The sequence below is a fragment of the Microchirus variegatus genome, assembly GCF_963457635.1.
Source record: "Microchirus variegatus genome assembly, chromosome: 23".
Classification (NCBI taxonomy): Eukaryota; Metazoa; Chordata; class Actinopteri; order Pleuronectiformes; family Soleidae; genus Microchirus; species Microchirus variegatus.
In genome coordinates, this window is record NC_139824.1 from 12,206,269 (window position 1) to 12,277,368 (window position 71,100).

At 40.9% G+C, this 71,100-nt stretch overlaps 6 protein-coding genes across 6 annotated transcripts; 3 read left to right on the forward strand and 3 right to left on the reverse strand.

Moving 5' to 3' along the window:
* Positions 1-5,200: 5,200 nt before the first annotated feature.
* On the reverse strand, positions 5,201-17,769 carry uso1 (USO1 vesicle transport factor). The gene is made up of 27 exons (XM_083909272.1): positions 17,614-17,769; positions 16,413-16,499; positions 15,791-15,855; positions 15,588-15,664; positions 15,333-15,344; positions 15,058-15,111; positions 14,262-14,362; positions 14,071-14,173; positions 13,915-13,970; positions 13,665-13,785; positions 13,380-13,558; positions 13,152-13,292; positions 12,974-13,062; positions 12,293-12,447; positions 11,406-11,611; positions 11,265-11,285; positions 9,581-9,691; positions 9,289-9,407; positions 8,290-8,471; positions 8,081-8,202; positions 7,838-7,976; positions 7,216-7,382; positions 6,927-6,992; positions 6,734-6,832; positions 6,537-6,641; positions 6,187-6,402; positions 5,201-6,075 (listed from the first exon to the last, which is right to left on the reverse strand). Exons 1-27 carry the CDS (start codon positions 17,677-17,679, stop codon positions 6,004-6,006), a joined length of 2,931 nt encoding a protein of 976 aa, XP_083765398.1. The 5' UTR covers positions 17,680-17,769; the 3' UTR covers positions 5,201-6,003.
* Positions 17,770-18,869: 1,100 nt separating this feature from the next.
* On the reverse strand, positions 18,870-27,407 carry g3bp2a (G3BP stress granule assembly factor 2a). Its single transcript, XM_083909267.1, has 13 exons — positions 27,271-27,407; positions 25,502-25,620; positions 25,337-25,418; positions 24,999-25,172; positions 24,633-24,723; positions 24,418-24,523; positions 24,109-24,289; positions 23,407-23,508; positions 23,114-23,216; positions 22,948-23,007; positions 22,716-22,847; positions 22,500-22,618; positions 18,870-22,089 (listed from the first exon to the last, which is right to left on the reverse strand). The coding sequence occupies exons 2-13, from the start codon at positions 25,594-25,596 to the stop codon at positions 21,808-21,810; spliced, it is 1,527 nt and encodes a 508-aa protein (XP_083765393.1). The 5' UTR covers positions 25,597-25,620; positions 27,271-27,407; the 3' UTR covers positions 18,870-21,807.
* A 3,097-nt stretch (positions 27,408-30,504) lies between these two features.
* Positions 30,505-38,666, forward strand: LOC310943746 (WD40 repeat-containing protein SMU1-like; the record flags this gene model as incomplete). The annotated part of the gene is made up of 12 exons (XM_083909382.1): positions 30,505-30,566; positions 31,831-32,041; positions 32,129-32,281; positions 32,385-32,501; positions 33,540-33,665; positions 34,108-34,227; positions 34,325-34,441; positions 35,264-35,391; positions 36,820-36,946; positions 37,028-37,189; positions 38,315-38,467; positions 38,568-38,666. Exons 1-12 carry the CDS (start codon positions 30,541-30,543, stop codon positions 38,664-38,666), a joined length of 1,539 nt encoding a protein of 512 aa, XP_083765508.1. The 5' UTR covers positions 30,505-30,540.
* A 2,552-nt stretch (positions 38,667-41,218) lies between these two features.
* dnaja1 (DnaJ heat shock protein family (Hsp40) member A1) lies at positions 41,219-45,216 on the reverse strand. The gene is made up of 9 exons (XM_083909269.1): positions 45,109-45,216; positions 44,066-44,217; positions 43,696-43,888; positions 43,497-43,601; positions 43,151-43,378; positions 42,939-43,053; positions 42,586-42,701; positions 42,268-42,368; positions 41,219-42,101 (listed from the first exon to the last, which is right to left on the reverse strand). The coding sequence occupies exons 2-9, from the start codon at positions 44,195-44,197 to the stop codon at positions 41,868-41,870; spliced, it is 1,224 nt and encodes a 407-aa protein (XP_083765395.1). The 5' UTR covers positions 44,198-44,217; positions 45,109-45,216; the 3' UTR covers positions 41,219-41,867.
* Positions 45,217-45,502: 286 nt separating this feature from the next.
* On the forward strand, positions 45,503-47,466 carry aptx (aprataxin; the record flags this gene model as incomplete). Its single annotated transcript, XM_083909270.1, has 7 exons — positions 45,503-45,681; positions 46,017-46,063; positions 46,231-46,515; positions 46,597-46,656; positions 46,789-47,015; positions 47,118-47,221; positions 47,312-47,466. The coding sequence occupies exons 1-7, from the start codon at positions 45,552-45,554 to the stop codon at positions 47,464-47,466; spliced, it is 1,008 nt and encodes a 335-aa protein (XP_083765396.1). The 5' UTR covers positions 45,503-45,551.
* A 10,726-nt stretch (positions 47,467-58,192) lies between these two features.
* Positions 58,193-63,155, forward strand: LOC310943747 (uncharacterized protein; the record flags this gene model as incomplete). The annotated part of the gene is made up of 8 exons (XM_083909383.1): positions 58,193-58,264; positions 58,353-59,306; positions 59,427-59,535; positions 61,116-61,358; positions 61,445-61,581; positions 61,689-61,837; positions 62,313-62,461; positions 63,127-63,155. The coding sequence occupies 8 exons, from the start codon at positions 58,193-58,195 to the stop codon at positions 63,153-63,155; spliced, it is 1,842 nt and encodes a 613-aa protein (XP_083765509.1).
* Between the last annotated feature and the right edge of the window lie 7,945 nt (positions 63,156-71,100).

The following is a 71,100-nucleotide window of genomic DNA, read 5'->3' on the forward strand; positions in this document are numbered from 1 at the left end:
TTTGACAAAAACTACAAGGGTGGGCTGTAATCCGTCACATACAATCGTCATTTTGAAGCAACCTTTCAACCCCAAGATAAGGAATCTACGTCTAAAAAATGATTTACAGTTGACATTCTTTCAAACCTTTCACTGGTTTCTTCACCTCGGTGCGTATTAACGCACGTAGCGATCAAAAGAAGGAGAAACAAAAATGCCGTGAACCCGACACATTCTGCAGATAAGCTCAGTACAGTGAGGCGATGTCTTCGAATATTTTGTTTGGTCTTACCAACAGTCTCAAGGCCCCCCCCCCCCATCACCACCCCCGCAATAAATAATAATCTCACCTCAAGGTCCACGAGAGTAACTTCACTAAATACACTTCAATATTCTATGATTTAAGATCATGTGATATGACGTGAAGATCGTTTCCTTCATCGTCCAAAGTCCTGTCTTGCCTTAGTTTCATTATTCCTGCTGTCTTTTATTTGATGAGACGCCACACAGGGCCGTTCAAAGTCCAATAAATAAACAGCGACTAGATTAGATACCAGAACATCAACTCAAGACACATTACAACGTCATTCTCTATGCGTTTTTTCCCTGCGTGGAAAAATATCTCAGGAAAATAAAAACAATAAAAACTCTGTGCTTCTTCTTCTTCTTCTTGGTAGCAAAGTGTGCAGAGGTCACAGGTCGCACAGAGCGGTAGAATCTCAGGCATGTGTTAACAGTCGGTGCGATAACGCGCCAGAGATACACGGCCCGACGTGAAAGTTAGTGCACGGCAGCGAGAACAGATTCTTTACAAAACTCATCAAGACTCATCCGTGACAGACTTCCTGTGTCGTATCCCTCCTGTACTCTTGGTTTCCTGCCGATGAAGAGCTCTACCAACTTCCAAACGCTTTAGTCTAGATAGGTGAACCCAGAGGTGGAAAGTAACTAAATACATTTACTGAATACATTGTAACTAAGTACAATAGTATTATACTTAGTTACTTTATAAATCCTAGCCGTTACTAAAATTCAGCACAATGAAGACCTACAGGGGGAAAATATACACCAGACAAAGTAACCAAGTAACTGTTACTTAAAGTACATTTCAAATGAACTACTTTTTACTTCTACTTGAGTACATTTTCAGATGACTACTTTTACTTCTACTTGAATAATATTTCATCAAAGTTTTGGTACTTTTACTTGAGTACAATATTTTAGTACTTTTTCCACCTCTGGACCATGTACCTAATAAACTGGCACCTAAGTATACACTGCCAGGGGGTCTTTAAAGGACGTCAGATTCATCTAGACAAATTAGGTTGATATATAGTGTTTTTATATGTTTTTACTTATATTTCAAAAACAGTATATTATTTTATTTAAAGGTGCCATATGTAAGTATGTCAAATTAAAAAATATAGAGGTCTTTTAGGTTTCGTTTTCTGACGTAACTGGCAACCCGTGGTTGCTCGGCAGCTGAGACTCTACTGACTGCAACGATCGGTAGACGGCGGTAGGTGGCGCCACATGCCAAAACATGATTTCGAAACATAAACATGATTTGCAGTCTGCAAAATATTTTTTTTTAATGCAAATATTTTGTCTGTACTGTTGTTGTTGGTGAGTTCAGTTTGTTATATGAACATTATTCCTGAGTCTCTATGACGTATTAGGAGGATTTTTATGGCCAGTTGCTTTAGATTTATTACATAATGCACCTTTAAGCAAACTATCTTTTTGTCAAATAAAAGAATGTATTTATGAACTGTACTGAAACATGGAGAACTTCTGCACTGGTATATACTGAGTATAATTAGTCACCGTCACCTAGGTTTTTGCATTTTACTTACTTTCCTCTGAAGTTATGCACATTAAGATGTTTTTAAACACAAAAAACTGATCAGTAGATTAGTCCACATGTGTTTTCTACAAAGTTCAAACTAAAATAATCTGTACTCTTTTGATTCTCCTTGTCCTAATCACTTTAAAGCCCGAACAACAACGGAATAAACAACATTATCTGCTTGTGTCCACTTTCTTCTGAAGTTACACACACAAACAAACAGGTTATTTAGATGCAAAATGTATATCTTGAGCAGCTGTGTGCATAATGACATGCAGGATCACCTGCTGCAAAAGTTTGGACATAATCTGTGATGGATTTGTGGCATGAAATCACAAACACACACACAGAGGGATAAGAGACCTGCAGCAGCAGGAGGAGGAAGAGGAGGAGGAGGAGGAAGAGGATGACAGAGCTGCAGCTAACACAACCTGAATGTAACTCTACTATTCCCGGGACAAGGTGCCACTTCCATGGAGCTGGAGGAAGAAGAGGAGGTGGAGGAGGCTGCCAGAAAGTGAGCAGCAGGAGTTGAGTGAGCTCACCTTTGAGACGGTCATATGGCGCGGAAGGCGTCGGCAGGTGGTGGTGATGGTTTCCACCGGAGAGGAGGACACAGTAGCGGCGGCGGCAGCAGCAGCAGTGGCCCCGGAGGAGGAGGAGGAGGAAGAGGAGGAAGAAGACTTGACTTGACAGGGACGAGTTGTTGTTGTTGTGGTGGTGGTGGTTGTTTATAAAGTCATGACGCTCGCGCCGCTGACCTTGAGAGGACAACAAAAAAGTAAACAAACGCGGGGAGAAGCTCGGCGACGAAGGACAGTCATCCCTCCCTGAGCGCCGAGCAGGAGGAAGGGATGAGAGAGCACAGGATGCGTCGAGGGAGGGAGGGAGGGAGGGAGGGAGGGGCGTGGCAACCAGGTTGGTTTCAAGCTAGCAGAGTCAAACTCGCGGCCCGCGGGCTACATGCGGTTCACCCAGTCTGTGTCCTGTAATGAAAACAAGCTGTAAGTAAAACATTTAAAAAATATATATAATAATAATAATAATGATATATTTAAATATAAATTCAACATTTAAAAATATATAAGCTTTAATTTATTTTTCAATTAATTAATTAAAACAATTAAAGCTTTATATTGATATACATTGATATGTATTATTAAATGTTAGTATTATTATTATTATTATTATTAGTATTATTAATAATAATAATACTAATAATAATAATAATATTCATATTTAAAAATGTATTATTTTTACAGGGGCCTCAAGGTCAAAATGACCTGGGGGCCACTTCTAGACTGGTCAAGAGGGGTGGAAATTAACTGAAAAATTATATCTTCATAATCCATCATAATGTTGCGAATACAAATATTTATGATTATATTGCTATATATGTATATGTATATGTATATGTATATGTATAATTCACACAACTCAAAATATTGTTGATGCAAAATGAATCCGTAAATAACAAAAACAGACGGAATTAAAACATTGAATCCACGTAACATGTAGACAATTGTAATCAAAGCTGATTTATAAGACTTATTTTACAATACAAAAAAGGAGCAAAAATAAAAAAAAAAAAGTCAAAGAAAAAGAAAAACGTCCATAAAAAGAGTTAGGAATAGATATAAGCTTTTACTTAATCCTGCTCCTTCTCCATTATTTAATAACTAATAATTAATTATGTGAAGTCGGGGTTGAGAATCGTCAGAGACACCACGATACAATACTATCACGATATTGCAAAATAGAATGTAAATAGAATATTTGCAAAATCATATTTTGTGCTATGCTCACGCAACAGCTCCAGTGAGAGTGAGCATTTGGCACCATCTAGTGGACTGAAACGTCAATTGATTTGTTTTAATGATAATCCACAAAAAGTAAAAAATATATATGTAAAATAGAAAAATCTAATGTCATGTAAATTATTTTGAAGCCTATACTATGTATAGTAAATATGTAATTATTTATTTTATATCATAGGAGCTATAAATAAAGTATAGTAGTATTTATACTTATTTCTTATATACTGTATGGTGTGAGATAAGAGTTTGTTTGAGTGCTTGTTGTCCTCATTTCTTCTAATCATGACGGTTAAAGGTAGAAGGTTAAGTTGCAGCGAACACTTTGTCCTGGATTCCACGCACTGACACAACTGACATTTTAGTTCCTAGGTGTCTTTAAAACAATAACAAACCAAACTTCCATAACTTTAGTTGAGAGTTTGTTGCCCCCTGGTGTTAAAACTCAGCCATTACATGAAGATCCATGACAGAGATGACAGATTTCTGGATGTCAGTAGCAAAAAAAAACATGTTTTTCTACAGCTTTATGTAGAATTGAGCATCTTTATGTTGCACATTAATGAATAAATCCCACATCTGATTAAGTACAATCACCCCTTTGAAGAATAAAGGTGCGATCAACTGGTATTTTCAGTAAAGGTCATGTATGAACATTGTAAGCTGGGAAGGGCTTCATGCAAATATGGCACACATGTTTTTTTTTTTTTTATTGTTGACACAGTTTCCATCCCATTTTAGGGAGTAGTTCACCTAAAACCAAAGTGAGCGCTGTGTCATCCTCGTTGCCCAGAGGCTCAGAATGGTTGAATAATTGAACTGCTCAGACAAGTCGTCTAGTGTCACAATTCTCCCCGAGATGGAAAAAACAAAAATTTTATAGAGTTCAGCAGCCACTTCTTTTTTTATTTACTCCAGGGTGTTTACCATAGACTGCAAATTGAATGTTTTATTTTGTTATTTCCCCTCCTTTCATTTCATTTTATTTATTACCATGTCGTGTTTTTATTTAGCTTTTTTTATTCCATGGGTTTGTTTGATCTTCTGGACCGATGTAATTCTAAAAGTCCAGCACATAAAATGTAATGCTTCCATTGAATTACCCCCTTTTTTTTCCTTTTTCTTTGTGTTAAAAATAGCATTTTCTATTTTTAATGATTTATAACCATCTAGTGTGTGAATCAATTGCTCCATGTTGTGCATGCTTTTGTTTTTGTGAATAACTGTACGAGGTGATCCTGCAAAAATCCAGGTATATTAATGATTTAATGCAATCTCCACAAATCAAAAGTCAACTTAGTGTTTTCTAGTCTTCAGTCATACATTTAAGAGTCCAAAAAAATCAACACAAAGTTCAGCATTCATACAATAAACTAAAATGGATGCATTTTAGATCAGCATTTCTAGAAGCCCCTTCTAGAAGAGTGTACTGATTTGACAGCTGTGAGCTGAAATATTCAATAAATCGAGCCAAATATTAAGACGTAAATAATCCAAAAAGACAAGCTGTGGATTTAGTAAAATTTAATTTATCTACAATTACTTCTCCATACAGGCAAACAAGACCGTTAGATTCTTTATTTATTTCCATGTGGCTCATAAATTGATAAGTTACACAGTATCATACAGAAGAAGCTGAAACGCCAGTACTGGACAAAAAAAAAAGTTGCAAAAATATCTTCTTCTTTTTTTTTTTTTTTTTTCTGTCAGTGTTTTTGCAGCATATCGCAGAGCGGTTTACGTCGCGTCGTCAAAAGTGAAACGACTCCCGAGCGGAAACCGACGCTGGCGTGAAGGCAGATGATGAAGTCGAGGTACAGCACAGTGACATGTTGCAGCCGATTCTGATGCAGTGAATGTTTGGTGAGAGCGGGGGCAGAGGGGAGGGGAAGGGGGAGCTCGCCAGCATTTTTACGATAAATTGAGAAGAATGTCCAATCTGTTCTTTGTTGCATCTCTTGCTACATTTTTAATCCTCCTCCTCCTCCCCCGAAACCTCCAGAAAACGCTTGTGCACTAAACTGTTTGTTTTTAACTTGTGTGAACACAAACTATGTGAAAAATATGTTACAATACAACACGTGATTGGTAAAATCCATCGTGATCTGAGATGAATGATGCACTGATGTATTCAATTCCTTACCCTGTCACTGAAAACTAGAACCTTACGTTGAACAGAAAACGTCCAAACATGGATGTGAGGTGAAGAGAAATGAAGATAGCATGGCAGCTGGGAGGAGAAACTCCTTCAATATATTAGTCCTATTCTCAAGTTTCTCACGTGCTTCTGTAAAGTCTTTTCTTGCCTGCTGGCAGACATATATCCATCTCTTCTCTTTTTCTTCTCTCAGTGTTTACCCTTTAGTCATCGTCCTCGTCCTCATCGTCGTCGTCCGTTTGGTCCCTGGTGTCAAGGTCGTCTTCATCTTCCACCTGTAAGCAAAGAGTCACGGTCTAACTAAAGCAAACACACCACAAAACATGGCTCAATAGCTTTAGAGCAAACCATAACAAGCTGAAGATTATTAAATTTTTTTGGTCTACCGCTTCTCCCAGGTCTTTGAGTTTCTTCTTCAGGCTGTGGATCTTCTGGTCCTGGTCTGCCAGCAGCATCAGCAGGTCGTCCTGCTCCTTCTTGGACTCTTGAACCTCCGTCTGTAGCTTGGACTTCTCCGTCTGCAGGATGGCCACCGTGCTGGTGGCCGAAGCCAACTGCTGCTCGAGGTCGGCCCGGGTCTTCGCCGAGCTCTTTGTCTCCTCCTGAACCGACAAAGAGGAAGAAAGAGTGCAGAGCATGAAGACATGGGAGCTAATAAACTGATTTTTCTCTCCGGTTTGACTGTCCAAAGAAAAAGAAAGGACCATCTGACTGATTTTTTTTTCACTATTCCCACCTTGAGTCTTTCTGTTTCGGCGGTCTGTGCGGCGAGTCTGCTCTCCAGTTCTGCCAACTTAGCTGTGTCTAATGAGCCGTCACTGCTGGGGACCTTGTCTGAGGACTGTAAGAAAAGAAAAGAATGTTCATTACATTAGTTATCTGCTAAGAACATCACAGTATTTTTGGAACATGCTGCACGATTTGCGTATTTACTGCAGCTTCAGCTTTTCTGACGAGTTCCTGCTTTTCCGTCTTGAGCTGGTCGATTTCTGCCGACTGAGACTGAAACTGACTCCTCAAAGACTCCAGCTCCTTTAGAGGAAAATGAAGATACATAATACATTATCTAACAAAATCGAAACATGCTTTAAGCTGTTTAACAAAATCCACTAATGATAAATCCCACCTTGAGTAGTTCTGTGTTTTCTGATCCTCCTGCTGAACCCTCCACTGGCTGCGTTGCCTCCAACCTCTGCAGATAACACAGTGCAGACACATGGTGAGATCATATTATTTGGAATAGTTGTTTGCTTCACAGCAGCAGCTACTACTCCAGTTATGTAACATTTATGTGGCGTGCGTGGCTGTGATCACAAAAAAGACAAAACAAACATCCAGTTGTGTAATGATGTCAAACACAGAAGTCCATTTGTCAATCAGTGATTCTCTAGTGGACACAGATTCTTTTCACCAACCAGAGAGTCAATGAGTGCATCTTTGTCCTTGAGTAGCGTCTGAAGGAGTGCGTGTTGTTTGCGGAGCTCCTCCACCTCCTCTTTGAGCTGCGTCAGCTCCTCTGTCTGCAGCCCGTTCACGTGAGCGCCGTCTCCCTGGCTGCAAGGCTGGCTCTGGTTCTCCTTACCTGTTAAGTTGTAACCAGATACACACACACAGAGTTATCTCGATGACATGATTTCCTGGTTGGAACTTCAATACTACAGTACTACAAATTTCTCTTGGAGAACTAAAACCGTCGTTATATAACCTGATCTGATCGGGCCTGTGATTGCTTCATGTGCTTGTTTGTGAAACTGAAATCTAGGGATGTCGCAGCTTATCACCTGTTGCCACACGTCTGGTGATGAAGCAGTAAAACGTTACAACATAAACTGGGATAAGATCCAGAAATATAATAAAAATAAAAAAACAATAAAAAAACAGGGCCCGCCTTCTGTTTGCCGACTACAGAAGCACAAGGACTATGAACACGGCGATGCCTGTTTAATTAATTACCCTGCTCCATGCTCCACATAAAGATTCTTCTTCAATTCCTATTCCTTCTACAGAACACAGCAACCGGCTGTAAGTGGAACGCACCTAGTTTTAGCTTGAGGATGTTGTACTGGTCTTTGTGCTGCTGAATCTGGGACAGCTGCTGCGTGACCGTCGCCTGCATCTGCTCGTTCTGGGACGACATGGACGCCACCTGCTCTTTGAGCTCCTGGATCTGAGTATCCTGACGACCACAGAGTTAAAAGAAAACATTAAAAGTCAACATTACCTCACATCAAATATTAAAAAATAAACCACATGTATAATTGAAAGAAGAGTCATTTTTACCTGTTCTCTGATCAGCTCTTTGTACTGAGTAACAATGTTGTCATGCTGCTCTAACGTCTTCTTCACCTCCTCCTCCTTTTTCTCCTCCTCATTGGATTTGTGAACTGCTTTGGTGATTACACCTGTAATGGAGTGGAGAGGGAACATCCGTCTTTATAAACTGAAAGTATCATCACCTGAGGACACAAAAATAAAGTCTCCGGACTGACCTTCCAGTTCTTTGACCAGCCTGGTGAACTCATGATCAAACAGCATCTGCTCCGGAGACGGGAAGACAGGCTGGGGCTTCTGGGCGGCCCGCGAGTACAGCTCGTGTTTAGTGATGAAGCCCAGTTTCTCCACAAAGTTTTCCTTTCCGATGCGCTTCTCGATCAGCTGCTTTAGCTTCTCTCTGCAAAGGAAACACGGGGAAGTGTTAACCACGACACAGTTGTTGACTTACACAACCGCTGGAAAGCTTGGGGTCACTTAGAAATGTCCTTATTTTTGAAGGAAAAGCATTTTTTTCGGAATTAATATAACATTAAGTGAATCAGAAATACACTCTATACATTGTTAATGTGGTAAACGACTATATTCTAGCTGCAAACGTCTGGTTTTTAATGCAATATGTACATAGGTGTATAGAGGCCCATTTCCACTGTTCTAATGGTACATTGCGTTTGCTAATCGCAAAGCAAAGGGCAAAATTATTATTTTGAATAAAAATCATTATTTCTAATGTCTTGACTGTATTTTCTATTCATTTTGCAACTCTTTTGATGAATAAAAGTGTGACTTTTAAAGGAAAATGGAAAAAATTGTATAGGTGACACCAAACTTTTGAAAGGTAGTGTTCATGTTATTGCTCAAACCTGTGTTTGTCCTATTATGTCCTGTTTTATGAGTTTAAGTCACTGACAGCATGCTGATATATAGGACCAGATCCAAATACCCATGATAACAGAATTTGACAGACAAAGCTGGTGGTGCCCTGAGGCGTAATCTGAAAGAAACCTGATTTATCAAATGTAAAGATAGAAAAGTAACTGCTTTTTCAGGTAAGGCCATTGATTGATGACATTTTTGCAGGAGAAACCTGATTATTTTTCCTCAAATGTGGTTCATGCAAGTGAGAAAGACAAGAAAATATTACAGTGAGTCATTTTTTTTCCCCATGCAGAACAATGGACCATTTGTTTGACTCGCACACACATTATCGCACTTACTTGGTGTAGTTCTCCAGCGAGTTGTCATTGTAATAGATGCAGATGCCAAGAAGCAGCGCACACAAGCCCTGCACCAGCCTTTCATCTTCTCCGAGGTTCTCGGAGATCTGAGCCGTTAGCTACAGGAACGTGAAGTCAAGGATTCGTTCAACATCAACTTCGACTTCAGGCTTTCCCCTGGAGCTGGAATATACTGCAGAGTTAAACTATGACTAGACTCAGACAGTTGGTATAATAATAATAATAATAATAAAACAGTGACTGACTGCACGTCACCCTGCCTCAAGGATACAAAAGGAACATTTTCCTGATTGTGTAGAAAGTGCGTGACAGCGATGGGACAGTTGCTGATCCACGTACACAGGAGCATGAGGAGGCCCACCCTCGTCTGTACTTTACTGCCCTGCAGAGCACCACACAAACACAGCACATGTGAATACGTGAATTTGAAAACAACACAGAAATTAACTGACACATGGAGAACAAATGTGTGATGTAAAGTAGCGCTGAAGATATAAAATGTTTCAAACAGTGATTTCAATTTGAAAATGGTTTATGTTCAGCCCTCAGTTTTTACAAATGGATGTGGGTTAGGGTAAACATGTGAAACAAGTGGGGGGAAAAAGCTGATAAAATACAACAAAAAGAGCCATATTATGAGTTAGTTTTAAAAGAACCATTTTGCTGAGGAATATTAAAAAGGTTTCCCCATCCACACTTAAAAGAAGAATACGGACATAACATGAATCACTTCACATTAACCACTCACATCAAATTAATAGTTAATTAAGTCTTCAAGGACAAAAAAAACTGGGACATAATATTTGGAATTAATACAAGCAGTATATTCAAACAGAATTAGTTTAGAGCATGCAGTCCTGTGATATAAAATATATTAGATTCAAAACAATCATTCTAAAATTGCTGATTAAAATAGTACTGTGTATTTATCAGCACATGCAAAGCAAAAGCTACCAAATGACCTTTTAACAATGAAAAAGGAGCAGCAATAATAAAAAATAATAAAAAATAATATAAATAATAAATAAATGGTGCATTTCCATGAAACAGCGTTGGGAAACATGTATGAGGTTTGTGATCTACTACAAACCTCAGGCTTGATTCTCTATTTACAATTGCACATATTTACAGGAAACTTGTGCCAGGTTTAAAAAAAAAAATAAACAAATTTCAAAAACAGCAGAAAAGGACTGGATGATTTTAATGCAGTTGAAATCTAAATTCTTTATAAATGTGTACAGTCAACACAGCGCAGAGATGAGTTAAATCTGTACACACGAATAAGCCGATGCATCAAAACCCGATGCACAACATGCTTTAAGCAGCACAAATCTCTCATCTGTGGTGAAATAAGGTAGAGAACCGTGTAAACATGGGAGATCTGAGCAAAGGCAGTACGGCTAAAAACTGCAGCGGCATTCCATCCTGCAAGGACTTATGAAATCACCTTTTCGTGTTTTGTCTCCAAATATGACGTAATGCAAAAATGAAGGGATAAAAACAAAAGAAGATGATCATAAGGATTAATAGGACAATCACATCTCCCTCCTATGTGTGGAAACTACAAAGCCACCATTAGAGTGGGTTTGAAGAGAAAGAAAGTCCCCGTCATTCATTTTGCATATTTCCATGTCGCGCATTCAACACAGAACGCCAACAGCTTGCCTGTGGTTGTTGAGTTACTCCCCACAAAGTATGCAAACACCTATGGGTTCAAACGGATGCATCACACTGCATAGTAATTATTGGCACCCTTATGAGGAAGAACTGGGTCATAGCCAAAGGGTTAGGAACAAAGAAGGGGGTAGTAAAGAGTTAAGGGGAAGAGAGATATCCCAACACGTGGGTCACTGAGACCCCTACTACAGATGCCAAGCCAAAAATAACCCGGACATGTGCCTCCCAAACACTCAAAACACACGTATATGAACGCAGTGCACACACGCTTTACTCACCCGCCGGGCGATCTTATCTCCCTGCAAAACCACAATAATGTGACACCGTTCTATTCACTGTTTTTACACAACTTATGCAACCCAAATACAATGAGCCTAACAGCATCCCAGCAGTATATATGTTTTTTTTAAAAGTCCTACCTGGGAAAGGATGTTGGTGCACTGCTGCAGCAAAGACACCGGGGGTTTGCCCAGGCTGGTGGCGAGCTGAACCCTCAGCAGCTGCTCCTTCTGGGTAAGATTGTCCTGCAGGGCGTGAGCCAAGGCCACGGCGGCACACCAGTTTGACAGCGAGTCTGCGGAGAACAGGCCTCCACAAAGCAGCTGGCCCGCTGAGATAGAGTTGGCTGTGAAAACAGGGAATGAGTCGGTAAATAACTGAGCATACATAAAGCTGAAGATGCTCACAATATTATTACTGTAAATATAGATTAAGGATATGTATGCATGTATACAAGTAATTCATTATTGTGGGTAAATGTTTTGATATGAACACAAATGGTTGAAGGGCCACACAGTGACTTTTACCACCTCATTCTTCTTCTTCAAGGCTAACTGCTAGACAGTGGTTTTTAGCATGTAGCATTGCCAGCAAAAATTTGCCATTTATCATTACGGAGAATTGCAGTGTGATTATTGTTCCATGTTGTGTGGATTAACCTAGGAGGACGCATCTTTACCTCCAGGTAACGTCTGAAAGTGTGCGTCCGGACATAATCCAGCGCCTCGATAAGACACACTGATAAGAGCAGAAGAATCTCTCTCTCGCTCTATCTATCCAAGTGAAGATAAGGCACCTACTTTATCTCAGTTGGTCAATCTCCATAAAGTAATTTAATTATTTGACTATTTTTGCAGATACCAATGAGCAACTGTGACCTTTGCTCTTCAATGACAGTGTCTAATATATGTTAGAGTTGAGAGGAGGAGGCTACAAAAATGATTTGCCATGATTGATACTGTTGACGTATAAATTCTCAAAAGAAACAAGAGCATTATGGGGAAAAAAAACACACAGTGTAACATACCATCGATGGTAGAAGGCAGCAGCGTTGCCACGATTTCCCCCTGGCCTTTCTGGTTTTTGGAGAGAAAACACTGGAAACAGTAGAGGACCGCGCAGCGAAGTACGAACGGCTGTCTCTCGTTCACCATGGACATGAGGAGGACCACGATCGCTGGTCTATGAAGAGGTGAGGAGCAGGGATGAGACAGAATGTTGGGTCATTAATTAGATTGACTCTCAGATGGATATGGAAGATTTAAAGGTCCCATATTATACCCTAAGTTTAACAAGTAAAACAAAACTTAAGGGACAGGGAATGACATCGGCCACAGAGGCTACTGGCATCAGTTAGCATTTGGAAAAGTGATCATTTGCAGGCTCTAGCAGGCACATTGCCGTCATATATAACATGTATCCACTGGACAGATAAATCCTCTGAGGCTGGAAGTTTGTGTAGAACTCTGTGCTGCACTGTGGAGCCAAGAATAGAACTTTTTGCGGACTTCCGGTTTTTGGATGCCGTTTGGTTTGTGATCTACTACAAACCTCCTGAGGAGGACCACAAAAACATGAGCGAGTCATCTTTTTTCACACTTTGCCGACTGGTAGGGCCTCCAGAGTCCCAAATATAAGGATTTAAATGATTAAAAAGTTTTGCATAATATGGGACCTTTAAAATGTTAGTTCACTAGTTGTGTCTAACCTTGGTGGGTTTGAAGGAGCGTTGACAGAAGCGAAGTAGTCCTGGTTGACCTGTGAGCCCCTGATAACCTCTGATACAGTGTTGATAGTCTGAAAGAAAGAGTTGAAATCACAAGCTTGAGCACTGTTTTTTTTATGGACTGTAAAAGTGTTCAGGTTTTTTTTTTAAAGAGGATTACCTCAGTGAGGATGTCAGCAGGCACTCCAGTGGCCATGAGGATGGTACACAACTGCTGCAGGAGGCCACACTGAAACATTGACTTCTGACAACTCGACGTAGCTCCAGGAGAGTTCACTGGAGACACCATAACTCGCACCAGCTGGGATTACAAAGAGATTATCGATCGGTGAAATTGAAGTTTAAAGGTTTGAAAGAAAACCGTTGCGGCGTTTGCGCTCTGCTGTACCTGAAGCATGAGGTGGAGGTTGGTGACCTTTTGTGCAGACCAGCCAGAGTTATCATCACCCACCTCAAACCAAGGTTTCATTCTCTGGATATAGGAGCCCTCCTTAAAGAAATTTTGGTTGGAGCTGTTGTTCTTTAGCAGGTTAAGCAGCAGCAGCAAACAGTCTTCCACCACAATACCTGCACACAGGGAGGAGGATGATCAGGTCAAGATGATACTCAACAAAGTTATCTTATTTTATTCTTAGCAATTCTCCACTGGAGGTTTATCTACATTGATTTTTACCTCCATCACTGCTGCCCTCTTCTGTTATGATATCAAGAAGACGCTCAAATGCATTCTCAAACGCCACGATTTTCTGAATGGCAGCATTGCCTTTGGTCAGTTGCTGAAGCAACAGCAGTCCCTGATGGAAAGAAGAAAACAGGCCGTCATGCATCCCCCTGTGCTTTAGGTTTATATTTAACTGACGTAGCAGTGTTCAACACTAAGATTTCAGCATTCATATGTGGCTTAGTACAGAAGAAGTACTCACATCATTGCGAATTACTTCTCTGGAGTCAGCCAACAAGTCCATCAATCTGGAAACACCTGTGAAAATCAAATGTGGATTTAAAAACTGAAGCTACAGTGACGAAATAGAATCACCCACACAAACAAGCCTGGTCTGATATACAGAGGATAAACTCACCCATAGGGCTGACCAGGATGATGCCTTGGACTTGGACACCCTGGTTCTTCAGGAGAGCAGTCAGCAGCTTCACTCCGGGCCAACGGACATGAAAGTCAAACTCCTGGAATTACACATAAACAGCACATGAATGCATTCAGAAACGAGACTTTTCAGTCAAATATATTAGTGCAGAGGTAAGATTTCCGTACCTCCAACACAGTGAGGAGAAGGGTCACGTGTTCAGAGTCCTCGATGAACGTCTCTGTAAACTGGGCGCCCAAATCATCTGCCTGCTTCTGGATGTTCTCATCTGTGAAGGAAGATTTTAAATCTGATATCAGTCCACAACTGGAAGACTCCTCCTCTCTAATGAAGAAACCAGATGGTTTTGTTCGTAGCAATCAGCCCGAGTTAGTTTCTCTGCCGTTTAATAATGAAGCAACAAAAACGCTCAGGGTGACACTTGTGAACACGTCTTCTGGAGGAACACGGTTAATTTAAATTATAGGATTTCTGGGACAAAAATGAGCATTCTAAAAACATTTAGTATAGTTCTGAAGGACGTATTTTCTCAACCACCTCTGGTGTTGCCAAACTATGCAGATAGGTCAATTATTATAGGACTATGCTTCAAAAATTAATAAATAAATGCATCTGCAAAGCCTCATTCTGACAGGATTTGTTTGTATTCCATCGATACTCAATTGTATTACTGACCAGATACATTTGATGCAGTCAGAGGAACAAAATAATTGGATATGGACAGAAAACAAGTCACCCAGAAAAACTCAATAGCGTAAGTCTTTCATCACACAGTGCAATGAAAAAGTATTAAGATGTGAGGAAAACTCTCTTATGTCAATAACATAAGAGAAAGTTAGAGCGTGTGATAGTATTAATGAAGCATTCTTGTTACCACCCAAACTTCTTTCCAGTCACTTCACCAGTGCCACCTAAATTTAGTGAAGTTAGTTGAGTACAAATATCACTACACATTGTACTGACCAGGCACGGACACATTCTTATGCTTCCCTGATAGAGGGAGAGGGGTTACTGCATCTGTGAGAGCAGCGGGGGGAAGAGGAGGTTTTAAAACGGCCAGATTCTCACGAAGACAATTATATAAAATAGTCGACATGAATCCGGACACTGCACAAGGTCAAAAAAAACGACAAATGTGCAGCTTTTCCACATCCCCACCCAAGAAGAACTAGGATTTGTGAGTGCTGTTTTGCTGCTTTGTTAGAAAGGTGGCATCATGCACAGTCAATGAGTTTTACCTTCTGATTCATCTGTATGGTTAAAACATGGAAGAGAAAAGAGAGATGAGATTCTTAACATGAAACGCTCATCATCATCGGTGCACAGACGAGGGGAAATGCAAATTGTCAAATCTAGTGGAACTAATTATACACATGCAAACAGAACAATGGCTCAGTCGGTGAACACTAATCATAATGAACACAGAGATCATCATTAAATGACCACCAATTGAAGGTGAATTTCGTGATTTCTAATAATTGCGGCGGCTTTACCTTGCTCCTCTTCTTCGTCGTTGCAGATGATGTTGTAAAGTGTGTCCAAAGCATAGCCCAGGATTTCAGAGTCTGACCTGTTCAATTTGCAAAGAGAATCACCGTCAAACTAAATATTTCAACCACATATTATAAAGTTACTCCATAACAATAGGTACACAGAAACAACAAACCACACACAGCACAAATGTATATCAGCATACCTGTCAGTTTGCAGTATGTCAATCAAGTGATCCATTGCCTGTGTTCCAACTTCCATGCGATATTTCTAGATAAAAAAATAAATAAAACAACAATACATTAAATGAAATACAGAGCAATAATTCTGACCAGAGTTGACACCTGCTTGTAAATGTGCAACCCCTGATCCATGCCTGATAAATTCATTAATCATGGTTGCTGAGGCAGACAGTGACCAAATGTGTCTGTACATAAATGACAGCGGGACAGAGCAGGATACATTGTCAGGTCTACATTTATATTGCATTAAAAAAGGTCAACAAATAGTTAATCTCTACTGCTGCCTTGTTGACAACTGTGTCAAATACAAAAGTGCCAGAAGCATCATTGACATTGACACAAATCTCGACCAATAAAACTCCTCATATCCTTATTAAGCTGAGCTAGCAGTGTATTATGTCAACCTTAAAAAATGTTATTTACTACTACTTCCTATAGAGAGAGGTGTTTTTTGTTGTCATACACTATACAGACAATTTTGCCAATCGCTAAATAATTCAGCAGGATTATAAAAAATGCGCTGGTATAGCTATTAAACTGGCAACGGAGTGTGTTTCTGCTGCACCTGCTTTCTTTCACATTTACCTTAGAGAGCGACTTCAGCGCCCGAACAGCATCTCGTCGGTCTTCTAGTAGTGTCGAGGAGGCCACCCTGTCACACAGCTTCTGGATCTATCAATGGAAGCAGTCGTTACTTGTAATGTAATATGAATTAATGCATATTAAATTAAAGTGACTAAAACTAAAAACATAAAATCATTAGTTGCAGCTTTGCAGTGTACAGCATAACCAAATGGAGACATGTTGTATTTATTACTTCCTTTACAGGGTGAATGCAATTATTAGAGAAGAGGATGAGAGCTAAACCAAAAGCCCATGTAGAAACATCCTCTCATTCCCTGCGTGCATAAATGTTCACACAGCTCACGATCACATTCAGAAATAGACTTGGAATTTCTCGACTCCACAACACAGCAGCACCCACAAATCACGATTCCCAATCCCTGTATAGTCATTTTGTACATATTGCTTTCAATATGGCACACTGTATACAACAGTGCATATTGTATGTTTTTAATCTTATTCATCTAATGTTTCCATTTTGATTGTATTATTATCTTCATTTTTATTCTGTCCTTTATAATATTCCATGCCTTTTTAGGTTATATTGTGCATATAGTGATTCTAAATGTGTTAAGGGTGTCTTGTTTATCTTTGCTTGTATTGTTTGTTTAGCACTTAGGTCAACAGAAGTTGCTTTTTAATGAACTGTAGAAATACAACTGAAATAAACTTAAATGCTCTCATTTGTGCTGCTTTGCCAAAATGAATTGGTCTGGTTAAGAAACATCTCGTCTCATCACATCTTGTTTGATTGATATTCTCCTCTATTATTGATGTAATCGTATTTGGATTCTTTGCTAATCAAGATAAATACTGAGTGGGTGCCTAGCAGCTGATAATACTGCAAGACGTCACATTTCCATTCATAAAGATACACGTAGTGAAGCAGGGAAAGTCGTTGACAGATAAAATGACAAAAATGACAGGTCGGCTACATTAGCTAATTAGCCTTTTCGACTAGCTTGCTATTGTAACGTTTCCTCATTACAACAAAGCCCGGTGTTTGAAATAAACACTCTATCTATTCTGAAAGCGAAAGAAACAACATTCTGAACAAAAAACACACTTTTACAAATATTAGCGAGCCTCTGTTTGTTAAATACACTGCGGTGAAAGGGAAGCTAGCCGCAGCTAACCGAAGCTAGCCGGGCTGGTCTCCTACCGTCTCCGCTCCAGACGGCTGCGGCCCGGGTACCTGCCCGCCTATCACTCCTCTGATGAAGTTCATCCTCTTTGCTGCTGAAGTCAAAGCGTCCCAGACTCCCTAGTCCGCGGCCCGTATGACAAATATGGGGGGAAGGGGGGGAAATGAGGGCGATTATATACAGTGATGATTTTTTAAAAACACTGTGTGTACTAACTGACTGACTGACTGGCTGGCTGGCCGAGCCCGGAACACGACTGCGACTGCACTGCGCCTGCGCGATAACGTGGCGCTACGTGGCTGATCAGCAGTCAGTTTAGCGAAGGTGTCATTTAAAGGTACAGTGTGTAGAATTGAGCAATGATATTATTATTATCATTATTATTCATTACATTTCTAGACATGTTTCAGCATAAGCCCAATTTATACTCTTATACATTTTATATCCGTTTTACGTCTGTCTGTCCCAAACTTTAAATACAATAAATATTTCCTCTAGAGGGCAGTGCCGAGTACCAAGTTGCAGGCATCAACAAACATAGCGATCATTAAAGAGGATATTTTGTTGTGTTCGATCCAAGGTACACTGAAACGCAGATTCCCTGGCAAGTTTTACACTTGTTTCACTGCAACTATAGGTTGCTTCTTCATCCTTTTCCTGACTGATTGCAGCATCGACTCTATACTGCCCCCCACAATTTCCAGTGGTATTGCCCTCACCATATCCTTCCAAGTGTATTGGACAACCTATGTAGCCTTCAGTTAGCATCAAAACTTAAAAGATGTTTGTCCATTGTGGGCTACTGTACTGTAAAAATGTCTTATTTTGCCAAAGGTAAACAATTTCAGCACTTACATACTGGACCTTTAAAGGGAAAGTAAAGTACTTACAAATGACGCAATTATTTATTTTGTCAAGGACGGAAATGCATGTATTAAAGTCAGAAACAGTATTATGAGGTATTTCTGAAGCCATTCAATGGCTGAATTTATTTGATTTAATGAAATATGTTAATTAATCGATTTTACAGCTGCATTTGACAATTCCCGGATCGATTACTATGAGCTGGACAAATTGAGATTCGAGATTGTAAAGGAATTGCTATTTAGACTGCATGACAACTCAATGGGTAAAATATTGTGTCTTATGCACAAGGGGGAGTATAATTTTCTCAGTTACCTGTTGTGGAAAACGTCTCAACGTGCAAACACTTATATGGAGGATCTCTTATGGAGTCACCTGTAAACAGGACAAACTTATTAGTGGTGCTGATATCAGTAGTTTATTGTATGTTAAGTCCAACACATTCAAAAATGGAAAGGAAAAAAGAAAAAAAAAATCAAAAGATTCTCAACCTGCAACAGTTTTGTAATAGCAACAACAGTAAACACAATAAACTGAAGATGGCAGCCAACTGTTTACCACATCCGCTAAAGCCAAGAAGGTTCTACTTCAATTGAACAAAAAAAAAAAGAAGGAAGAAAGAAAAAGGAAAAGGGGGTGGAATGATTCACATTGAGGATCCACTCTACTACATTTTCAACCACAGGAAAGTAAATGCACAGCCTTGTTTTACTCATCCTTCTACTTTGGGGGATCCATTTATGTTTAGAAAAAGAAAAAAAAAAAACTTCAAAACAGAACTGTTTAACAGCAAATGCAATGTTTTAACTTAATTTTTTTTTAAACCACCACTACAATGTAAAAGCACAAGATTGGTCTGAAAGCATGATGGCTCTTCTTCACTCTTCACTGACCGTTGTTGTAGAAAGTGCCTGTATTCACCGATTACATGACAAAACATTTGGAGTAGCGGCACCAGTGAAAAATTGTGTCAAAACATTCAACAAAAGGGGCTGTAGTTCATCGAATTATGTGTCAAAGGGTGATGACAAAAGTATCTCAAAAATATTTAATCCCACCTGACAAGGGCGAGCAGTCAAAAACTGCATCATAATTCACGTCCCAACTGTGAGAGAGCAAACATTTCACACTGAATCTTGTTTTTTAACTGCCAGAGGAGAAATTTGGAGAGGCTTGCGTTCAAAGTGAGATTGTCCCAGAAAATGTTGAAAATAGTGCAATACCACCAGACAAGGAAGACCTCATTAGTATTTGTCCAAAAAAAATGCTACATACATTTTCACTTCCATTTCAGTGCAAGATAATGACAACACAAATTAAAAAAAGATAACACCTCACGTCATGTTTTCCTCTCCAGCTAAGATGCCTTCCCTCCTGACAGAGTGGCAAAAAACAAAAACAATCCCAAGGACAAGGAGGAATCGACTGGTAAGGCAATGAGATTAGATTTGCCTTGAAGTAAAAAAAAAAATAAAAAAATAAGCACAATGAACAATCAGCATATGAAAACACAAATGCATTAATGGCTAGAAAAGTGACCATAATTACGTGCTTGTTTGTAGGCCAGAGCTGCCGCCAGCCCGTCCCGCACAGATTATTACAAAATAGTTGCCGAGTAAAGAACAGTCCGCTGACTTTGCGAGTTAAAGAATCAACCCAAGTGCTGCCGTGTGAGGCAGGAACTACGGTCAAGCTGACGGTGTGGATCAACAGTGTCAGAATCCCATTGAGACAATAAATACAAACCTTAGTTCACTGGGATCGTGTCTGTGTGAAGCTATGACTTGTTAAACCAAGGACCAAGCATTTCACTGTCGCCATCCATTTTAATGTACCTTTTTTTTTGGTTGGGGGTTGCACCTCTTAACCATTTAACGTCAAACTGAAGCTGAGGCACCTATTGTCGCTTAAAAACCCGGAACAGACAATTAAAAAAAAGACAAATGTATAAAACACACAGCAGATCATCTTAGGTAGTAAAACAGTATGGAAAATGAAATTTGCACCTGGAAAAAAATAATATTGTGAATACTGCAGTTTTTTGTTTTTTTTTTAACCTGCTCCCAGTCGACAATAGTTCAAAATGAGCAGCTCCATATCTTAGGAGGCAGCGAGTCCCAAACCGTTTTTTACTTTAGTAAGACTGGAAGGGTGAAATAGAAGGCACCATCATGCTTTTATCAAGTTGAAGAAGAAAAAAAAAATATACACACACATATATATATATATACACACACAAAACCAAACATACAGTAAACTATGATCTTCGCTGCACATTTATTCTTGTTGTCTGCACTTAAGACAGGAAGGGAGGCAAGAGGGAGGGGGGGAAAAAAAGGTGCATCCATCCCAGTTCTGCGATCTAACTGGCAGGGGAAAAACATGAAGAAAAATAAACTTGGAATCCAAAAGGGGGGAGGGAAAAAAAAGCGAGCTCTCCATCATCACCACTCTTTTATTGTTCGACTTTGAGTTTTATCCTTTGGCCCCCAAATCTCTTGGTGAAAGTCCAGGATTTGCACTTATTAAATTTGATTTATTAACAAGAAAAATATAACGCAGATTTTTGCTTGTCATGTTGTCCATCCAGCAGTAATTGAAGTGTAGTTTTGGGTCAAAAGTGTGAAAAGTACATTGGTCACAGCACACGGGCTGTGAGCGAGGCCTGCCCCAGTAAGTCGTATCGCTACGAGACAAAAGAGGTCTCTCCAGCTGCGCTCCGAGCGTGGGTGTCAATGCAACATGACAAAAAGTACCTATTAGTGCATATTGATGAGTGCATTATGCAATTTCGAAGCAGTGGTCTCTCAAAAGGAAAAAGTAAAAGGCAGGCCTTTTCCCCTGGGACTGCATAAATTTTGCATCTCACTCTTTTCCAACAGTAATGGGCAGAAAACTACCATATAAAATGTGCAATAGAGGGATTTCGTGAAGCAGCGCCCCAGTTAAGTCAAGGCATATAATCTCTTTTCCAAATGATGGGCTGTATTATCGTAGTTTAAAGTCTCATCAGTCCCTCTTAATATGGCAAATTACTCCTGGTCGGTTTGCCTTTTTTCACGAATTTACAAATTAAAGTTTGTGAATTCTTGAGCTACCTGAAAAGTACGCTCAACTCACAAATAACAAGGAAAATTTGCCGTTTGCGTATTTTGTTTCGTCTATTTCACAAACAAATGGTTGACAGGCTGTGTCACATTCCAAAGCAAAGAGGGAACAAAAAATGAAAAAAAATATAAACAAAAAAAACAAAAATATATGTTTATACATGGAGATTTCTTTTCGTTAACGAGATCGGTCGAGCGTGAAGAACTCTAGTTCTTCCACACTGAAAGGTGGTGCTCTCTTCAGCGGCGTTGGGTTGTGAAGCGACCCTCTCCCTGCCCACCAGAAACTCTTCCAGAGCCCATTCCAGGTTTAGGCGCCATGCCGCCTCGGGGTGGGGGTCCCCTCCCATCGCGCTCACGCATCATTCCACTTCCTACGATGTTTCGTGGACCTCCGGGGCCCCGGTCGTTGCGCCTCATGTCCCGGCGGTCATCTCCTCCTCCACGAGTCTCTCGTTCACGCACCGCCCTCGTCTTCTTCTCCTCCACATTCAGGCGCACTTCTCCTCGGAACATGATGGGCTGCAGGGGAGAAAAGCAAGGTCACTACGGGGGTAAGGAGACGATGATTTACTTTTGAAATTCACCACCCATATCATTCAATGGTGCACGGGTTTGTTCATGTACCCAGGACTCTGAACCAGACTGTGGTCAGAGACACAACAGCCCCATATGAAAATAATTTCAATATTGGGGAAATCACGAGAGGCAGGATCATCTGGGTAAATAATTTGTCATTTGATTTTGTTGAAAGGAAGAAAACATGTCTGTAAAGACAATAGCTTTTGTTATTTTAAGTCTATAAAGGGCTAATAACAACAAAGCAGAGAAGTACAGTGCAGTGTGCAATTAACTACAATTTAAAATGAGTCACCAAAACCACCACCAAATGAATGAAAGTGGGTAATGAAATCAATACGTGCCCCTTCTACCTTGGCCCCCAGAATTCTTTGCACAGGATCAGAGTCGTCAAAGACCACAAATCCAAAGTTCGGAAGCTTTCCACCAACACCCTTAGTGTTGATCCGCAGCTCCACCACATTCCCATATGCTGCAACAAGAGAACAAGATATTGTGTAAACAAAACAGTCAAGCCAGCTTTGGATGTTGTTTTATTAGAAGATATGCGAAGTGTGTTATGAACTTACTCATGAAAAACTCTTTGAGCTCACTCTCATCAATATCGTGTGGGAGGTTGCCGACAAAAAGCTGGTGGCTGTCTGGGTACCGGACAATCCGCCTGCCGTCCATGTCACCAGATTCTGCATCTCCTCTGCCACCTGCAAGAAGGAAGTAAAAAGAGAAATCAGATTAGCTAACGTACATTAATTAAAAACAACTGCAAAATGATTCTGATGCAACTTTAACAGATACATTTACCTTTGTTAACAAAACTCAAGTGAGGTTTCCCCGGTTGGGACTCTGAAGATGTAACACCATCTAATAGAGATGTGATGATAGTAAGAATTAACCAAAATAAAACCACTACAGAAATAATTTAAAAAAGAAAAGGAAGAAACATTTGTGGAAAATGGGGCATCATTACCAGGTCGTGGCCCCCGCGGAGTAAAGGCTGGTCTGTCTCGTGTGCGCTGGTCTCTAGGCCGAAGGGGTGCGGTCTGTGTCTCCATCTTCGCGTCAACTCTGGGCTGTATTGCAGAAGGTTACACATTCCAAATAAATAAATAAATAAATAAATGAAGGAGTGTGCACTGAACGGTCCCCCTAATGAGTTTTATACGGTACAGGGGGATTTGGGGGAAATCAGAGAGGCAGCCTATTTTCCCTAAAGTCCCTCCCCTTTTCGCTATTCTCGCTTAACGTTTCCTTGTTTGTTACCTGTGAGCTTGACACTTTAACAACATGGGGTGGGATTCCAGATGAGGTGACTGTGCCGGCGGGAGGCAGGTTTTTACTGGTCACCAAGGCCCAGGAGAAAGTCTGTGAGGGATGCAATAATGCATCATTAAGACGGTAATGGCATCCAGATGACTATGGCTATTCTACAGCAATAAATGGGTGTTGTATTAGTCAGGGCAATAGGGTCAGCGCATAAGATAATACAAATAAAAAAAGACAGCCAACTAAGCAAACAAAAACTAATGACAGAAAAAGATAAATCATCAATTAAAATATTTTAGTACAGCTAGGTATTACAGAACATAAACCAAGGGTAAGTTGAGGTACAAATCACAGTTCATTCATAGTTTCACGTGACATCACACTCCTTTGGGAATACTACCTGGAGGGCAAAACATGGCTTCCTCATTCAGCCATCACAGTGAAATTACATCAGCAGTCGTGTGGGTTTTTTTTAATCAAAATGGTGGACAGCTGTGTGCTTTGACAGGATTCCATCATCACCTTGATGTTTTTATTCACACCTGTTTTTATGCAGCAGTTGGGTGATTTAAATGCTCACTATTTGAAAGGGATGGGTTAATAAGCACGGACTCCAGTTTAGTGTTTCCAATAGTTTTTTTTTGCCTTCCAGTCCCAGCAGAATTGACATGTTTGAAAACAATGGAACTTTAGTCTGACCTTGGGAGGCTCCTGGGTGTTCGGTGGGGATTCCACAGGAACTGGTGAAGGTGCTTTCTCCTCCATCTCTTCCAGAACCTTCTCATCTACTTCAGGCTTTATCTCTTCTAATTTGGGCTCAGGTTCAGGCTCGGGCTCTGGTTCTGGTGCTGGTTCTTCCATGGGCTCCTCTACTCCATTGCTGCAAAGGACAAATCAACATGTTAACCCTTTCAAAGATGTATTAAACAAAAAAGGGCAAAAATCATCATACTAGATGTGTTAAACATACACTCTGTATAATAGGGTTATGATTAATTTTCCACATACGTAACAGGGTGTGGTTCGTAATAGGTGGTGCTGCCGGGGCTTTCCTGAAGTGGCTCAGGGGAAGGCTGCCTCTCTTCAGGTTCCTCTTCAACTTCCTCCTCTGATTCTGACATTGACAAAGCAAATACACCAACTCACTTTACCAGATAGAAATATGAAATTAAAACCCACATACAAAAGCCCTGGTCTATATTTGGTATTTGTCCACATCATACCTTCATCAAGCTCAGCTTCAGAATCTCCAAAAACCTCATCCTCGTAACGAAAGATGTCGTTGTGGACATAGAACTTGTTCGCCACGGATCCCTATGGAACAAATCGAACATGCAGATAGAGCATTAAGGGACCTTTTTTATAATAATTTAATCAGTATCCACGAACATAATTAACAACTGATTTATTAAACATTGGCATATGCATATTGCATAAATTGTATTACGGTAGCGAGTGCAATTTCATTACAGCAACACCAATTGTTATTTCTCACTGACCGCAACACTTAGCCAGTCTCACATAATTATTTGTTCATGTACATAACTCCACCGCAATGCTCATTCATGGCATAATACAGAAGTACTCACCTCTGGTGCAAGCACAAACGTTTGCATAAACTTTCTCATTGGTTGACCATTGTTGGACAGTTCTCCAAGGACTTGAACCACCACGCCATCACTCAGTGTCGCGTGGGCATCAACATGCCTGATTTTTGTGTGGCATTCACTGAACTGCAGGGACATAACCTTCTTGTGGATCTCCTATGAGAGTAGAGGCAGGGGGACAAAAATCAAACAAAAAAGATGAGAATATACCCTTTGTAAATACTCAATTTAGCTGCGTTCAGTTTTACACAGATGATATTTTACCAGCAACTTCACACATTGTATTTTTTTTAAATGGGAAAGTGGCCAAGAGCTCATACCGCTTGCCCATACACCGCTTCTGCCAGCTTTCCGTTCGGGTCAAGTCCTCCATGAACATAGGAAGAGTTCCTCCCATAAAACCTAAAGGAAAAACAATATGGCAGTTACGCTACTACCAACATCATAGGTTTTAGAGTCTAGGAACATCAAACTTTAGCCCTTACCTGTGAAGGAAATCTGGTGCCTTGTTTAAGAGCGTGTAATACTGCCTCACAAACTCCCGCCCGACAAGCAGGGGACTTGGCTTCTCCATCACCATTTCTTTGGTAAACAATATTAAGTGCTGAAAAAGAAGAGAGCCATGATTTGGTCGTGATGCCGCCAGTGAGAGACAACACATCAGTCGATGCACGTTTCTAAAAAAAAGTGTTACAAAAGCTGTAGAATAAATTTGATTTACGCTGTTGGTTGTGCTACTGGTAAACTGAATTTCCATGCAAGACTTTTGCAATATTAAAAAAAAAAATCAAAAATCTTCAGTCCAGTTCAGCAACACACAGTAATATTAGCAGCCTCAAAACAATCAATTATATACTATAAATAACACATATTAACAGTGTTGAACCTGAAAAAAAAAAACTTATAGTAGCTAGTCACTGAGCTTATTGAAAGGCTGTTAAAGTTACATTTACATCTCAAGGTACCTGAAGAACAAGAGACAAAGGCTAAAAACATAAAGCTTGAAGACCGTCTGATGTTTACAACTCTGAGCTCACATACATTTGCAATGACTGGTTTAATTAATACTGACGTGTCACCGAGTATTAAAGTCCAAAAAGAGAGCGTTTCACTTTCTTTGTCTCACTGGGCCCATGGATTAGCTGACCCTCATCAGTCCCACAGCAGACGCGAGACAGCTGACTGTTTAGCTCGCTGGCTGTTTAGCTCGCTGGCTAACACACTAGCTAACATTTGTCCAACTGCGCCATCATGAGAAACCAATGAGACAAAGGGGGGAACCCGGTTGTAAACGAAACGAGAAGCGAAACATGCCGAAAGTAATGCACAACAGAAAGCGAACTATGCTAGAGACAAAACGGTACATGTGAAACTATACACCCCATAGATGTGATAAACACACCAGAGCACTGCTTTGTAAACAAGAGGCCTACTTAGCCGGGCCTTAAGTGTCGTTCCTAACATTTGTCGCATTTCATTTGTCGTCATAACATAACACACTCGTTGTGGGAATCGTGATCTACGTTTCAAAAACGTTATACGCCGAAATGTTCACGCAAATCAACTTTGTCCGAAGTGTAAAGTGAGCTGAAGGGACATGAATGCCTTTTCGCTCACCGCTAAAGTTAGCCCGGTAGCTGCAGCTAACTTGTGGCGTCGTCGTTATTCCTCCAGCCGGTGGTCAGATTGAGAGTGAATAGAAACTCAATGGTGCTGTCGGCGCGCACATGCAATTGACGCCTGCCAATGAAGTTATTTTACTTGAAGACAAACAATTTGCACAAAGATAAGCTAAGAAAAACACGAACGGCAAACCCAGTGATGGCAAATGTAGCGTTTATGTGTTTGGTAAACGGATTGGCATAGTACAAACGTCGCGTTTGAAATCGCATTGAATAGTAACTGCACATAAAACCACAACGTTCAGTACGATTTTACTATTAAAAAAAATCAAAGCACCCACAATTTACAGTTCCTGTTGTGCAATTATCAGCAGGGCAAGCTCAACGCTGAGCTACCTGCAGCAAAACAAAGGAAGGCAGATTTGACACATAACGTCGATTCTGTAAAAGTGGTTATCAACAAAGCTTATTTGAGCTCTTTGTGTGGTAGCGACAAGGTTTATTGACAAGTCTCTTGCTATCTATGTAGCAGCGGAGGCTTGGAATAGACAATGCAGCTAACATTAGCTGCTGTGGTTAGCATAGTTGTCAACCGTCTCGTAGATAATTTAGCTTTAGAAGGGCTAACTTACCTTATGAATGACCTATCTATATAGACAGAATTCTTTGAAATAAATAACTACGAGTAACCGCTTGTACACTGTTCTGAATACAAACTGTTCAGGGCGAAATATTGAAATATTTCCCCCGTTCGACTACCTAACGATTTATGATCTCTGTTGTACCAGAGATTGAAGATTTAAAGTGATAGGGACGATTTATTGTTTTACCCCTGCAGTCTGGGGCAGGGAACCCCCATCACAGCGATTCAGCCAATGGAATGTTTACACTAGGCAACATAAATTATGACGTAGGACAACTAACCCCGCCCCCAAGACTTTTCACTGTAAAATGAAACTGATCAAATAAGTGAAGCATCCCATTATTTCACCTTGACTAAAATTTTTATTAAATTGGAAATTAAATTAAATTAATTAGTTTAATTTAATTTTAATCCAGTGACTGATTAACTGATTCAAAATCACTTGACTTACATGTGACTAATCATATTTCATAAATACAGGTGTGACTTTTATGAGAGCGTACACTCTGGAGACAAAGGTCAAAGGTCAGTGATCCAGATATAACTCAGGGACTGGAAACACCCATATGTGGCTCTGATGTGTTTCATTTCCAACTAATGATTGTTCCTACTATCAACTATATTATTGGTTAACAAGTTGAAGATAAACTGTTGACCAAGACCTTTGGCTGACATTAATGTTTAGAAGCCAGGGTCAGAGTGGCCCGTTCTGCAACGTGTTTTTTCCAGGAACAAAGAGGGATTCCAAATATCTCTGCAGGTGACCAAATCATCACAACCTTGACTTCTGCTGTCCCTCGAATGTGCTCATTTCTAAACGCGTCCACCCTGGTCACTCCCGACAAAAATCTCAGCATCTTCAGCTCTGTCACACATCACCCCTGACACTGGTTGTATTTAAAATCATCCACTTTCTCTGCACCTGTATCACTGTCATTCACACACAGGCAAGTTTATTTTTCGACAGTAAGAAACCTACCAGAGAAGATACGTTTTGCAGATCCAGTGTACTCTTTGCATTTTTTGTTTCTAGAGTGATGTCTTTTATCTTTTACCCGTTTATCATGTTATTGGTTGGAAATACCCCCCGACTATTATCCACCACCCACATAACCCATTATCTTTTTTACTTTTTCTATCAGCTCCCACATCTTTCACCAACAAGTACACAATGTGCAGCTATTTGAAGCAAAAATGCGTCGTCTTTCACTCACCATGCTTTCTGCAGCTGTCAGTCATATGTTTTTTTTAACTTTCCAAAAGTCTGGTGTGCAACATTTATGAGGGTTTAGAAATTGAACGTTACAAAAAAACAGATGCATTTTCTAGCTTTGATGCATGATTACTTACATGTTATGTTCATGCTGCAAAGCACACTTCTTGTCCATTTGAGTGGACAGAGGTCAGAGGCATGGTCAGAACACCACAAACCATCGATTGGTTTGCTCAAGCATAAGGTCCAGAATGATCACCATCACATTTCAAAGCTCTAATTAGCAGATGCAGGTCATACAAATAAATCTTTTAGTGTCGTTCGTTGGTGATAATCTAATAAATACTCGCTGTGAGTAGGATTTGAACCTACGCAGGGAAACCCTATTGGATTTCGAATCCAACGCCTTAACCACTCGGCCATCACAGCTCTGTTCTCATTCATCCCGCCCCCAAATTTACAAGTCAGCTGACGGGGCGTCCCACTGATAACCACTTATGAGGTGCCAAAGTGATGATGTAACCTTCAGGGAACACAAAGGTCAAACATTCATTTGTCACTGCTATCGCTGATTGACGAAGGTACAAATACGAGTTAAACGTCCTGTCTATAGTTTCAGTCACATCACAAACTGTCACGCAAGCTAAAAAAAACATTCAGCATGACATGATTTTAAGATATTGTTGAGTATTTATGAATTATTATGAGTTACATGGCCTTATGTGCATCAACTATATTGAAATGTGGGAGAGTATTTGCTGCTCCCTTTGCCTGGAATGAACTGCAGAAAGGTTTAGGACTTAAAGGCTTGGTTTCCCCGACGACTTGGAGTCAGACACACATGTTGATTTATGGGTTTTTTATGATGAGGATTGTGATCTTGAAACTTAAAGGTGCCATATGTAAGAATGTGGCCAGAAACAGTCACTACATTCAAATTCAAAATACAGAGGTCTTATAGGTTTTGTTTTCTGATGTAACTGGCAACCCATGGTTGCTCGGCAGCTGAGACTCTACTGACTGCAATGATTGGTAGACGGCGGTAGGTGGCGCCACATGCCAAAACATGATTTCAAAACATTAACATGATTTGCAGTCTGCAAAATATTTTTTTTTAATGCAAATCTTTTGGCTGCACTGTTGTTGTTGGTGAGTTTAGTTTGTTATATGAACATTATTCCTGAGTCTCTGTGACATATTAGGAGGATTTTATGGCCAGTTGCTTTAGATTTACTACATAATGCACCTTTAAGCATATTTTTGATTATTTTAGGTGTTTGTATGGCTGCTGAGTGTTTGTCTGTAACCTGTGTTGCGCCCTATTTTGACCATGGACACACTTGAAAAAGAGATTTTCAATCTGACTTTGTTTTTTTTCCTGGTTAAATAAAGGTCACACCAACATCACAGCTAAGTCGCTTTCACAACGCAAATAAAATACATTTCCACCTCAGTGTGGAGTCCTTGAGGAGTAAACACCACAGTATGATGTGTGATTACGGGGAACGACAGTGATGGCTGGTGTTTGTGAATGAACACAGGGATCGAAATGTGAGGACTCGAGCTCTCAGACGCATCCAGTCATGTGTCTGCATATTGATGAGTATTAGAATGATGTCGTTTTCTGTCAGAGCAGAGGACGTTTGGAGCGACGTCCTGGCTCCGGTACACTGACTCCAGAAGGCTGGAGGTTCTCTGTCCATGGTGCTGATGCTGGTGCTGGTGCTGGTGCTGACGCTGAGGCTGCCGCATCCTCGCAGCGCAGTCAGACCGCGTCTCCTGCGCGCAACGTGCATGCCCCAGACAATGCTTCTTCCGTTTATCGCCATGTGTCAGGTGGTGCATGGCTATAAGTCTGGCAACTGCAGCTCATGCGAAAAAAATAAATAAATAATAATAATAATAATAAAAAAAAAAATACTGGGAGACACAAAAGGAGCACGTGTAGTGGGTGGGCCTCAGCACACGGCTTTCACGTGGCTCTAGCGAGTCACACAGCCACACCGTCAGTCCAGTGCTGCAGCAGCAGGAGACAACATCAGCAGCATGGCTGTGGAGATGGAGCCCGCGGAGTAAGTGCGCGCCCCCGCATGCTTTTTTTCTTCCTTTTGTTTAACAAAAACTTGCAAATAACAAGTTTTCAGTGACAGTTTAGAGATGGAGAAGAAGTGATAACACAAAACAAGCATATGAATGCGTGTGTGGCTCTGATAACCGTTTGTGCACTGCGCACTAGGTTGGACAATTGTGTTGTTTTGTTGCTCTGATTGTGTGTGTGTGTAAAAGTACATTTGTGATGCCATCTGTCTGTGACGTTGTTACAGCTGCACAGCGCGCGCGACCAATGCTTGCGTTGAGCCATTTTAACCTGATGTTGTCGCTGATTATGCTGAGTAAAAGAGAGCGAGAGCGAGAGAGAGAGAGGCGTGTCCCCGCTGTTTGTCAATGTCTTCTTCACCCACATGTTCCTGTTGATCAGAAAACGCCCCCCCCCCCCCTTCCCTCTCCTCCCCTTCATCAGACAAGGAGAAATGTGGTTGTGTCTTTTTATTGGCTGCTTACTTTGTCCTCCTCTCGTGGAAAGAAACGTGGGAGTGTCTACTCTATGTTGTCAAATTAAAACTCATCCTGAGATCGGAATCAGCAGAAACAGATGCTCATTATCATCAGTGTTTTGCAGCCAGTGATCCATGGCACTGCATGAGAAGTGGAAAGGCAATAAAACTCGGAGTCGCATGCATCGTTGGCTGTAAAGCGAGACGATAGTCCACATAAATCAGGATCTTTACTTATCTTAAAGGTGCATTATGTAATAAATCTAAAGCAACTGGCCATAAAATCATCCTAATATGTCACAGAGACTCTATGAGATAATATATGATATATAATATATATGCTATATGAATAATGTTCATATAACATACAACTGGCAACCCGTGGTTGCTCGGCAGCTGAGACTCTACTGGCTGCAATGATTGGTAGACGGCGGTAGGTGGCGCCACATGCCAAAACATGATTTCAAAACATAAACATGATTTCAAAACATAAACATGATTTGCGGTCAGCAAGATATTTTTTTCAATGAAATACAATGGAAAACGAAACCTAAAAGACCTCTGTGTTTTTTGAATTTGAGTGTAGTAACCGTTTTTGACCACATTCTTACATATGGCGCCTTTAAAGCAATTACTGTGTGATATTTGTGCAGATCTGTGAGAAACAAATTCAGTCTGTCTAGCTCAAGACAATATTTCATCTAAAATGGTCATTTGACACTCATTTAGGCTTTAAGAAATCTTGCACCACCTGTAAGCGTTGTGCCTCTCGTCTCCGCAGCGTGATTCGCTTGATAATGCAGTATCTTAAGGAGAACAACCTCTACAGAACCCTGACCACCTTGCAGGAGGAAACCACCGTCTCACTCAACACAGTGGAAAGTATCGAGAGTTTCATTGCGGATATAAACAGCGGACACTGGGACTGTGTCCTGTTGGCCATCGAGTCCCTCAAGCTGCCCGACAACATACTTATCGACCTTTACGAGCAGGTGAGCTTCGCACTGAATCGCACTAATGCTTTTCTTGGCTCAATTTGCTTCCAAATTGGCAGCTTTTGAACGTTTTTTCTCCGACAGGTTGTGATGGAGCTCATTGAAATGAGAGAGGTGGGTGCGGCTCGCTCCCTCCTCAGGCAAACTGACCCCATGATCATGCTGAAGCAGACTCAGCCGCAGAGGTACAGCCACTTGGAGAACCTGCTGACCTGCACCTACTTTGATCCTCGCGAGGTGAGAGAAATCAAAGTTTCTCACTCAAGTTTAAAAAAAAACCAAAAAAAAAAACCAGCTATAGTTGTGTTGTGTAATGAGATGCATGTCGTTCACGGTGCAGGCATACCCCAAAGGCAGCAGCAAGGAGAAGCGGCGTAGGGAAATCGCCGAAGCGCTGGCGAGGGAGGTGAGTGTGGTGCCTCCCTCTCGACTCATGGGCCTCCTCGAACAAGTCAGTGTAAGTGTAATGCATCGTGTCTTTTTCTCTCACTTCTAAGCCAACCCTGTCTTTAGCAAAAGTCATTTTAAAAAAATGACGACTATTCCAATAGTTTGAGGCCCTTATACTGAGAAGATAAACTTTGTGTGTAATGTTTGCATGGTAGCCCAGAATTAGTTAATTCTAGGGAGAGCTTTTGAGGTTTTTATGGCACCTAAAAGCAACTGTAGTTTCTCACACATACTTGACCCGGAGCATAAAATTATTTAGTATAGATAGCCACTAAATCCTAAAAGACTGAGCCTTTGATAAATATAGCACGTTGATAAATATTCCATGTGATGACAACTTCACATGTTAAATTGAAGCTTCAAAACTACACATTTCCTATTTAAAAACAAATCAAAAAGCCGTTAAAGGTGTTTTCCAGCATTTGTTGTGGGCTGTGATTTATTATTTTGTATCGCTGACTTAACTTATTGAGTTATTGAGGGAAATTGCAAGAAATAACAAGAAAATTGATTCAAGAAAAGTTTGATTTAAAGTGCAGTGGAAACGTATAAAGGCTTATACCGACTACACCCAGAAGGATATTTAAAGGTGCATTGTGTAATAAATCTAAAGCAACTGGCCATAAAATCCTCAGGAATAATGTTCCTATCACATACTGAACTCAGCAACAACAACAACAACAACAACAGTACAGTGCAAAATATTTGCATTAAAAAATATATTTTGCAGACTGCAAATCATGTTTATGTTTTGAAATCATGTTTTGGCATGTGGCTCCTCCTACCGCCTCCTCAGTAAAGTCTCAGCTGCCCGAGCAACCACGGGTTGCCAGTTAAGTCAGAAAAACGAAACCTAAAAGACCTCGGTATTTTGAATTTGAATGTAGTAACCGTTTTTGGCCACATTCTTACATATGGCGCCTTTAAGATAATAGACTCTCATAAATCAGTAAGACACTTACACTAAAATGTTAAAAAAAAGTATATCACAAAAACAAAAAGTGATATACTATTTCATAGAATTCTACCTCGTTGTGACTTGCAGTCTCTGAGACTACAGCAATACCCAGGTCACCTCTCTCCGGACAGGACCATGGACACGTCTGCCGACAACAAAGTGAGACACGTGGACAAAGAGAGATTTCCCACGCAGCTGTACCGCCACATCAAGGTAAACCACACGGTTTCTGACTCACAGACACTCTGCTGTAACTGTAGTGGAATACAGAGTATTTCTTGTTGTTGCTGTTTTTTTAAAAATGTCCTTGTCCTTAAGCCAAGCGCATTAAACAACACAAAAACTAATTGCTTTACTCACCTGAAGGCTCTGAGTTGTGACTCTGGCTGTGCTTTCATCACTTTCGCCCCGGTGGAGCTTCACGAGTTACTTGTCCTTGCTTTTCTCTGCCCAAGGTCATAAGTGTGAGCAGTCAGGCCAAACGGGCAGCAGGCTGTTGGAGAACTTTTATGTCTCCCCGAGGTGACTCCATTATAATGCATGCTTTATTCCTCTGGATCGCAGACTGCAGAGGAAGCAGAAGAGAGCTTGTTTTGTGGGAGGTATAGTTTTTGGATGCCGATGAGTCATTTCTGTCTGTGGCTTTAATGTGCAGTTTGGTCGGCGGTCGCACGTGGAATGCGCCCGTTTCTCTACCGACGGGAAGTACTTAATCACTGGATCGGTGGACGGCTTCATTGAGGTCTGGAACTTCACTACTGGGAAACTTAGTAAGGTAAAGGTTTAAGGCATTCCTTAAATCTTTATAATCCCAATTTAATGTGTTTTATTATATCTAATAATAATAATAAACTTTGAAACTTTTTATTCAGGATTTAAAGTACCAAGCACAGGACAGCTTCATGATGATGGATGACGCTGTGCTGTGTATGTGCTTCAGCCAGGATACTGATCTTCTGGCAACAGGAGCTCAGAACGGCAAAATAAAGGTAACTATATATAATATTTACTGTATGTGAGGTCTTTTTGCTCTTAATGTATTTAACAAGCAACCTATTATCATGTCTAGGGATGGGAATCGGTATCGGTCAGTATTGGTATCGGCATCGGTCCGATACTGGTCGAAATTGTTTATTTCTCGTTTGATCTGTTTATTCCTTCATTTTGAAAGAACAACATTTGTTACACAGTTAGAGAATTATGTCTTTGAAACGACTCAAATGAGCTTCGTATTTCAAAAAAATCGGACTAATATCAGTATCGGTAGATATTTGTGATATCGGTATTGGTATCGGACACAAAAAAGTGCTATTGTCCCATCTCTTAAAGGTGCATTATGTAATAAATCTAAAGCAACTGGCCATAAAATCCTCCTAATATGTCACAGAGACTCAGGAATAATGTTCATATAACAAACTGAACTCACCAACAACAACAGTACAGACAAAATATTTACATTAAAATAAATATTTTGCAGACTGCAAATCATGTTTATGTTTTGAAATCATGTTTTGGCATGTGGCGCCATCTACTGCAGTCTACCAATCATTGCAGTCAGTAGAGTCTCAGCTGCCGAGCAACCACGGGTTGCCAGTTACGTCAGAAAACGAAACCTAAAAGACCTCAGTATTTAGAATTTGAATGTAGTAAACGTTTTTGGCCACATTCTTACATATGGCACCTTTAAGAATGTCCTTCTTCCATGTGGAGTAAAATGTTATTCTATAAGGAAATGATGCCAAATATGTCACAGTGATAACACAATGATATCACTTACCCGGATATTGTGATTTTTCTCTCTGTCCCTGCAGGTGTGGAAGATCCAGAGTGGACTGTGCCTGCGCAGGTTTGAACACAGCCACAGCAAAGGAGTGACCTGCCTGAGTTTTTCCAAAGACAACAACCACATCCTCAGTGCCTCCTTTGATCAGACCATCAGGTGGGAAAAGGAATATTTTGATATGAAGATAAATGTAAAAACAGTAATAAAAAAAAACAGTGTCTAGGCAGCAGAGGAGGGGAAAGGGAGAGCATTTCACTGTCTAGGTCAGTGATCTGCAACCTTTAGAATAAAGAGAGACATTTTTGTCCCCTCTCTACCCAAATAAAATTAATCTGGAGCCGCAAAACCTATTTGATCCTTACAATTATGATAAAATGAATTTTTTTTAACACATATTACCCAACCTCTAAAAATGACTTTGAAATTAAAATGTCAATTTATGTACAATTTTATGTAGTTTATGTCTGAGAAAATCTACTTTAATGGCTTTTGGGGGAGGTTTTTCAATGGGATGTGACGGACAAAATATCAAAAACACTTTTGTTTATTTATGCCTATAACTTGACAAAAAAAAGTGTGAAAAACATGAAAAGTTTTTTCTTCAAAGCTAGAAGGAGCCACTACAGCGGGGCTGAAGAGCCACATGAGGTGCTTAGAGCTGCAGGTTGCAGACCCCTGGTCTAGGTGCTATATATACTGCTTCAAAGGAGCGATCAACTCACGTTTTGAAAATGGGTCTTTGGGACCACAAGTGACATCTGACCTGTTTGACCATGCAGGGAAGGGAAGCTAAAACAGGCAGAATATGAGCTGGACGACCTGAATGCGGTCAAGTGCCTTCTTAAAAAGACTGTAAAAGACTATAAATGCATGAATAATCATTTCCAATTCAAACTTAGACACGTTACGGAGATGTAAGAAACAGTTTTTACAGGGCAGAAGAAGCTAAAAGGCCGATAACACCGTCAGAGGTAACAATAAGGGTTTCTGTGATGCAATCTGGTACGTGTGCCAGCTTAATTTAGCAGTTTAATATACTGATGAATTGAGTAAATTGAGGATGACGACTTTAACCATGTGGCAATGGCTCATAATTAATAGTTTGATAACACACATCCGCAGATGCATGCTGCTTGTGCACCTCAACACTATACTCGGTATAATAAGGGACGAGGACGTCTGTCTTTCTCACATTTGCCAAAGGAGGTGAATATCTATTTATGACCCTGCGGGGTTGTGGAGGCACATTGTGCTGCTGCTGTGTGGGTGTCGCAGAGACTCCATGTGCTCAAGGCTGCAGAGGAACATGTTCCTCCACTTCCACGTCCATCAGCTGGCAGCCTCGGTCCTTTCCTCCTCCCGGAGACGGAGTGATGCAGTGAGCATTAGGGCAATTGTTATGGTTAAGTTAATCTCGCTCTGTGGGAGCTAAATATAACATTGGCAGCTCAGCAGCCACTATTTTCCTTGTGTCTGCACTCAAGGAAAAAAAACAACAAAAAAAAACCTCGAGTTGAATCCAACCAGATGAGTTAGTTTTTACAGCTTTTGTTTCAGCCAATAATCCAACACTGTCATTTTCAGAATCCACGAGCTGAAGTCAGGCAAGACACTGAAGGAGTTAAATGGCCACTCGTCCTTTGTAAATGATGCTTCCTTCACTCACGATGGATTTCACATCATCAGCGCCTCGTCTGACGGCTCTGTTAAGGTACAACTGAACAACACGGAGACAAAGTAAATGTCAGTGCCGTGCTACGTGCAGTTATTAAAGTCTCTGTCCGTTCTCCAGATTTGGAACACAAAGACTGGCGAGTGCGTCCACACGTTCAAATCGACGTCAGGGACGTCGGAGGTGCCCGTCTACAATGTGATTCCTCTGCCCCAGAACCCAGAGCACTTTGTGATTTGTAACCACTCCAGCAAAGTGGTCATTATGAGCATGCATGGTCAGGTAAGCTTCCACTCCTTTCCAGCATATTATTGGTCTGCAACTAAGATTTACTTTTATTTTTTGCATAATTCCGCTTCTATTTGACCAACAGTGCAAAACCCAAAGGTGTTAAGTGCATATTGATATGTGGAAAAACAGATGGCAGCATCAACTTTCCATTGTGAAGCTGTTTGGTGTGGTTTTTTTTGGAAAGTCACTACAATAATTGATTAAAAAATATAGTTAAAGGTGCATTATGTAATAAATCTAAAGCAATTGGCTGTAAAATCCTCCTAATGTGTCACAGAGACTCAGGAATGATGTTCATATAACAAACTGAACTCACCAACAACAACAGTACAGACAAAATATTTGCATTAAAAAAAATATTTTGCAGACTGAAAATCATGTTTTGGCATGTGGCGCCACCTACCACCATCTACCAATCATTGCAGTCAGTAGAGTCTCAGCTGCCGAGCAACCACGGGTTGCCAGTTATGTCAGAAAACGAAACCTAAAAGACCTCTTTTTTTTATTATTTGAATGTAGTAACCGTTTTTTGTGGCCACATTCTTACATATGGCACCTTTAAATCGCTTGCCAAATGTTCTTGCGGCACTCCTACGGGAAGTGACTTAATCACTTAAGATCTTCATCACTCGATCACTGCAAGTTAGACGGCATAATAAGTATATGTGAATTGAGTGCACCCCCTTGGAAAAAGTACGATTTTAATCAATATCTCAGAGTTCTATTGCACTTTTGTGTAACTCACAACATGAAAGTAAGCTCAATAATAATAATATCACTTACATTACAATATATTCACCTTTTATGATGAAATGAATGGACCCCACAACAAAAGCTACTTTTGTATGACGACATATTGGCGACCACGCCTTTTTATAATCAACTCTCTGATGGACACCTGTGTAATGAGGAATTAGAGTCACCTGTGGTTGAATTCTTTTGCATGAACTTCAATTCATTTGTTAGGAAAAATTACTTTTTTTGTGAGAGCAAATGACCCACATTTGTGGGAGTAATATGTTGTATAGCGTGAGAAAATGTTGAATCCTTAGGCTTTACTTTGACACACAAAAACATCCTTGTAGAGTCTTAAAGCCTCCTCCTCTGTCTCCTCAGACTGTGAAGACGTTCAGCTCGGATAAAAACCAGCCGGCAAACTTCGTGTGCTGCACCTTGTCGCCCCACGGGGAGTGGATTTACTGTGTGGGAGAGAACCTGGTCCTGTACTGCTTCAGCTATCTGTCGGGGAGGCTGGAGAAAATGCTGACTGTAAGCTGTGCCGCTGCTCCCCCATTACCGATGTGTGTTTTTAATCATCACGACGCGATTACCTAGACGAGCCGTGTGTTTTGCCCTCTGCTTCCCGCAGGTTCACGAGAAAGACGTCATCGGCATCGCTCACCATCCGCACGAGAATCTGATCGCCACGTACAGCGAGGACGGCCTCCTGAGGCTATGGAAGTCCTAATCTGTCACGAGGAGTTATAAAGCTATTCATTCACATTTATTTCACTTTGGATCAAATATTAGTCCAACTTTTTAATGCTAAATTAATTTTCATATTATTACTTCACCCCCACTGAGTGGCTCTGTGTGTCTGTGCTTCCGCACTTGCACTTGCAAAACATGACCAACAGAGGCCGCCAGAGGCTTGTTGCGTGAAGTCGCCGAACAGCAGGAAAGTGGTCCTAGATTCAATGTGACAAAAATGAAAGAGTAAACACAAGTTGTGAAATCTAACTTTTATATCTTTATTTTTTTAAGTAAAGTAAATGTCACATTTTCTTATTATACGAAATCCCATTGGCTTATTTACCAAAAACACCCAATGCAGTTTTCTGGAACTATTTTCAGTTGTGAGTTAAACGCAGATTAACCTGTGCTCCCTGTTCCTGGTTTAAAAAAAAAAATATGTCGTCAATGTCATCATCACTGTAGCTCACGGATGTATTTTAGAAAACAGTGATTACTGTGTAGCAAGAGAGGGAGGGGGCGACAAAAAAAAAGTAATTTATATAACTTGTGCATCACTGTCTAGGTCCTTCACTAGGTCTTCCTCGTGATCCAGCTTCACTAGTGCAGCTTAAAACCCCCATTTTCATCTCTTCTGTCTTTATTAAGACATGAATATGCATGATGGTGAACTGTGGTGAAAAAAAACAACAACATTTATGATACAAACCGCCTCATGTTTGGGCATAAACAAACAGTTTCAGGTAAATATTTAGTTAGCGTTTTTTTTTGTTTATATTAATACTTTTGTAACAATGATTATACTATGTATTCAGGTGTGATGATCTGTTTGCATGCTACCTCAGTTACACTGTCCAAAAAACGTGGCTCCGCGGGTACTTTCGAGTACACGTTCAAAATATGCATGAATAATAATGGAAAAACCTTAACGGAGCTGCTGTGACACATTCTGTACCCTGTGTGTGTGTGTGTGTGTGTTATTTAACGTGGTCACATTTTGGTTGCACTGACTATATTTGGTGTTCCTGTGAACCCGGTGGGACACGTACGTCTGCACGCGACCGAGCTAGTGCCTCGACCTGTCACTGTCAAGACTCTCTGCCATTGTTGTAAATGAACGTGTCGTCCTTTGTTTTCTATATTCTTGATGTTGTATATATATATATAAAAAAATATGATTATCAATAAAATGAAGAAACCTTTAATTTGTCGTCGTTTAACATTGTTTTCATGATCGTGCTTTAGATGTGATCCCTTAGAGATAAAGAAAACCCTCAAAACAAACTTTTCTGTTCTCCCTTTGTGCAAATTGACTAACTTTTTTGCCAAATTACTCTTTGACAGCATAGACTATGGCTGAAAATAGTCAAATTTGTATTTTTCATCACTTAATTTCCTATATCTCTAAACTCTAACCCTAAAAAACAAGACTTAACACTTCATAAAGAGAGGCTGGACTCACAGATTAACAATAAATGGGCTTCATTTATTATGATTATTATAGTGCTGGGCGTCAACACGTTTCCATGACGACTGACCGGAAATAGACGCCCGTGACGTCATGTTTACGTGACTCCGGATTGTTAAAATGAGTCTCTTAAAGTAACGCTGAACTTTAAAAACAGAGGCACACATACGCAGTGCACATGTACGCTGGTTATTTGTAGCGCTGCTCTTTTCGTTTAATTTAACAGACTGCTCCAGTTCCACTGTAGGCGCGCTAACCGGTGCTAAACGAGCTAATGCAGCTAACGGAGCTAACTGGTAAACAGTAGACTCCGGTGTTGCGGCACGTAATGACGTCACGCGCGTCTTTTTCAGGACAGTCGTCATGGCAACGCGTCATGCGTTAACCTAGATTATGATTATTATCATTATTTATTGATTACTCAACTAGGCATGTAAGGTATTAATAATTTGTTTAATAACCTGTTGCACTATTAGAGGTTGGCAGATATTTATAATAATAATAATAATATAACACATCTGACACAAACCAAAGTATCAGCAGATTCATAAAATTGAAATTAATCTCTTGACCACAAAGTCACACAATTGAGAAAAAAACACCAAACTGCATTTCATTAGAAAAACACACATGATCACAAATGAGTGGATCATTGGTCCGAACATGCAAACGGTCAAATTAAGACTTTGACAATGGCCGTGGGTTGAACGTCCCCGACGGCTTGCATCAAACAATGTTAAGGGACTCAAGTAAGCATAGTTGTTTTACAATATCAAAGCCAAAAATAATCAATAAAAATATTATTACTGCGTTCCAAGGCTTTGAAACAGACAGACACTTCAATAAGTTATCAGGTGTGCTGATTGACTCGATGGTTTTAACTGTAGTTATGAATCAAAACCCCAAGATTTTAGTTTTAAGACAAGATCAGTGATGTAACTAAGCTAATGACGCTTAATTCTTTATATCTTTTTACTTCTGTGCAACTTAACAGAACTTAAAAAATACCAGAAAACATTTACTATCAAGGCAGAAAATTGTAAAAGTTAACTCAAGATAACTTACTTTCTCTTTTCCCAACACAACCCTAAATGGGGCATCACAACAGAAAAAAACAATATTAAACTGTAATTAAATATTAGAATAATCAACAATATTGTGGCTCGCGCCTATATACGTTCCTTCCTGAATCATTGCCCTCATCCTGTCACATTGTTGAGATAAAGTTTAGCCTCATTGTGCATCTTCGTCTTCTTCACACACAAATAATTCAATGAGTCATCGATAGTTCACAACAATTTAGTAACGCTACAAAAAAAGGTTATTTTCAGGTTAATATTGGCCACGAGTTTTAGAGTTATCAGCATAAAAATCAGGCAGTCCCGTCTCTTCTCAAGCCTCTGGAATACCAGCCCTCCTTTTTCACAGTGTGATTGGAAAAGATAATATTTAAAAAAAAAAAAAAGGTCCCAGAGATGAGGAGGAATCCCACTCACCTGGATCCAAGATACTCCAATCACTCAAAGTAGTACAACTGATCAGGAGAGTGATTATTATCATTATTATTATTAAGATTCAGCTTGAAAGGAAATGTCAGTTATATTTTTAAAAATGTAATAAAATAAAAAACGCACAACATTTCTTTAAAAAAAAAAAAAGGTGCTTTGCCTTAGAGATGAGGATTTGGACTTCAGGAATGAGTAACAAGGCAGCAGCAGCTTTTTTTTTTTAAGACGTCTGACACTGAACGCCTCCTGTGCTGGCGTAGTCGTCTTCTTCCATGCAGTAGTACTGATGGTGGTGTCTTTTTCTATTCTCAAAATCACAGTCCTCCAGGTCAGCGTAGATGTAGAGGTCGTCGTCCATGCGGTCCAGCTGCTCCGCGTCCATTTTCTCCGGAAAGTAGCGCTCGAGCTCCTTCAGCCTGTGTTCGGGAAGGAAGTTGGCCGGAGGGAACACGACCTAATGCAAACAGCACATGGATCGTCTGTTTAATACTGTAATATGTGTATTTTATGTGAAGCGGTGTAACATAATTCCCTTTACTAGTATGAAAAGCACATATGCGATATAAATATCGTCGATAAACCCATGAAAACAAAAAGTGGAAAGTAGAAAAACATCTTACAGAGAAGTTAATAATGAGGCGTCCTTTCTCAAAGGGTCTGCGGTGCAGGGGCATCCCTTCATTCAAGATGCATTTTGTGTCTCCAGGCTTTATCAATTCTCCTGTGATTTAAAAAAACCCACACACAAAAACAACAATAAAACATTGGGAAATATTAAATAAGAGCACACAAACTTTAATTTTCCTTCCATATATCATATTTCACATATCTTCAAAAGGATATAGGCTTCAGAAAAAACGAAAATTATGAATTGTATCAAACTCATTTTAGGTATTGGGTCTGATCACAGCTCAATCATTTTTGTGTAACCGTTTTACCTGAATGTGAGGTGATGAGAAGAGTTCTGTTGTCCAGTGTCTGAACCGGTTTCTTGAAACCACACAAAGCTTCAACCAGCTGTAACTCCATGGACATGGTCAGATCCTCTCCTCTCCTGGTGGCAACAGCAAGAACAGGTCAATGAAAAATAAGTAAGTGTGATTCAGTGGTTCATGCGGAATTGAGTATTTTTGCTATTTTCTTTCCTGGCCAGAAGGGCTGTATGCCTCCAACTTGGCATCTATTAATTTTGAATTTACAGTCCAGAAATATCCTACATACAGACAGTAAAAACCACTGTAGCTGCAGTAAATGAAAACAACATTTATCAACACAAAGAGAGAAAATGTACCTGGTGAAAAGTGAATGTTCTCGTTGGTCCAGGACAATGATGATATCGCCAGACTCAAGTCCTGGCTCCTGATCACCCTCTCCATGAAAAACAATCTTCTGACCATCTCTCATTCCTGTTGGGAGTAAAATTACACATATTTAGGTGTACAATAAACTGCACACTTCTTTTAGTGCGATTTAGTGAAAACAAACAAAAATAAAATGTCTTACCTTTGTCAATATGGACTTCCAAGACCTTTTTCTGTCGCAGGATCTTCCGGCCTCCACATGCTTTGCAGCGATCCTTGTGGCTTACTCTGTGTCCTTGGCCCTGACAGCTGTGACACATTGTGGACACTTGTTGGACCATACCTGGCAGAAGCTGGTGCACACGGACCTGCATGCCCGTGCCATGACAAGACATGCACACCTGAGCGGCACCTTTTCGACTCCCTCGACCTAAAGAGCAACACAGAGGGGGGAAAAAAAGAAGAAAGTTAACAAAGAACTAAAAGCTTGGACATGCATGTGTAGAAAATATAGCTTGGATTATTAGCTCACAGAACCAAAAGCGTACCTTCACATCTCTCACAGATAGCATTCTTCTGGACATTAATTTTTCTAGTCGCTCCATTATAAAGATCATCCAGTGTCACTGTAATCTGGTGAACAGTGTTCTTCCCTGAGGTAAAAAAAACCCAAACAAATTATGTCATACGAAAAAAAGTCTAAAGATTTACCAAGAATTACCAAACATTTCTCAACAACTCCTGTACCTTTTCGCTCTCTGTGCATCCGACTTCCTCCACCAAAAAACAAGTCAAAGATGTCCATGGGCGATGCGAATCCCCCGCCGCCACAACCGCCGCCAGTTCCTCCTTCCTTTATAGCCTTTTCACCTCCACGATCATAAACCTCTCTTTTCTTGGGATCTGACAACACCTCATAGGCCTGTGAGATTTCTTTGAACTATACAAAATGAAAACAAACACATACAAACTTCTTGGAAAATGTTTCTGGCAATATACAGGTGAATCTGAATAGGACAAAGCTCTTTAAATGTTACTCTTACAAATGTAAATAAAACTATTTTTATGCAAACAAAACAGAATGTTCAGTATATGATTGCAACAAAAACAAGGTTACCTTCTCTCCTTCTGTGGGATTTTTGTCAGGATGATATTTCAAGGCTAGTTTGCGATAAGCTCTTTTTAGCTCATCAGGGGTAGCATTAGGATTCACACCCAGTGCATCATAGAAGACCGTTTCCTTGACCATGGTTGCCTTTAACAGATAACCTATACAAAAGGGCAAGAAAATATAAAAAAATTTCCAATTCCAATATTACGAGACGTTCCCTGCTGCACACTGGAATTATTAAATCATGACAGACGGTGACAGAAAAACACATGATGATAATAAAAGATATATGCAGTGTACAAAGTGAACAGTAGGTGACCATGTATGCAGTTTAGATTTTCAGAAAATGAAACCAAAACTCAAGCAGGGACTTCAAGTACAGCTCACTAGAAATATTGTTGGTAGATGTTACACGGAGTATGTGACAAAGACAACAACACAGAACCTCTCAAAAAATATGAAGCACAGTGGATGAATACAACCGATACTGAGAACAAAACTTTTCGTCATTGCTTTTAGACGAAGGGGGTTGTTGTAAAGTCTGACTGGATCAGAGCTAATTTATACTAAACAAACAGTGACAGTTTCTCATTTATGTTTGAATAAGGGTTATGTTTAAGTATCTGATGGCTGCTGGGGTTTAACTGTTTTCAGAATTAAAAAAAAAAGAACAGAGAGAAAAAGATGACACTTATTCAACTGTAGTTAGTTTGATATAAAGTGTAACAACTGGCTGCCAGAAACTACACAGGAAAACAGAGCTTCAGACGTTTGTTTTCAGGACAAAAAACTAAACATGTCCATTAGAGTTATTAGTAGAGTATGAATTCCAGCAAACCAACTACCTGTTACTTTGCTCAGGCTCAAAACAACACCGCTGTGTCTCATCTAACAGGCCCTGAGTGCCTCAGCGGTTATAGCATTGCTAATGCTAGTAGGCTAGCTAACTAGTCTGTTCTTCTGCCGTTAAACCAGAACAAAAAAAAAGACGTGTATCGATAAATGTGTATAGATAATACAAATATATTCATGTACTGTTATATACCAACCTTAAACGGAGACAGCGGCGGAGGGTGCTCACACGTTGTAAGCGAACATCAGCTCACACACTGCAACGCTTCGTCAGTTTTGTGTCTTCTTCTCCATTGGGGTTCCACAGTAATTTGCATTCAAGGATTTGCAATACTGCCACCTCCTGGTGTCATTGAATCACTACAATACAGTATTTACATTTTAACAAAAAGAAAATAAATAATAAAAAAATATATATGTATTATTGAATATATATGATAAAAAACAGTAACAACAAGCAAAAAGGGTCATTAATACGCACAAACAGGGCTAAATAAATTAATAATAAAAAAAGTAAACCTGCTCATGACGTCAATTTCCTGCGACGGGAGGATAGAGACACAACAAAACAAGCGCGATCCCCCCAGTGCACACTTTTGTTTGAATAACGAGAACATGAAAAGCTAAATGCGAAGTTAAAATGCCGAATTGCTGGCTTGTTAGCGAAGAGGGAATTCATAAACCAATTCAGCTGCCCCACTTACAGACAGTTGTCCTGGGTCGTTGTCCAGAAACGACTATTAAAGACAAAAAATGCTCCCGGCAGCAAGGTAATCTAACGTGCACACTGTGTTAGCAGTTAGCTTGACACGTAGAGATAAACATATAAGAGGTGTAAGGTGTAAAACCTGCTATAGACTTTAAATTTCAGAACATGTTTATATTTATATAAATATAACTAAATACATTTAGTTGGAATTCTCCCTTTCCATGTTATGTTCATTGCAGTCTAGATTGCTGTACGTTTTAAATCCACTACATCTATAACATAGTTATTCAGAATAGATAATATCTTTGTCAAATTACAGACAAAATAACCAGCTATATCAATTAAAAGTAACTTTTAACGCAACTTTATTTTTCTTTGTTATGTCTCCCCATCCAGTTGAATTGAAAGCAGAGTGCAACAAAGGTTATGTCAAAGTAAAACAGGTAAGACACATAAAATGTTATGAATCTACTTTGATGCTGAACCTATAGCTTAAGTTCTAGCTGCTATTTTGCACATCCTTTGCATTTTGGACACATTTCTGTTTCCGTGTGTTTATGTCAGTGTTTTTACCTACATGTACCTCATATCTCTCATCCTTGTTTTAAAGCTTGGCGCAAATCCCACCTCCGTAGACTCGGTAGCGGTGGGTACGGGCAATGAGGTCCGGATAAAGCCCGGACAGCGGCTTCATATTGTCAATCAGCTCTATCCGTACACCGTTCAGTTCAAGGAGGATCCCACCGGCACCAATCACGGTGGCACCAAAAGACCCAGAGAGTCGGCCTACTCGGATGACAGAGAGAGCCCTCGAGAGGCACAGAAAATGAAAGCAGCCAAACTGCCTGAAAAGGTCTCTGCGGTGGTCGACCATGGAGAAGCCCAGCAACACACTGTGAGAAGAATGTTGTTTTTATTATTGTTTTAATCTTGTTACGTGATACAGAATAAACATATTTCCTGAAATCTGTTGTAGGAAAGAGGTGGGCTTTGGAATCAAGGTCTGAAAGTTTCAATGCAAGACCCAAAGATGCAGGTTGGTATTGCTGAAACACTTACAGTCATTATTGCTAAGCTAGTGTTTCAGTTTAACACGTTCCGTTAATCTCCGATAGCCACTTTAACTGCTTCGATTTCCTCATCAATTCCCTGCTTCATTGTTTTCTAGCTATACAAGGATGATAAAGTAGTAGTAATCAAAGACAAATACCCCAAAGCTCGCCACCACTGGCTGGTCCTGCCATGGCAGTCCATTCCCAGCCTGAAGGCGCTGTCTGAGGAGCACTGTGACTTGGTCAAACACATGCAGCAAGTGGCCGATCAGATGGTTCAGCAGTGCCCCGAATCCAGCTCCCTCAGCTTCCGCACTGGGTACCATGCCATCCCAAGTATGAGGTTAGTAATAACTAAGTCTTCATTTAGCATAAAATCTCGATGTTTAGTTCACAAATTGATTCTTTGAATACAAAAATAAACATTTATTTTTTTACTTTACAGTCATGTTCATCTCCACGTGATCAGCCAGGACTTCGACTCTCCTTGTTTGAAGAACAAAAAGCACTGGAACTCTTTTACAACGGACTACTTCATAGAGTCTCGCGGTGAGAGTGATTACCGTCTGTTTCTGGTGTTTTGACCAATCCTCGCTTTGTCCGTCACTACAAATCGTATGCACTTTTCTCTATCCGCAGATGTCGTTCAGATGCTCGAAACGAACGGGAGGGTCGCGGTCAAAGAAGGCGCCACCGAGTTGTTGAAACTTCCGCTCTGCTGTCACGTGTGTCGCAAGGAGCTTCCCACTATACCGGCTCTGAAGGAACATCTCAAGTCTCACTTTCCCAGATAAGAAAGTGGCATCGAACGAGATGCAATACCTCAACTATTCATGGGTTCAACATACAAGTATTTTTCCCTCTATCATTTATAGTTCATTCAATATTATGTAATCCTGTGACAGGATGTTCATCTGTTTGAGTCACTTATTTATAGTTTATGGAGTTATTGATGGAGGATTACATGATTCTAATTTTTCAAAAATGTTCAAATACGTTGTAATAAATGTTTTATAAGAACTAAATACATGATTTCGTTTTGCTTGTGTAACTGATCAATCATTGTCACCTTTGAAAACCATATTTGTATGTTCGAAAAATAATATAGCTATTAACACACAAAAAAGTTATTTACATCATGCCAATTTAAGAAAAGAGTGTACTTTGTCGCCGCCTGTTGGTACATTTGTATACAATCTGCTACAGAACAGTCACATTGAGGATCTTGTTCCTCGTTATTATATCAGGGTTCCTTTTATTCTCAAGGAGATAATGTAAATAAACTGTGCGTTAAACACGCAACAAAGGAGAAAAGTCAAGTTCAGTGCAGTGACGATCGAAGGAATGTTTTGGTTAAAAGCAAAACGAAGTTGGCCCGTACGGGGATCGAACCCGCGACCTTGGCGTTATTAGCACCACGCTCTAACCAACTGAGCTAACCGGCCATGTGCTCCTCGTGGAATTATAGGGTTTATAATGGCACACGATCTATGTTGTCAGACGTGTTATTTTTGATTAGAGAAGAAACCATCCATAACAATTTCAGCAAATAGCTTTACTGTAAATTATTAATAGGCTAATTTTAAAAATACACACAAGCTAACTTTTCCAAGTATTCCAAATTTGTTGGAGACAAATGTGTCAAGTCAAAGTATTGCATTCACTTATACTCACACTTACTTTTTTTTTTTTTTAAATAAATAACCCTAAAACCAGTTACAGTTGTGTGGACCAACCAAAATGTCCTCACAAAGATAGCCTGCTAAAGACATGTGTACACACACACACACACACACACACACACACACAGGACCGGGTATAAGTGCTGACAAAGTGAGGACCAGCATTTCCACTTTAATCAACACAATTACAAATATCTACTTCATGAATGACATCTATAAAGAACTACTGGGTGCAGTACCATAAAATGTCTGCAGGTGGAGCAAAAAGTGTGTGAACCATCAGGGCTGGAAAACAGGGACTTTTGTACCAAATGGAGGACCATCTTAAAAACATGTTAAAAGCATGTTTACAACCTAAGGAAGTGATTTCAGTGAAGACAAAGTGAGGACCGGCCAAAATGTCCTCACTTTGCAAAAATGACCTCACTTTGTTGGTTAAAAACCCTCACTGGTCCTCACTATGCCACTAGTACAAGAACACACACAGAAACACACACACACACACACATAGAGAGAGGGAGACTACTCTTACAAATGGAATATTGTTTATTGATCATTTTTTTAGACCCATTTGCAATATCACTAAAGCCCGACAGAGGACCACAGCCCACATTTCCATTGGCAAATCCTATTTCAGATGTATAATCTTATTATATTAAAAAATTATATAAAAATCTAGTATGCAAAGTAAGTATTGGTCAAATATATAATGTAAATGAGAAAAGTAAAACATTTCCCTCTAAAATGCAGTAGAATAGAAGTAGGTCGATGCATATACACTGGAAATGTTCAAGTAAAGTACAAGTAGGCTAGTGTTTGAGCAAAGTGACCCGTCCTGTAACTGTCATTATGTCTAATTATATAAATACATGCAAGTCCCCCCAACACCACGGCTATATTAAGTGTTTATAATCGAAACAAAGTGAGGCTAAATAACACATCATCATCATCATCATCATCACACATACAGTAATGCCAAGAATCAATATTCAGAGGTGACAGGAGCGAGAGCAAACGTCCCGAGTTCTTCAGTCAGGCCATTTCATTAATAGTGTTGTAGTTCATAGTGGGAACACTAAAGTGATAACGAAGAGCACGTGATCATCTCCTTAGACTCAGCTCCCTCTCGTCGTCATCTGGCACCATCAGGTTGTCCACGGCTTGATGGCCGTCGTCTCCTATATCCTGGAAGAAGTACTCTTCGCTTTCACAGCTCTGAGTGCCGTTCACACAGTCCTTGGTTTTGATCTGTTGCACCTCGTCGCTGTCGCTGGCGTCGCTGTCCTCCGTGCTCTTGCTGGAGTCGCTGCTGTCGCTGGCCTCGCTGCTCTCACTGCTCTCGCTGCTGTCGCTGGGAGCGGCAGTAGCACCGGTGACTTCGCTGCTGGAGCTCTCGCTGCTGGAGCTGGAGCTGGGGGTGGGGGCGGCGGCGGTGGCACCGGTGGTTTCTGTGCTCTCGCTGGTGGCGTCGCTGCTGTCGCTGCTGTCGCTGGTGCTCTCCTCCTCCTCCAGAGGCAGGATCATCCTCTGTTTGAACGTTAGGGTGCGAGTGGACTGTTTGTCCGTCAGCTGTTCCGTTTGACCCTTGACCTCCGCGCTGCTGCTGCTGTTGTTGTTGTCCTCTGCGCTCAGGTCGTTGGTGAGGCCTGAGAAGGTTTGAACCCAGGTCTGCTGCAGAACAGTAAATGGAGGACAGTGTTAATCTCAGCTGAAAGTGCACTCTTAGAAATAAAAGTGCTAAGTAGAACCGTATAAGGTTCTTCGGCTTGTCCTCATAGGACAGGGGTCTGCAACCTGCGGCTCTAGAGCCTCATGTGGCTCCTTGTAGCTTTGAAGAACAACAACATCTCGTGTTTTTCACACTTTTTTGTCAAGATAAAGGCATAAATAAAAGTGTTTGGCTATTGTTTTTCTGTCACATCCAATTGAAAAACCTCCCCAGAAAGCCATTACACTACATGAAGTTCACATTTTGGAGTCCTGTCCATCTTTAGATCCATGTATTTACGCCCAGGCCAGGTTTTCCTCAGACATAAACTACACAAAATCATTTTATTTCAAGTCGTTTTTCTCCACTTTAGAGGTTGGGTATCGACTTAAAGTGTGATTTTATCTTCATATTAAGGATCAAATGGGTTTTTTTGCGGCTCCAGATTATTTTTATTTGGGTGCAGAGCGGACAAAAATGGCTCTTTTCATTCTAAAGGTTGCAGACCCCTGTCACAGGAGAACCCTATTGGAGGGTTCCACCAAGAACCCTTTTAAAAACCCTTTATTCAGGAAAAGGTTTTTCAGGAGCAAATGGTTCCAGGTAGAACCTCAGCTCTTGTAGAAGGAACCCTTATTTCTAAGAGTGTGTGTGTTTTAAAGCGGAAGTGGATGTTCAACATAATTTGTCTCACCTTGCGAACGTTCTCCTCGCTGCCCATGCTGTCGTCTCTGGTTTCATCGACAGAGTCAATCTGTGGAAAATAGAATTATATAATATGAGTTAAAGGTCCAAAATAATTAAACTAGGTATGGTAATATATAAATTATCATATCATCTTACCCCATCGTCCTCATCTGACTGACTGTTACTCTCCTCAGAAGTCTGTATTTTGTTAGAAATCACACATAATGGTAATGAGACAATAACATAATAAAATACATTTTAAATCATGAACATTAGAACAGTAGAACCCACCTTGTCCTCGGACGTAGATTCTAACGATTCGGACGATTCGGACGATTCTGAACTCTGGAGAAAAAAACAAACAAACATAACGTCAGGCACGTTTTTTTCCTCGAGGAGCGTTGCAGAATATAGAAATGTCTGAATGATTCACTTGATTTGAGGAGTTTTCTTCAGAGCTCTGCAACATAAAGAGCAACAGTGTTTAGGAGAGGCTCAGCGTCAATCACACGTGATGCCCACACTAAAAATAATCATTTACTGTACCTGAATCTCTGAGGTGGTATTTTCAGACGATTGGGAAATAGACAAACTTTCAGTCTGGAGAGATAAAAAAAAAAAAAAAAAAAAAAAAAAAGTAAGCAGACAGCATGGTAGATTTAATTATAGCCTTTAAGTGAAGTATCAACAATCATCACATTCATGTTTGTCAGCCATCGCCCGGGATAAACGACTGCGATATAATTGAGCGCAGACAGACAGACAGACAGACAACAATAGTCTCTGAGATGGGTTTGGTGAACCCTTTGTGTTAAATAAGAGTCCAGAGGAGTTCATTTGGAACGGCACTCACCGAGTTTACGTCGAGATCGCTCGATTCCAACAGGAAATTGTGTGAAATCTGCAGAGAGAGAGAAAAATACATGGGTAAAAATGATGGAAACACTTGTTGTACTGTTAGTTTCTGTTTTTGAGCGTTGGTGTTTTTAATTTAATTTGTAATTTAATGTTTAGTTTTCTTTTATAAGATTATAAGATGAGAAAAATGCTTCCAAAATTCCAATTCTGACCACTCTCTTACTCACTGGGTTGGCAAAAACTGCTCCAATGAGACAAAATGTTAGGATGGTAATCTCCATTGTTCTTGCACGTGAACTGCAAAAAAACATCATAATCCCATGATAAACCTCCAAAGCAGATGCAAAACTGGTAAAATAATACATATTTTGGTAATTTGAGCAAGAAATTATTAGTCAATAAATGATTAATTACCTTTTTTGTCCTTTTAGAATCAGACGGTGGAGGTCAATCGTCTTTCAGAAGCAAACCCCCGGTGTCTTTTCTGAGCCACGGATGGATGCTGGTACTTGAGGCAGTAAAAGCTCAATGTGTGGATTTGCTGTAGAACCTTTGTATATAAGCATCCTCACTTGAGATGATTGCATCACTTCCTGCCGGATGTCTCCCTCTCTTTCTCTCTCTCTCTCTCTCTCTCTCTCTCTCTCTCTCTCTCTCTCTCTCTCTCTCTCTCTCTCTCTCTCTCTCTCTCTCTCTCTCTCCCTCACTCACTTGTCGACACGCAAAGGTGTGTTTGTTCCGGAGAGCGAGCTCAAAACAACACACACACACACACACACACATAGACATACAGAGCCGTTTCATTCTGTCACTACATTTTGTCCGCCCCCTCTCATGTACTCAGTGAAATATAGTTCAGCATATGAAACCATAGGGTTTGTGGCCTGCTGAAAAAACAAACTCACCCACTCAGAGTGGAAAGAAGGGCAAGACAGGGACATAGTTGTTTCCGGTGAAATATATATTTTTTTTATGTTTACCATTTAACCAGCCAATGGTCACACATTTTATGACTAGTAATAATTATATGGTGCGCGTGACACTTCCAAAAATACAGAAAAAACTAATAAAATTAAACTGATGACCTAACTTGTGTCATATTCATATTTCATTAGATCAAGGTTTAATTCCCCGAATAATGCCTTCAATCAAATAAAAGTGTGTTTTACAGTACAACATCCTCACTGTTACATGACCACCAGAATACGACTTGTTCTTGAAAACAGTGTAGAAAAGCCTAAAATAAAGCCTTCTGTATTTCCTCCCCGAGGCCCATAGTCGCTTCCTGGAAATCCTTATATGGCTAGGTCAAAAATAAAAACGACAGAATTCCTTGTTTAACCTCACTTTGGATTTCAACCGTGCAAAAAGAAACATGTAATTAGACTGGATGCTCAGCAGTCTGGAGCTGTTCGCCAAAAACCGCAGCTACCATTCGTTTGTAAGATCCCACTTTAGCAAGGGGGAGGAGTGAGGAGACGAGGACCGGGGCTTGTTTATAGGCATAACGCTCAGAAATGTCCTCACGTTCACCCTAAGGTTACTTCAGTTTTTTTATAAGAAATTAACACCCTAGATATATACACACACACCTAGACAGCTGGTAATAGAGCAGCAGGTCTTAAATGGGATCAGATTTATGTCTATCTGAGCCACAGCTGGGCCATTTGTGGAAAACAAACAATGTGAGACAAACAACTGCAGGACTGCGGCACTTAAACATCAATTCAGAGAAATTATTGTTATTATTGGCAGAAATTTAATATACTATCCATGGCAATGCCTGTAGGTGCAGTTGCGTTAGCATTTTGGTTTAAAAATCACTTTTTTAAAGAGGTTAAGGACCCATTTAGATCGAGATCTCCTGCCCAAGAGGTCAGTGGCAAACAGGTTACAAACAATAAATTCAAGTAAAACAGTGGTTTAAAAGTGCAAAGAAGTAAATCAGGAGGTCAATTTTAAGAACACGAGCACTGATCAATGGATTCCTGGTCCCAACACTAATTTCCCCAGTCCAATCCGCACATGTGGACCAGTCAAATGAAAGACGCCACTGGAGCATAAGGTACAGTACACTCTTAGAAATAAGGGTTCCAAAAGGGTCCTTCCACGTGGGCTGAGGTTCTACCTGGAACCATTTGCTTCGGAAAAACCCTTTCCCCAAGAAAGGGTTCTTGGTAACACTAATGGTTCCAAATGGGGTTTTAAAAGGGTTCTTGGTGGAACCCCCCAAAAAGAGTTCTCCTATGAGGACAAGCCGAAGAACCTTATATGGTTCTACTTGGCACTTTTATCTCTAAGAGTGCAGTTCTTCACAGAAAGATGCATAAATAGGAGAGAACTAAATTCGTACACTCAACAAAGGCCAGCCACATCTCAGATATAGCTCACAGTGGTGCGTGTGAGGCGTCTTACAACCAGTTACGAAATGCAAGATGGACGGAATCCAAAGACCGGGGAGACATTTGGCTGAAGCACTCAAACAAACAGGATGTCGCCCATACAGTAATCAGAAGGTTGCCGATACGAGACGTTTCCTTCGCCTTAGTGTAAGCCTTTAATGTGTATTTTAGGCATGGGGCCTATACAGAAGACATCATCTTTTTCGCTGCCATGTACAGCAGCAAATATAATCTACTACTAATGCCATGTTAAGGTATGTAAATCTTAATTCAACCTTAAAGCTCACCTAGAGTGGTCCTGTTGCACATATATGTTAGTTATGGAGGTCTACTTACATACATTAACTTGTTTTTATGGTCAAAAACCTCCTAGTTGCTGTAAACGAACCGTTAGAAATCTTTCCTTACTGACGCTCTCCTCAGCCGCGATATTTCAGACTGAAGTCTCACACCCAGAAGGCAGAGTGTGTTGTGATTGGCCAGCCAGCGTAGAGGCTTCCCAACTGTCTTGTGATTGGCCAGTACCCCGAAGTGACATAATCTGCACACCCGCTCTCTCAGAAGTGCAGCTCCCCCCTCTGGAACGGTGGATGCACTGCTACTCATTATCAAAACATTGTTTTAACAATGTTTAAAAATAGTTTTGTCACGACTCTCCGCCGCAGTCCCTTTTATGACTTTGACCCAGAGTCAGAAGACACTGTCGCTCATGAAACACCTCCACAACGGACGATATTTTTCTTCTGCGGTTCAATGTACGCAACCGGATGTGCCCGGACTAGTGCCCGGAGCAGGACAATCTGCTGTTCCGAAGAGACGGTGTTTACGTAACCGGACCGGGTTTTTTCAGAGATCTCGCTGAGCCCGAGATTACAATAAAACACAGCGTTCACTTCTCAGCAGTGGCTAAACTGTTTGTTTTGAACCTTCAGGGCTTCATAAACAGGGTAATGACGCAGATAAACGCTAAAAAAACAGCGTTAATTGGAACTTCCGGTCTAGGTCTGCTTTAAATACTGTCCAAAACACTTGGAAATCAACACTTATCTCATTAATACATGACCAGGTAGTCATGGTGTGTGTGAGTTATAAAGTGAGCCTTGACCGTAATGACTCAGTCTTGCTGCAGAGCCTTGTGCTTGTTTGTCACTTTTAAATCGCCTTGTGATATTGTTAACCCCCAGAAACACAGATGGACGATGTGGTCGTTTGGTCCAAAAAAACAGAAAGTACGTATTTGAAGATGTTTTTTTGAGGGCGGCAGGCAGATGAGGATGACCGAATAACCATCGAAGTCTTCCACAAAAACAACAAAACACAACACTTGCAGCAGAGTCAGATGCTCGAATGCCGCTTTGGCAAAACAGGCATCTGGACAGAGCTGGGGGTTTTATAGTGAGGAGACCAGGTGGCTGATGATGAGATGATTCCATGCAGGTGTGTTGATCAGGTGGTGAGGAGCCACGCCCACACTCACAGCTGAGCGGTGCAGCAAAGGAGGAGAGAATAGATACAGATAAGAAATAGTAAGTAAGTAGTATAAAATCACAAAGTGCTTCATCTATAATAAAATAATTAGTACTAAACATAATACATCACATAAATCTTAAAGGTGCATTATGTAATGAATCTAAAGCAACTGGCCATAAAATCCTCCTAATATGTCCCAGAGACTCAGGAATAATGTTCATATAACAAACTGAACTCACCAACAACAACAGTACAGACAAAATATTTGCATTAAAAAAAAAATATTTTGCAGACTGCAAATCATGTTTATGTTTTGAAATCATGTTTTGGCATGTGGCGCCACCTACCGCCGTCTACCAATCATTGCAGTCAGTAGAGTCTCAGCTGCCGAGCAACCACGGGTTGCCAGTTACGTCAGAAAACGAAACCTAAAAGACCTCGGTGTTTTGAATTTGAATGTAGTAACCGTTTTTTGGCCACATTCTTACATATGGCACCTTTAAAAACAGACAATCACTTAAAACCGTTCAACTAAAAGCTTCTTTATAAAGCCAGGTTTTCAGCTGCTTTTTGAAAGACTGGCCTGAGATGACATCTTGGGGAGTAAAGGTGCATCAGATCAACAATGTATGAACGGGCCTGACTATTTAAAGCTCTAAAAGTAGTCACAAATACTTGAAAAAATTTATTCTAAAATGAACCAGTTGTAACCAGTGAAGGGATGCTAAAAAGATGTGCTATTTTGCCAGTGTGAGTTAAAAGTCTAGTTGCGGAATTCTGGCCAGTCTGCAGAGGTTCAAAACTCCTTCTTATTGAAGCACTATTGCAATAGTTTGAGAAATGTTACACACGCAGGTGAAAAAAGCAGCGTAGTGGAATAGTAGAATAGGGCAGGAGCAGGGAGACACTGCAGAATCCTGACAAATATGATTTAATATAATACAAATGAAAATAAGGGTTTCTTATATTGTATGAACCATACCAGCTTTTAAAGTATTGCCTAACAGTTGCTCAATATGAAATATGTTGCCACTCAGATTTTGACAGTAGCTTCAGAAACACACACTTGTAACAGAGGGACATCTAGTGGCCTAAACAATGAAGGTCATTTCACACTAGTTTGAATATATTCTGCTGTACACAAACTGTTCTTCATACTTTATAATACATGTATTAAGCACAAGTACAAAAAAGTAAAAACAATTGCACTACTTTCAGAATTTTGATGTCAGAATCGATTACTTTTTTTTGTAAAAACATGGATCATTAGCTTCATTATACGTCCAGGGCAGGATGTCTTTTCTCACCCATTCCCTCTGTCGCCTATAAAGACCCTCCCAAAGGGGGGAAATGTAGGCAGTGTGCGTATGTGTGTGTGTGTGTGTGTGTTAGTTTGTGTGGACAGTGTGTGTTCGCTCTGTCTTATTACAAAAGGACATCTTCACAGGTTCAACACAGGCACATACGGGACTTTGTGCTGGATTCGACGTTTCCCTTGCATCTTCAAGCCTCAGGTAAAATCCTAATGGAGCTCTTTCACTGTGACAACCTTCAACTTGTTTTATGGTCTATGCAGTGATTCACGCCTTGATAATACTGTTTTTATATGGCTGTCTTTTTGCCTTGATTATATACCACGAGATGGTGACTTTACTACAGTGTTCACATTATGCAGCACAGAAAAACTGAGATTTTTGTTCATTTACTGACAAATTTTAACAAATCTGACATTCTTTTTTTTTTTTTTACATTTTCTAGGTAGCCTGTTGATTAAAAGTCAATATGTGTTTATTGCACTGTTGCCCTAATTGTTATTTTATTTTATTTTAATGAAATTAAATATTATTAGATCATTTATTGCATTCAGGGGCTTTTCAGAAATAGGCTCCTCCTACCTGCATCTAACTGGGCAGAGCCAGGGAGCTTTTGTTTCCCATGCACGGTCCAGTGATGTCTGACAAAATTTTTGTGGATTTAGTCAACTTTTTCCAGTCTGGTAGCTTCTGATGTTTACTTTAGGGGGATGAATGTGGGCTTTGAGAGAGATAGAGGTGCATCTTAGAGGCCTGTTGCCGTTGACGACAGCGGAGAAACGATCCCACAGCTCTTTTAGCCATGAATGTGTTGACAGCGAGTTTATTTTAGTTTAGTTTATTGTCTATTTATCAGGGGACAATTGTTTCTCAGGGTTAGATAATAACTAATTTACATCTGCAGTCCCATGGACAGGCCAACAAACAACAAATAGAATAGGAACACAACACAATACATAAGAATAAATAAGGAAACTAATAGACAGGTAGACAAATATGAGAATAAAATGAGAAAACATAAGATGGCCTATACAAAACAGTGGATATACCGTATATTGCCAGCTACCCTACATAACAGAACACAAATAATAGAATTTCAATAAATGTAATAATACAATAAATTACAAAAAATACACAAAAACGTGTAGTTTTTTTTTGCATAATTGCGTCTCAATAGTAATAATAATAATCACTTTTTAATCATTTTTTAAATATTTTTTAAATGTTTCAGGAATGAAGGCCTGCTTAGTTTTCACCTGTTTACTGACAGCCACGTTTGTCCTGTCCGTGAGTAGCACATTTTACTTTTTAAAAATTTTTTAATTTACTTTTCTCAACAATTTTTATTTTGTTTGACATTTAATCATTGCAGTTTTTGGCTTTCATTCATTGAAACCCGAATGTATTATGTCCAGATTGAAAGTAAACATCATGGAAAACATCACAGGAATTCCCACAAAATCAAGGAAAAGGTAAACTCAAAATTGTTTTGAAATGTTTTAATCAAAATCAGATTATTTCTCAGTATAACTTCATATTTTGCCCCTCGTCCTGGTTTAGGAGGTCATCCCAGAGGAGGCCGACCAATCACAGGTCCCCAAGAACAAGGGTCAGGACGATGGGCAGCTGAACTCTGAAGCTAATACTAACAAGGAGGACGGAGAGTTTAAGGCCACAGATGACAGAGATAAACATATTGCCGTTCTGTTGAATGAGGAAGAGCTGATAGACCTCGTGAAGAAAGATGCAACAGAGGAAGAGGTGGAACGAAAAGAGCTAGAGGTGGAGGTGGATAAAAGCAAGGAGGAGGAAGCCGAGGGTGAAGAGGAGAAGGAAGATGGCCAATCGGAAACTGGGGAAGTTGTGACGGATGAGAGGGAGGTGAAGGAAGAGAGCGTGAAAGATGACGTTCATGGGGAGATGTCCAAGAAGAACAAGAAGAAGGAGGAATCTGTGAGCAAAATGGCTGACGGGGTCGAGCAGGAGGCACTGTTAGACGAAACAGAGGGCAGCACAGAACCAGATCTCGCAGTAAATCTCGACTATGCCGCTGACGGTGGCGTCTTGGCCCAAATAAGGCAGCCTTCCTCTAAAGATGTTACTGAGAAAGAACAGCTCGCCGTTGATGGGGACTATGAACACGACATGCAAAACACCGAAGCGGCAACGAGCGAGGAGGCGTCTGATCTCGACAAACGGCACAAAAGCGACCGAGAATCACAAGCTAAATCTAAAGAACTCGGCGAAGACGCGAAGCCTCGGGAGACAAAGCCGAGCACGGAGCTCGAATCGGGCTCCCCGGTGGCTGGAAAGGAAGAGGAAGAGGAAGAGGAGGAGAAAAGTAAGGATGACAATGCAGACCACACCAAGAAGAAGACGACAAGGAAGCAGAAGAAGAACCAGAGGGCAAGGAAGCACACGCCACAGAGCGAGGACGCACAAAGTGAACCGAGCCAACGAGATCGTCAGGATAACACGGTGCACAAAGCCAAGAGGAGAGGCGCAGGAAAATGGGTAAACAATACATAATGTGTACATTCAACTCACTTTTAATGTATGTCATGACACAAATAGGTAGATGATGATAAATATTTATTTTGCCCTAATCGTTTTCCCCTGTTTTTTATCTATCAGGGTCCTTTGGTGGGAATGAATCCAGTGCAGATAAGAGCTACAATGGATCTCTACCCTGGCTCCAGACCCTCTCTCAGCAGAGGCGTCCATCGGCCAGAAGCCCCTGCCGGTTGGTTAATTCAGCAGCCGCGACTAACCCCCACAGGCTTCATGAGGGAATCTGCTGACTGCACGATTTACAAAAAACTTCCACATGAATAATGTCACCGACCGTGTTTCACGGTCACTAGCAAAACACAGCTCAGCGGGGCTTAAGGAGTGAATAAGGGAGATGGAGTTGAACTCAGTCACTGAGCAAACTCAAATTGCAGTGGAATGTTGGGGATGTGTGTGTGTGTGTGTGGAGCGGTCAAAGCTCACTGGTTTCAAGTCACTGCAGAGTAGATTTAAACATCGAGAACTGCTTTTGAAGAAAAGAACAACCAAGTAATAACCAGATAGATTTTGTAGCATTGGTGCAAAAACGCCCAAAACACCCAAAAATGGCCGATCAATTTAAGATTGGCGGCCTTCCTGTTGCGTTTGGATCATGATCATAATGTAATTTTATCTTCGTTCCGATTTTCGTGCGTGTACGATAATTGTGCTGTTCAGGGTGAATTTGGACAGGGGGCGCCACGCTTATTGGCCCCTCCCACTTCCAATTTTCCACAAACTCAGGCCCTCAAAAATGCGATTAATTTGGCGGAATAATAATAATAATAATAATCCTTTGCATTTCAAGAGGGTTCTTGCACAGTCGTGCTCGAACCCTAATAAATTAAAGTGGACCTAGACCGGACGTTCCAATTAACGCTGTTTTTTAGTGTGTATCTGCGTCATTACCTTGTTTAAGAAGCCCTGAAGGTTCAAAACAAACAGTTCAGCCATTGCTGAGAACTCTGTGTTTTATTGTAATCTCGGGCTCAGCGAGATCTCTGAAAAAACCCGGTCCGGTTACGTAAACAACGGTTCTCCCAAACAGCAGATCCTCCTGCTCCGGGCACTAGTCCGGGCACATCCGGTTGCGTACATTGAACCGCAGAAGAAGAATAATGTCCGTTGTGGAGGTGTTTCACGAGCGACAGTGTCTTCTGACTCTGGGTCAAAGTCATAAAAGGGACTGCGGCGGGGAGTCGTGAAGAAGCTATTTTTAAACATTGTTAAAACAATGTTTTGATAATGAGTAGCAGTGCATCCACCGTTCCAGAGGGGGGAGCTGCGCTTCTGAGAGAGGGTGTGCTGAATATGTCACTTCCGGGTACTGGCCAATCACAAGACAGTTGGAAAGCCGGGGTGAGAGTTGAGTCTGAAATATCGCGGCTGGGGAACATCGTCAGAAAAGAGGATTTCTATCGGCTCGTTTACAGCAACTAGGAGGTTTTTGACCATAAAAACAAGTTAATGTATGTAAGTAGACCTCCATAACTAACATTTATGTGCAACAGGACCACTCTATGTGAGCTTTAACTTTATTACAGTATTATTACAAGTACGTCACAGCATAGATGGATATAACAAATATATATATATATATTTATATATAAATATAAAAGTCAGCAGAATGAATAAACTTGGGAATGTCACTCTGGAATGACTGAAGGGTCAAATAATGGGTGTCAAATACCATCATCAGTGCTCCAAGTAGAGCTCTACTCGTCTCTTTTATTGCAGCGTTTGTCTTTTTTCGCCCCCCCCCCCCCCCCCCAGGTCCATGTGACGGTTTCCGTTGCAAACGCGGAAAGACGTGCAAACTGGACGCAGACGACAAGCCAGGCTGTGTCTGCCAGGAGCCGTCTCAGTGTCCTCCCACTGTGAACGAGTTCGATCGTGTTTGCGGAACGGACAACAAAACATACCATACGTCTTGTGAACTCTTTGCCACTAAATGCAACCTGGAGGGCACAAAGAGGGGGCCCAAACTTCACCTGGACTACACCGGGCCATGCAAATGTGAGAATCAGTCACCGTGTGTGAGACAGCAATGTAAGTGCAGTGCAAGGATACAACCATTCGAAACCCTGTCTCTTTTGTCTCAGTGATACCTTCGTGCGTGGACTCTGAGCTCGTCCAGTTTCCTTTACGGATGAGAGACTGGCTGAAAAACGTGCTGCTGCAGCTCTACGAGCTGGACACAACGTCCCCCGGCTTCCTCACTCCTAAACAACATTTTAGGGTAAGAATATCTCATTTCTCCAGACAATTACAAAGCACTCGATAGACAAAAATACACAACAATTGTTTTTGGTTCATAATGAAACAGTATTGTTCTCTTCTGTGCAGGTGAGGAAACTCTTTGAGAGCGAGCGACGACTTCACGCTGGCGATCACTCTGTGGAGCTTCTTGCACAGGACTTTGAGAAGAACTACAACTTGTACATTTATCCAGTTCACTGGCAGTTTGCCCAACTGGACCAGCACCCTGCCGACAGGTCGCTGTTCTTCTTGTTGTTTTTTATCATTGGACAATTATATTTAAAGGTGCATTATGTAATAGATCTAAAGCAACTGGCCATAAAATCAGAGACTCTGAGAACTCACCAACAACACTACAGACAAAATATTTGCATTAAAAAAAATCTTCTTTTGCAGACTGCAAATGATGCTTATGTTTTGAAATCATGTTTTGGCATGTGGCGCCACCTACCGCCGTCTACCAATCATTGCAGTCAGTAGAGTCTCAGCTGCCGAGCAACCACGGGTTGCCAGTTACGTCAGAAAACGAAACCTAATAAAAGACCTCGGTATTTTGAATTTGAATGTAGTAACCGCTTTTGGCCACATTCTTACATATGGCGCCTTTAATTATAGAGAATATTATTCTGATGATTGAAGTCATGACACAGTTCTTTATGATTCTCCCTGACACAAATTAAAGCGATGCTACACTGTTTCCGTTCTCTGCAGATTCTTGTCCCACTCAGAGCTGGCCCCGCTCCGGGTCCCTCTGGTGCCGATGGAGCACTGCACCTCGCGCTTCTTCCAGGAGTGTGACGCCGACAAGGACAAGCAGGTGTCCTTCGAGGAATGGATCTGCTGTTTTGGCATCAGAAACGGTGAGAAAAAAAGTCGTCAACTGAAACACGCATGGGAACCGTACCTCAGAAACGTGACAGAAAATGAGTTAACCATTGTATTCATCGCGACATTACACATTTAAACTTAAAGTGGCCATAAAATCCTCCTAATATGTCACAGAGACTCAGGAATAATGTTCATATAACAAACTGAACTCAGCAACAACAACAGTACAGACAAAATATTTGCATTAAAAAATCCAATCATTACAGTCAGTAGAGTCTCAGCTGCCGAGCAACCACGGGTTGCCAGTTACGTAAAAAAAAAACGAAAACCTAAAAGACCTCGGTATTTTGAATTTGAAGGTAGTAACAGTTTTTTTGGCCACATTCTTACATACGGCACCTTTAAACACACTGGAACTTCTCACCCCAACACATTTACACCCTTAACGCAAACACCTGGCAGGCTGAATTATACCCACGCAAACCTGAATTCACATCCTGGGAACCAAGGTCACCAGCTGCACAGATAACACTTACAGCACCACGCACACGCCAGCTATAAACAATACAAACGTTCTCATGCTCCACAGAGCCATCTTGGCCTCTTGCGTCCTTGCTGTTGTCTTTTGTTGACTCTCTCTTTACAAAGAAATAAACCAATGCTTCATGATCATAAATGCTATGTATTTTCTCCACAGAGGACATGGACGTCAACCTGATTTTCTGAGCCTCAGTTTCTGCCTTGTCGACGGGGTTGTCTACTTGAGGAAGCTTTTCCAACAGCGGCTTGATAGAGAATCATCTATGAACCATATGACTCCTGTCATTGACTCCTGAGACAACACGAAATAAACACATTTAACCTCCTGCTATAACAAGGTCAAATGTTGGTGGCTAAAACATTGCCTGTAGGTTTTAAGTGTTATGTTTTGTATCGAGACACTGTTTTGTAATTCAGTTCAGCTCATTGGTAGAGATGTTATTGTACATCATACAGTACAAGGCATTACAATAACTCTGATTTTATATGTGTTTTTGTGTGTGTATAATTACTCTTTTAAACTCAAAGTTAGGTAGATGGTTTCAGATCCTGAATCATCTTTAGTAGTACATGCTGTAAATGTTGTTCCTTTTCATTGTTTCTCAGATTAAAGCTTTGTGAACAGCCGTAGTTTCTGCAATATCACCTTGTCGTTATAATGACTTGCATTTCTTTACAAAGTCAGTTGACAACCAAAAAGATTAGTGGGAACAATCCGCTTAAACCCCTAATACTGTGTTTTATTAGTGCAGCCTGTTTTTCCTGACGTCACCATGACATGGTCATTATGACATTTGCTTTGCTGTAGCGGTCAGGAGAATGCAAGTCACTGATGCCTTGTTATGGTTTGCCACCTAATCCCGTATAATGGCTCTCTGTAAGGAAATAAAGCAAAAAATAGCCTGCAAGCATGGTCAGCATGTTTGAACACAGTGTTTTGCTGGACTCTGATTGGAACACAGAACCATGCCGATCTCTATATAAGCGAAAAGAGAATGCTGCTCTTTTACCTGTTGACTGTCTGCCTGTCACTGAGATAAAACATGTTCTGTCTACTACTGGGGGTTGTTCTCCTCCAGACCTTTGCTGTTGTGGTGCAGGGCGGCGTGTCTTCAGGGAGTGCCGAGGCACTTGCAAACGGGGGAGTGAACAACAATGGAGGAGCAGTGGCGGGCAAAAATGTCAACCCAAATGGGGCTCAAAACGGGGGCCCGATTTTGGCGCGTTTAGTTCAACTCGGTGGGTCGCTTTTTCTCCAGCCAGTTGGGAATCAAATAAATCAGGCTCCCCTGCAGCAGTTGATTCCCATCGGCGCTCTCCAGCAGGGTGGGTCGTTGTCCGCGGGCCCGACGGGTGGAGCAAACGTGAACCCGCAGGTGGCTCGGACCGCCGGGGGAGGCCCAGTCACGCTGTTCGCTTTGCTGCCTCAGCAGATAAACGCTAGGGGAGCCCCGCAGGGCGCCGTGCAGCTGATCAACCAGCCACAGCCACAGCCCGTCGCTGCCGGTGGGAACGGCGGCAGACTGAGGTTCCTGCGTTCGGCGGCAGCTCGCCTCAGGAGGACGCAGCCTCCGGCGATGAAGGCGACGGCGGCCGAAGAGGAGGAGGAGGAAGAGGAGGAGGAAGAAGAATGCTCTGGAATGGGGTTGAAGCCGAAACAAGTGAAATAAGACCCTGTACCATCTTCGCCGGATGTCACATTTACATATTGTATCTCATGATTCACTCCAATCTCAATGTTCCACTGTCTCTTTTTGAATGTCTTCGGACATCACTGAACTTTATACCAATAAATTATTGAAATCAACCGTTGATTCTTTGTTGAAGTTTTATTCCAATACATTAAAATTATCCACAGAGCCGTTTCTTGCTATATGCGGACTATGCAGCTGCATAAGGCCCCACAGCCACCAGGGGGCCCCCCAAACTGCAAGCTCAGACTCACATTTTATTATATTTGCATGTATTGGAATGCTTTCGTTATGCATATATTTGCAAAGCATGTAAGTGTTTGTCGGGTAAAAAGTTAGGAATATCTACCTCGAGTTTGAAAAAAACAGGGGCCCCTAAATAGTATCTCGCATAGGGCCCCCAAACAGCTAGAAACGGCCCTGATTATCCACATTTCATTTCACACCACATGACTCAAAAATAAGTTTGCTTCAGTCAAACACCCAGTGTCACGGGCCCCGTCTCGTGGGACGGAACTTATTTTTGTACGACAGGACGAGTACAAGCTAGAAATTCATATTTACGACGCGCGCCGGTCGCAACGTGGTGATTTTGGTCTATATAAGAAGACACACATCCCATCATTTACACGGTGGCAGCGCTCCAAGAGAAACAGGCTTCCTATTTATACAGCTTGCGACAAAAATGGAAAAAAAACAACAACAACTCCCCATGAAACCATAAAGCATAAAGGACGCTGAAAAACAACTCAAATGTTTAGAACGTTATTAGGGATGAAGTCGTTTTCTGAACACAAGAAACAATAAAAAGAAGATATTTCTTAATTGAAAGAGTATGACAGTATATAATTAGTGCAAAACCTCCAGACCAGCTTCCCACAGATGGTGTTTACCTGGTTGGCTGTGCCAAGTCAGCAGCCCTAAAAAAAAAAAAAAAAAACAAATCTTTCCCAGACGGCCTCAGTGTGTGACAACACACCCAAAGCCGACCACACCAGGAATGAATGTATGGCTCCAAACAACATGAGAAAACTGTGTTGTTAAAATATGACAGACATCTGTTTCTGTTGGTTTTTTTTACAAATTAAAAATCAGGCTTAAGATGGTTTTTATGATATAAATAGTAGACGAGTAAAAAACGACTTCAACGCGACATAAACGCTTAAATTACAACAGCGGGAAACAGGACTCTTGCATGTGCTGCGTTCCCCGTTTCATTCTGACATAAATCTGTTTTTCTGAAAACACACAAAAAAAATGAACTTGCACACACACACTCGATGATGATGTCAGTTGTTTGCCTCCTGTCACCGCAACATTTCAACGGTTCTTTAGGTTTGGTCGCTGAACCTCGAGCAAACCCACCTCGAGGCTCTGAATCATCATCTCTGTTATTGTGGTCGTGGAGCACAACGGCGGACGGTGCTCAAAAGGGTCTTTGAAAAATAATCTCCCGATCTTTAGAAAATACTTACTTACTTACTGTTTTTTTTTTTTTTTGTCCTTTATTGTAGACAAAGAGAAAGAAGATGTCATATCACATCACATCACACGTTTGCCATGACACACACAGGTGACAGGTACGGCTTTGTCAACAAGTTTCCGTGTTCTCTTCTCTAATTGGCTCATAATAATCTCTGGCACCGATATAAGGTGTTTTACCATCAGAGAAATACTGTAGTGTATGTAGCGTCTTACCTGGCACATAGCATTTGAAGGAAGATCTACAGTTAGAAGGTATGTTAAAGAGATCATATAGAAAGAAATAGGCTTTAAATGTGATCTATGAACATTATTCATACGTAAATATATGAATAAAATGTTGTGGTGTTGTTTTTTTAAAATATAGGACTCAGGCCTAAAAATGAAGCTCCTTCTTCTTACAACTTTTATAGTGACCATCTCTTATGTGAGTATCTATCTATCTATCTATCTATCTATCTATCTATCTATCTATCTATCTATCTATCTATCTATCTATCTATCTATCTATCTATCTATCTATCTATCTATCTATCTATCTATCTATCTATCTATCTATCTAACACACTATAACCCATCTTGTCTCTTTGCTTACAGGTCAGCGCAGGCAAGGTAAGGTAACAATTTGCATGCATTTCCCATAATAATCCAGTGATCAATGGTAACCCAAGGCTATCTCTCTGTCTTCATACATGCAGACACAGAGGATGCTAGCAGCCATGATGGCAATGAACGGAGGAATAGTGAACCCTGGAGGCCTGAACCCTGCATTGATTGCTGGAGGCCTGAACCCCGCATTGATTGCTGGAGGCCTGAACCCCGCGTTGGTTGCTAGAGGCCTGAACCCCGCGTTGGTTGCTGGAGGCCTGAACCCCGCGCTGATTCCTGGAGGCCTGAACCCTGCACTGTTCCCTGGAGGCCTGAACCTGCCCGTGGTGCCTGGCGGTGGGGCAGGTTTCGTTGGGCAGCCGCAGTTTGTGCAGGTCAGTCCATCAGGTCTCGATTTCATGAAAATTATCATAAACCCACAGCAGGCATTTTCAAAATTTCCATAATAATCGATCTGTACCCTTTTTCCTCAAAGGTTGTTCCTAGAGTTCCTGCGTTTGCTCTGCCGGCCCCTGTTCCTAATGTATACCCCGCTCCTGTGGTCAACACGGTTGGTGTTAGCACACATGAAGGCTGAACAGTTTCACCGTTGAGACACCCAAATGATTTATGTATTTTTTTTTCAGCTTCCTTTCGCTGGATTCCCTCAAATGGCCGCGATGAATCCTCCCCAGCAGCCTCAGATGGTAACTACTCATTTAATACAGCCATTTTTGCAGCCATAGAATCACTCAATCTTGCTCCTTTGCCGTCATTCTTTAGGGGTTTCCAGGTGGCGCCGTGCAACAGCAGCTTCCCCCTCAGCCTGATCCTCTCAGAAGATTCAGGGTAAGAAATAAATACTCATAAAATATCTTCTATATGTGGTACACATGCAAACTACATTGAATAACTGTTGTTTTATTAATTCCCAGCGTCAGATTATGAAGCAGGGCAACAACATGAAGAACACCATGGATACTCAGGTAAGATAATAGAATTCAAGCTGTCTGATATGAAATCTCACTGTGAAAATCAACATTCTTTTGTCTTTATTTTCCTCAGATTCCGGCTCCTACTGACGGCGTGACAACTACTCACGTGGATAATTAACATAACGATGTAATATGACGATAATAAAACTTGATTCGTATGATTTTTGATCATAAAGCCACAGTGCATACATGTCACATGGAAAATGAATAAATAAATAAATAAATCTACTTGAAATCAAACTTTGTTTTGTACATGCTTCTGTTTTGACACCAACACAAGCAGAACACAACTGTAACTTATAATGCATCTCTACTGCCATCTAAAGGACAATGACTATAAAAACAGATGAACTAAAATAAATGCCTCATAGATATTATACACCTGTGCTACATGAAAAGGTTGGGGTTCAAATTATATATTATATATATTATAATATTTTTGTTTTTGTGTCAAAAGTGTAGAAAATGTATGTCTGTATATATTCTATATAGCTGCATCAATTTTAGGATCATGCCGAGTCACTGTCACTCTGTCATGTCATACTGGTTCAGCAGAATATATGTATCTGTGGTTTGACAATCCAATCCAGTCCAATCTAGTCCAATCCAATCCAGGTTTTCAGGTTTAAAATGGCCAGCAAAACAATTAAAAACAACGTTTCAAGAGTTTTTATGCATGTTAACCCCCTAAAAAATGACCACAATTACATGGAATACTACTACTACTACTACTACTAATAGTAATAATCTGAAGGAAAACAATAGGTTCCTCTCATAAATTTGTTCCAGGAGTTGTTTCGGCCATTCACTACTACTACAGGCCCGACTGTATGTCACAGCTGATTATATATATGTTAAAAACAGAAAACAAGGGACACAACTGTTCAAATATATCGCTTTTTTTGCTCTATTCTCTAGTAACAGATGTGTATTACTAAAGGATAAATGAAATTTTGTCTGTGTCCTCATCATGAAATTCAAACGCAGTCGCCCACGAACAACACATTAGCCAGCGAAACACCACACAACATGAGTCTGAACACGACGTACAGCTCTTGACAAAATGTCTGATTATAAGCTTTCGGCCTCATTTTTATTCTCATAATTTGACAAAACCCCCCCTGCTGGATTTCAAATCTGCAATTACAGATTACTGAAGCAGCACAGCACGCTTTTTCGAGCGAAAAGTGCACATAGTTACAAATTCCCCGAAATCCTCGCAGACTTGTCAATAACTCGACGCGGGACCGTGTCATGGCATTTAGAGACATGACTGGCGCCTAATAACACACTTACCTGTCCTGTGTTGTAAGTGTCTGAGTCTGTTGCCATGAGAAATGTCTGCGACACTGACCACACATTGTCTGGACAGGCTGATGGTGGATTTTAACGGCTCACTTCGGAGAATTTAAAAGGGGGATATGGACCGGGGCGAGGAGGCAGGCACTCGAAGAGAAAGGGAAGGAAACGCAGAACCAGAGAAACTCTACAAAGACTCGGTAGTGCTCGTGTTTCGGTTGAACTCGTCCGCGTCTTGGTAATATGTAAGTGAACTGCATGATTTTTGTTTTTAATTCCCCCTTATTTTTTTACGCACTGTAGGATAACTATGGATCTACGAACGGCCTGTCTGTTGGTTTGTCTCTTGAGGACTAGCTTCGCTCTGCCGGTGAGTCACATGCATTGTTCCATTATGCTGTGCTCTTGTAGCATCTAACAGGACAATATATGACAAGCTATTCCTTCTCTTTTGCAGCTGCAGATCGGAATTATTGCAAGCAACAGCAATGAGGTAAAATTGTCATTTATATCTACTGCAACAGAATGTTATTTCCTGCTATACAAGGGACCGTATCTATGTTCCCCGGGTCCTATGTTCCCCGCTTTGTATGTTCCCCGCTTTCACCCAAAAGGACCCGGGGAACATAGGACCCTACCCCTAACCCTAACCCTAACTCTTACCCTAACCCTACCCTACCCTACCCTACCCTACCCTACCCTACCCTACCCTACCCTACCCCTTTACCCTGGAGCTCCACACCCAGGCTTCCACAAAGTGGGGAACATAGGACCTATTTGGGAGAAACGGGGAACATAGGACCCGGGGAACATCGGTACGACCCCCTATACAATTAGCTAATGCAGCATTTTTTGTGTGTTCAGATCCTAAGACTGAATGGACTAACTCTTGCAGCACTTGCACAAGCACAGGTACAGGTACAGGCTGGACTAATGCCAATCATATCATGCATTTATTTACATTATTAATATAATCCAAGTGTAAGTGAATAAAAAAAACACTTTCTTCACCTACAGGCGGGATCCATATTACCCCAGTTTGTGCTGCAGCAGCAGCAGCCAGACGTGCTGCTCACTCCACAGATGGTGAACTTGGGTTACCCGCAGATGTCCGGTCCCTTCGGGCCCCAGGGGCCTCAGCTGCTGTTCCCCACCAACGGCAATCAGCTAACGCCCATGTTTGTATCCAACGGGCAGCAGGAGCAGGTCGGGCCCCCGCTGGACCCCAACGCTCCCCTTGTCCCTCAGCAGGCCCAAAACCCTATGCAAACCCTGTTCCCACAGTTTCAGTACCCTGGTTATGGATTCCCGCAATTTCCCAGACAGCAGGTACGAAGTCAAACATGTATTTTCAATCTCTCAACTCTGTTCAGATTCAACATTGATCGAACGAACGATTCATCCACAGGGATTCCAGTACTTTATGCCCTCATATGGCTACCCGCAGCAGAGAAACACAGCGGTGCTGCCGCCTAACAACGCTCAACAGAACCTGGAGAGAACCACACAGAGGCCACAGCTCCCTCTGCAGGTCAGATGTCTACGATGACTCGATAGCAAAAATCCTCAATGAGCTTTATGTTAAAAAGTGCTGTTTTTTTACTTTAGTTTTAAAACCTGATGACAAAGACAAAGCAATTTTCGATTCGATGATAATTACAGCCGCAGATGTTGAGTCACGGCTGCGAGGATGTGGGCGACTGTGACGCAACGACGACTGACCACACGCTGTCTAGTCGCGGCGGGCTGTTGAAAGCAATCAGTCATCCCTGTCCTATGAGAGAGTGTTAAATGACACCAAACTGTGGCTTATCCTTGTACATGTTATTTCTCAATTCGCCTTATTTCATCACGTTAATAACATTCTAATGCAATGCAATCTATTTTTTAAAAATCAATTTTAGCAAGCCTCCCTGCCGAAGGTGCACACAGAGAGAGTGAGTACATAACCCCTTGGTCTTTATAATTAAGACAAGTCTGCACTGGTTAAGTCAAATGACTGTGTTTTTCTTCACTTTTTTTGCTTGTGTCAGACATGGCCAGTGGGGACGCACAAAGAGTCGACTACAATCCCTC

Coding starts and splice junctions, on each gene's coding strand:
- uso1 (XM_083909272.1), bottom strand. CDS start 17,679: ATGAACTTCATCAGAGGAGTGATAGGCGGGCAGGTACCCGGGCCGCAG. Junction 6,833..6,926: donor AAAACACAGAACTACTCAAG/GTGGGATTTATC, acceptor TTTCCTCTAAAG/GAGCTGGAGTCTTTGAGGAG. Junction 6,642..6,733: donor TCAGAAAAGCTGAAGCTGCA/GTAAATACGCAA, acceptor CTTTTCTTACAG/TCCTCAGACAAGGTCCCCAG.
- g3bp2a (XM_083909267.1), bottom strand. CDS start 25,596: ATGGTGATGGAGAAGCCAAGTCCCCTGCTTGTCGGGCGGGAGTTTGTG. Junction 23,008..23,113: donor TCCGCGGGGGCCACGACCTG/GTAATGATGCCC, acceptor CATCTCTATTAG/ATGGTGTTACATCTTCAGAG. Junction 22,848..22,947: donor CTTGAGTTTTGTTAACAAAG/GTAAATGTATCT, acceptor TCCTTCTTGCAG/GTGGCAGAGGAGATGCAGAA.
- dnaja1 (XM_083909269.1), bottom strand. CDS start 44,197: ATGGTCAAGGAAACGGTCTTCTATGATGCACTGGGTGTGAATCCTAAT. Junction 43,602..43,695: donor GATGCACAGAGAGCGAAAAG/GTACAGGAGTTG, acceptor TTTTTACCTCAG/GGAAGAACACTGTTCACCAG. Junction 43,379..43,496: donor TATCTGTGAGAGATGTGAAG/GTACGCTTTTGG, acceptor GTTGCTCTTTAG/GTCGAGGGAGTCGAAAAGGT.